This window comes from Pelobates fuscus, chromosome 12 (genome assembly GCF_036172605.1).
Source record: "Pelobates fuscus isolate aPelFus1 chromosome 12, aPelFus1.pri, whole genome shotgun sequence".
Taxonomy (NCBI): domain Eukaryota; kingdom Metazoa; phylum Chordata; class Amphibia; order Anura; family Pelobatidae; genus Pelobates; species Pelobates fuscus.
This window is the reverse complement of record NC_086328.1, coordinates 241,637-313,725: the sequence shown is the minus strand read 5'-3', so window position 1 is coordinate 313,725 and position 72,089 is coordinate 241,637. Positions and strand designations below refer to the sequence as shown.

Genomic DNA, 72,089 nt, shown 5'->3' with positions numbered 1-72,089 from the left:
GGATCTGGAGTAGTTGTACATTTCTGAAGTGCCGAAGTTCCGCAGTTGCCGAAGTTCCGAAGCACAGTATTGCCTAAGTATTAATATACTTACCCAGTGGAAGAAGAAGAATGTTACATGGCATACAATTTTAAATAAAAAGTATACAAACACAGCCAGGATTCAGCTGTAAGCGTTTGCAACACTTACAACAATCAAGTAACACACATTCATATAAAATGTAAGTTACTTGGACAGTCAATGTAATGACAGGAATGAATAAGTAGATAACTCCCTAATTCCCACGGTATTAGGGAGCTATCTACTAAAAGGCTGAAAGACCTAAATTGGTCTTTCAGCCAAATTCACTAATACTAAGTAAAGATTACTTAGTATTAGTAAATTATGCCTGTGGCTGCTCACTGTAAAAACAAACAAACAAACAAAAATACACGTCCCCCCTCCCAAGCCCCCACCCATGCCTCGCAAGTGGGGGCTTCTAACCTGAAGGGAGGACCTATTGCCCCCCCCCCCGGCCCCCACCCCTGAGCGGCGGGTGGGGGCCCTAAAGTAAAATAAGGGGGGGGGGACCTATTGTCCTCCCCCCGGCCCCCACCCATGAGTGGTGGGTGGGAGCCCTAAATTAGAATAAGGGGGGACCTATTGTCCTCCCCCGGCCCCCACCCCTGAGCGGCGGGTGGGGCCCCTAAATTAGAATGAGGGGATGGAACTAATGTCCTCCCCTCTGGCCCCCACTCCTGAGCGGTGGGTGGGGGCCCTAAATACTAATAGGGGAGGACCTAATGTCCTCCCTCCTGGCCCCTACCCCTAAGCGGTGGGTGGGGGCCCTAAATACTAATTAGGGGGGGACCTAATGTCCTCCCCCCTGGCCCCCACTCCTGAGCAGTGAGTGGGGGCTCTAAATTATAATGAGGGGGGACCTAATGTCCTCCCCCTGGCCCCCACCCCTGAGCAGTGGGTGGGGGCCCTAAATACTAATTAGGGGGGGACCTAATGTCCCCCCCGGCCCCCACCCCTGAGCAGCAGGTGGGGGCCCGAAATAAAAAATTAACCCCCCTCCCTAGGTGAATAGGGGTCCCCAAACCTTAGCTTAAACCCATCAATCAGAGTGCTCTGAGCCTAATTGCGGGGCAAGGCCTTATAAGCCTTCCCCCGCCTTGCAGAGCTCAGTCTGCGCGGAGCCCTCTACGAGTGACGATGGATACATTTTTTTTGCGCTCGTTTTTTTTTAGTTTTTTGCGTCGGTTATTATGGCTTTTTATTTGGCCTTTTTTGGGGCTGAAAAAATAAGATTTTAGAAGAAAGAAAACATCAAATGGTAAGTTTTATTTTAACAGGTACTTTTCACTATTCTTAGAGTGAGGGGGGTAGGTAGGGGTTAATTTTTGGGGGGAGGGGGGTGACTAGGGGTTTGGCGACCCCTAGTCACCTGGGGAGGGGGGGTTAATTTTTTATTTAGGGCCCCCACCTGCCGCTCAGGTGTGGGGGACAGGGGGGAGGACATTAGGTCCCCACCTTCATTCTAATGTAGGGCCCCCACCCACCACTCAGGGGGGGGGGCGGGGGGAGGACATTAGGTTCCCCCCCCTCATTCTCATGTAGGGCCCCCTCCCACCGCTCAGGGGTGGGGGCCAGGGGGGAGGACATTAGGTCCCCCCCAAATTAGTATTTAGGGCTCCCACCCACCGCTCAGGGGTGGGGTCAGGGGCAGTGGTGTATCCTGGTTTTGTGCTGCCCTAGGCAGGACAAAACTCAGGCGCCCCCCCTCCTCCCGCGCCACCCCTCCCCCCGCGCCACCCCCACCCAACCTTTCCCCCTGCCCCGCATTCTAAATACACACACACACATTCACTGACAGATACGCATACACTAGCTAACAGAAACACACACACACTAACAGACACACTCACACTCAGTAACAGACAAACACACTCACTAACAGACACACACTAACAGACAGGAGGCAGGTGAAGTGCCAAGGTTGATCGCGTCACAGGAAACATAGAGAACGTCATGAAGACCGTGGAAAAGGACCGAGAGGACGTGTCTTCATATCCAATTTCGCAAGCCAGTCCTCTATGTGAAGAAGGTTATTAAGTTTGAATGCCTTCCACCTAGAAGCAGTGGTATCTCATGTGGGCCTTGTAGACTGTACAGTCAATGCTACCATACAGACGCTTACCTGAGGAAAACGGCATCTAGCGCATCTGCGTGTTCCGTGTTCTATCATCTGGAGCACCAGAAGGTTGTCTCGCACCTACTTCGGGTACAGAGCTTGCGATGGTGAGGAACAGGGGTCAGATGGGCCGAAATGGTTGGCGACCTGGCCCCGCTGTCGACCAGTCCTGTAGAACACCCCCTAGGGAGGTTACCACGTAACACCTTCCTCATGGAGGTTTGGGTCTTGATGAGGGAAGCGGGAACATAAGCGTGTGTAATAAGCTCCCTCAGGAAAGAGCGTGGCTTGTGCCGGGGGTCCCAATGTTTTGGCGCCCAGATATGCCAACTATCCGTCAATACGGAGGAGTGCTGCTATGCGCTTCTCATAGGAGAGGCAAACCTTGGTGTTTATGATGAAGCAGAAACATCTCTGAGCCCATTCACGAATATTATGAGCCCATTCCTGGATGGTGCTGGCATCGTCAGGTATTTCACCCTTGAGAGGGGGTCAATAGAGTCCAGCAATCTGTCTTGGGTGTCTCTGAAACCTCTCCTGACACCCTTGCGGCGTCGTAGCCACCCAGAGCCATGAAGGTCATCATCCGCTGATCATACACAGGCGTCTGTACCACTCTGTCTGGTAGTGAAGGGCATGGGCAGTCCGGTTGCAAGCGGTTATGGACATCTTTATCTAGAGGCCTGCAAAGCCACAGGTGCATAAAGTTGGCCAGGTGTTCGAGAGGGGACGGATGTTGTATGTTACACAGCCATTGACTAGTAGGACCCAGGATCGCTTCCGTGTCTTCTTGGTCAGAAGCGTGCGAGGCACCGTCACCCTCAGCTACCTGGGGCTCACCCAGAAAAACCTATACATGAATGCGGAGCCATATGTGGATCCGAACACCAGTTGTCGTCAGACCCCGGTGCCTCTGCGTGCCTTTGTTGGACAGATAATGTTGCAGTACTCAGCCGAGGAGGGGTCTAACTGTGCGGTCTGGACAGGTGCCGGAGTCGGCGTACTGCATTGTCCTTAGACTGTAGAGGTCTAGTGTCTTCGCCATTCCAGTGGCGCTTTCTATTATGGAGGGACCCCTTAGCGGAGGCATCCCAGGAATCAGAGTCTGCCCCGTAGTGGCCGATACCGGTGAGGGGACCAGCCCTCCTGCCAGCACATTTGAGAGTGCTATCTCCACGAATGCAGCCACTGTTGTGTGTATCATGACCTGAAATTACACAGGGTTAGCCTGGGAATCTTCCATAGTGGCAAATTGTGTGACACAGAATTAGGGCTCACCCAAAAACATGGACAGGTAGATTTATGATGATATGGGATACCACTGTAAAAGGCACAAATTAGTAGGCAATTTCAGGATGCAGGGCAAACAGACCAGACTACCATAGTAGCAGGCAATGCTCACAGAAACCCCTGCAGGGTTGTAATCTTAACAGTGGCCAAATAAAATAGACTGGGGCACACCCAGTAAACAGAGGCTACAACAGCATGCCTCCACTGAACAGCACACATATAGTAGGGGGCTCACCCCAGGTGCACTGTCAGGGTATTTATATCGGCAGACATTTTGTGCTATGATAGAAATTAAAAGTGTATATTCTGAGTCACTCTGAACAGACCAGACTCCATTTTGTTATTTTCAAGTTAACAAAAGACACAAGATTTCAATCCCTTCTGTAAAACTGACCGCTTTGCCAGAGCTAAGGAATGTATAGTATAAACAAACCAAGTGATAAGAGACTGTCTAAATTGCTAATGGAATAGAATAAATTCTAAACCCAGACATAGGTGACAGAGAAGATTAAATAATTGAATTTTACTTTCTATATCTAACAAGGTCCCATTGTAAGCGAAAGGTGATTTTAAGTTTAAGAACTGTCATATTAGAAATTACAGCAGAATTTGGAGACACATAGTCTGAAGAAAATTCAAGGAAAGGCTTTGAAATGACAAGTGAATATAAGTTATAGCAACATATAGATAAGCCAAAACGACGTCAAAATAGCCACCAGGAAAAGTTAACTCTTTCCTGGATAGGTATGTTTAGTGGGACAAGACTGCCCTCTATAGTCCAAATACTAAAATGGTTATCTAGAAGGGAACCACACCCCAGTGTTCCTATTGGGTTATTAGCCACTGACGAACAGAGAATCTGTCCCTTTAAAAAGTTAAGAAAAAGGGAAGAGAGGTAATCAAGGCAGATGCAAGGAGGTATGCAGTAATCAAGAAAATCAGGAGAGAGAAAGCAGTCTGGGGCAAAAGAGTCGGAAGCAGGCTAAGAAAGAAAAGACAGAGAAACATTCCTTGACACTTCGCTACCTGGGAACATCTGGTGAGAATATCTATTTAACTGGTAAATATACTGGCTTCATTTAATTAATTTAAATTAATTAAAATGTTCTAATAGCACGATATATGACTGGATAAATCACGATCAGATTTCGATATTTAGAAATCTTAGTTAACTAAGAAATGTATATTAAACTTTCTATTCTGCAGATGGAAAAGATTAATCATATATTTATGTGATTAATATCACATGTTAGCATATCGTGACATTTATCCAGTTGTATTGATTTGCTCTAAAAGAAGATAGAGTATCTGTTTAGGCAAATTAAAATATCAGCTTGTAGAATTTGGTAGATTTCTCATTGGATGGATCCAGGAAATGAGTAATGAATGGGTTTAAATGTTATTTTATTTAAAAATTACATAAGAATAGATCTTAAATGCCTAGAAGAGGTCTAGCCAGCATTGAAAGGGTTATTCTAACTGTCAGCTAAAGTTTTTACGACCTTACGCTGCATTCTGTTCTCCGTGTGAAACTTTCACATTCTTTCTCTGTGAAGCCCATCATAAATCTTGTCTTGACAGCTAATGTTGTAGATTCTAAACTGTCTTAGCCATTAGGAAATGTTTTTTATATTACCATATTGTATTGCATATTCATGTTATACTAAAATGTCATTGATTATTATCACGCATGTTACTTATTATTATTATTTGAATATAAAAATAAATTGTATCTATTTTTATAACAAATTGTGATTTTCTTTATATGGAATACATTTCACTTATATGATAACGATTTTTGGGATCTGAGAATTAAAATAGTGGGTAATTCTCAACTGTTTACTATTATTATCCCATAAATATCCCCACAGCACAGGGTATGAACCCATAAGTGCTGGCCATGGCCCTGACAGAGAGCACTAATCTGTGCTCAAACAGTTAATTCAAGGTTATGGGAGATAGTTATAGTTATAGATCAGGGTGGTGCAGTAGACATTGCTTAGATAGATTTCAGTAAGGCTTTTGACACTGTTGCACATAGAAGGCTTATCAATAAACTGCAATCTTTAAGTTTGGATTCCAATATTGTTGAATGGGTAAGGCAGTGGCTGAGTGACAGGCAACAGAGGGTTGTAGTCAATGGACTATATTCGAAGCTTGGGCTTGTCACCAGTGGGGTAGCTCAGGGATCTGTACTTGGACCCATTCTCTTTAATATTTTTATCAGTGATATTGCAGAAGGTCTTGATGGTAAGGTATGTCTTTTTGCTGATGATACTAAGATATGTAACAGGGTTGATGTTCCAGGAGGGATAAGCCAAATGGTCAGAGTTGTGGCAACTGACATTTAACGTGGATAAGTGCAAGATAATGCATCTTGGACGTAAAAACCCAAGGGCAGAGTACAGAATATTTGATAGAGTCCTAACCTCAACATCTGAGGAAAGGGATTTAGGGGTGATTATTTCTGATGACTTAAAGGTAGGCAGACAATGTAATAGAGCAGCAGGAAATGCTAGCAGAATGCTTGGTTGTATAGGGAGAGGTATTAGCAGTAGAAAGAGGGACGTGCTCATGCCATTGTACAGAACACTGGTGAGACCTCACTTGGAGTACTGTACACAGTACTGGAGACCGTATCTTCAGAAGGATATTGATACCTTAGAGAGAGTTCAGAGAAGGGCTACTAAACTGGTTCATGGATTGCAGGATAAAATTTACCAGGAAAGGTTAAAGGATCTTAACATGTATAGCTTGGTGGAAAGACGAGACAGGGGGGATATGATAGAAACATTTAAATACATCAAGGGAATCAACACTGTAAAGGAGGAGACTATATTTAAAAGAAGAAAAACTACCACAACAAGAGGACATAGTCTTAAATTAGAGGGGCAAAGGTTTAAAAATAATATCCGGAAGTATTACTTTACTGAGAGGGTAGTGGATGCATGGAATAGCCTTCCAGCTGAACTGGTAGAGGTTAACACAGTAAAGGAGTTTAAGCATGCGTGGGGTAGGCGTAAGGCTATCCTAACTATAAGATAATGCCAGAGACTAATGAAAGTATTTAGAAAATTGGGCAGACTAGATGGGCTGAATAGTTCTTATCTGCCGTCACATTCTATGTTTCTATAGTCCTTTAAGCAGTATGTCCTGGAAATCCTGTCCAGCAGTTAACAGAGACTGTAGCAGCATGTCTCCATACAGTATCACAGTGTAGTATAAATACAGTAGGGGGCTCACCCCTTGAGTGCAGCCCTGACAGCGCACTAATCCATGCTCTAATAGTTAATACAAGGTTATGGGTGAAATCCCTATAAACAGCTTATATAAACGGCCTAATTCAACATAAACATGTAACCCCAGTAAGATCCAAAAGCCCCTCAAACCCCAGAGAAGTGAGAGCAAGGAGGGGAGAGGGCAGAAACCAAGAATAAGGTAGAAACACAATAAATAACATAGAAAAAAACGCAGCTGCACATAGTACAGAAGCACAGCAAGAACAAACAGCAAAGTATATAATAAAAATAATACAGAAACAACCTCAAAAGAGGCAATAGGAACAGAAAGTAATGGAGGAGAGTAATACTCTGATCTGTCTGCTTGATGGGGCAGCAAAGAAAGAGGAGGTGCTTAGGTCACTATGCCTCATGTACATCCGAATCTCTTGTGATTGGTTCTTTTTTTCTATGTGTTTCTTTGCTGCTGTGGAGCTGTCATGTTTTACAATTCCATGTATAGGCGCATTCACGTGGGTATTAAAAGAGTCATTTAGAAGAAAGCTCACTTGGGTATTTCTTCCACAGTTTCACACAAACTGCACAAACACCCTTTTAGTACTTAATATGTAATATGACCTAAAATGTAAATTGAAAACATAATTTATATTTGTAATAATTTTATGAAGCAAAATCCATAGCTATTATTTAGTTACACTGAAATGATGCTTTCATTTGGTGATCTTCCTGCTGTGGCAAATAACTGCAGGCAGAATGTTTCACATCTCCCCTCGTTACTTGTGAATGAAGCTGGTTATACTGCACCCCATTATAACTAGTCTCTTAGCTGCACATACAGGGCCGCCATCAGAAATTTTGGGGCCCCTAACACAGCTCAAGGTCTGGGCCCCCCTTCAAGCCCGCCCACAGGGCCCGCCTCCAAATCCTGCCCACAGGAATACACACACACACACTAACAGATACAAATACTGAAACAGACATACACACATGCATACACACTGGCATACACACAGTGCACAAACACTGGCATGCACACAATGGCATACACACACTGGCACACATACACTGACATACACTGGCATACATACATACACTGGCATACATACATACACTGGCATACATACACACATACACTGGCATACATACATACACTGGCATACATACATACACTGACATACACATACACTGACATACACATACACTGGCATACATACACTGGCATACATACACTGACATACACATACACTGGCATACATACATACACTGGCATACACATACACTGGCATACATACATACACATACACTGGCATACACATACACTGGCATACATACATACACTGGCATACACATACACTGGCATACATACATATACTGACATACACATACACTGGCATACACACATACACCTCATTTTCAGCCACCCTCCTCTCTTCCTTACCATTTCGTCGCAGGAGGCTGGGGTGGCTGGGGATGATGTGAGTCGGCTGCCTCTCCTCGCGGCCTTTCTCTCCTCCTTCCCGCGCGGAGTAAACTGGGAGGAAGTTACTGGACGTCACTTCCTCCCAGCAGCAATTGCTTCCGGCTGCATTTTTTTTTTTTTAAAGGGGCCCGGTCGCAGATGCACCGGTGGCAGTTCCGCTGATACACGTGGGGCCCGGGCGGCCGGGCCCCCCAGGGCCGCCGGGCCCGTGACAATTGTCACGGTTGTCATGCCCTGATGGCGGCCCTGTGCACATACATACAAGATCAGAGTCAACAGGGGTTTACTTCAGGGAGATCATGCCAAACTAATCTTATTGATTTTTTTGATGTGGTAACTAAAATAATAGATCAGGGTGGTGCAGTAGACATTGCTTACCTAGATTTCAGTAAGGCTTTTGACACTGTTGCACATAGAAGGTGTGGCGGAACCAGCCCCACCACTTGTGCCTGGAGAGGACTGCTTGCCAGCCTCTTGCCCTGTGACTATGGCCCTGGGATGTATTGCCCTTCTAGGAACTGATTTGGGAATATTGTATTTTATTATGCTGCTGCTGGCCCTTTAAGAACCATCTGGGGACATACTGTGGAGTTACTGGGTGGCCACCATTTCATGTATCAGAGGCACATGGTGAGAACAATGGATGAAGCACATGGTGAGAACAATGGATGGCGGCCATTTTAACTCACAGACATTGTTGTGACTTTTCTATACGGTGCCATCTCGCCGGTATTTGGTGCACAAAGACATCGTGCAGTAGTTTTAAACTATACAACAGGGGACACATTATACAGTAATTATTTTTTATATAGCCTGTATATGTTCTGCGGAATCTGCATTAAACCGTATCTTCCAAACTAATAAGAATGTGTGTGTTTTCAAGGCGCTTTCAGTTAATAATTGAATAGAATGATAGCAGCTACCACACAAATAGGGACTCTCTACCCTATAGGTTAGTACAAAAAAGATGCACACTCAGTATTGGAAATTAATAATAAAAACCACCACTGGTGTGCATGTGGAGCGCTTACAAATTTTGTTGACTCACCCAAATGGGTTAACATACATATGTATGGAAAACGTGACTCATAGCGATATATCTGAAACAAATGTAAATGCAAGAAATAGTGCAGATAACGTTTTCAATAAGTGCAGTGAGGGAATATTCTATATGGTCTCACTCACATGTAGCAGAGCACTATAGGATAGGTATGTTAACCCATATGGATGAGTCAACAAATTTGTGCACTTCATCTTTTTTGTATCTTCCAAACTACTGAACGGATCTGGGTGAATTTTGGATATGTGGTTCACCCTTTTTATGGGGTTTTGGGGTCCCTGTGATATGTTTTATAAAACTGTATTTCTCTGCCTGTGATAATTGTATTACCCATTGTGTTCAGTAATCATATCACAGGCAGAGGGGAGGATTTTGTGTGGGAGTGTCTGTGTGTATTGTACCGATTGATTGGTTGTATTTCAAAACTCTGTAGGCAGTACTATGTTTGTGGATTGTGAATAAAAGAGGCTGTATGTGCCAGTACAGTCAGATTCTGCTTGACCTCAAAACGAAGTGTCGTCTCGTTATTGGGGGAATTGGATTGTATGCTGATTGCCAGGAGTGTAAGCTGATTGTATGCTTTTCCTGTTCAGTTGTTTACAGCATTCATATGCTTGAGAGCATTCGTATGCTTCTCCGGTTCGGTGGTTGTCTGCTAGAGTGCTTGGAGCCCTCAGGAAGCGCTACGAGCATCCTTCAACGGAGGCACCCAGTCGGGGTAGCAGTAGAAAGAGGGAAGTGCTCATGCCATTGTACAGAACACTGGTGAGACCTCACTTGGAGTATTGTACTCACTACTGGAGACCGTATTTTCAGAAGGATATTGATACCTTAGAGAGAGTTCAGAGAAGGGCTACTAAACTGGTTCATGGATTGCAGGATAAAACTTACCAGGAAAGGTTAAAGGAACTTAACATGCAGGACCGGACTGGGGATACGAAGCAGCCCTGGAAAAAATGTTTATGCCAGCCCCATAAGTCACTGCGCCATATATTGTTGCGTGTAATATGTAAGGCTGTGTCTTGCCACCCCAGATGATTGAGTAATATATATATATCTCAAACATATATTGCTTTTTCTATTATAAAATATTGGTCCTATCAGAGTAAAACGTTTAATTATACAGTAAGCATACTCACACGCAGACACAGACAATCTCACTGACACACACAGGCTCATTGATACACTGCCTCATAGACAAACAATCTCACTGATATTTATAAGCTCATAAAAGACATAAAAGAACAAGCCCACTCACTAGCAGGTGCACACACACAGCTTAATGTAGTGGTTCTGGTGTCTATAGCCTGTCCCTGCAGGCTTTTCAATGTAAACACTGACTTTTCAGAGAAAAGGCAGTGTCTACATTGCTTCCTAGTGACACCTCTGGTGACAGTCACTCAGACAGTCACTAGAGGTGCTTCCTGTGTTCCTGCTGCACAGTGTGCAGCACCTACATTCAGGGCCTCCACGATCTAGAGGCACTGCATTTCCCATAGAGATACATTGATTCAATGCATCTCTATGAGGAGATGCTGATTGGTGTAGCGTTTTGCAGCCAATCCTATGGCAAAGCTAGGGGAGACCAGCACGGTGTGGGGAGAAAAAAAGGTGAGTAAAAACACTATTTTTAAACACACACACCATGACACAGACACACACACCATGACACAGACAGACAGACACACACCATGACACAGACACCGTGACACAGACAGACACACACCATGACACACACACCATGACAGATAGACACACACACACAAACACCGTGACACAGACAGACACACACCATGACAGACAGACACACATACACTCACACTGACAGACTGACACATTATTGCTACCTGTGGGTGGCCGGCCAGGGGGTCGTGCAGGGCAGACAGCTGGGTGTGCTGGCGGCCGTGAAGGGAGCTGTGCTGTCCCTGCTCTGCTCCCCAGCGTGCAGCTTAATGAGACCGTGGCCGGAATATGACGTCATATTCCGGCCCCCGGCTCAGTAAGTAGTGCGCTGGGGAGCAGAGCAGAGACAGCACAGCTCCCTTCACGGCCGCCAGCACACCCAGCTGTCTGCCCGGCCCCAGGTGCCGACGGTCCATCTGGAAATTTCACAGTATCCTGTTGGGCCAGTCCGGCCCTGTTAACATGTATAGTTTGGAGGATAGACGAGACAGGGGGGATATGATAGAAACATTTAAATACAAAAAGGGAATCAGCACAGTAAAGGAGGAGACTATATTTTAAATAACAAAAACTACTACTAAGAGGACATAGTCTTAAATTAGATCGGCAAAGGTTTAATATCAGGAAGTATTACTTTACTGAGAGGGTAGTGGATGCATGGGATAGCCTTCCAGCTGAAGTGGTAGAGGTTAACACAGTATAGGAGTTTAAGCATGCGTGGGATAGGCATAAGGCCATCCTAACTATAAGATAAGGCCAGGGACTAATGAAAGTATTTAGAAAACTGGGCAGACTAGATGGGCCGAATGGTTCTTATCTGCCGTCACATTCTATGTTTCTATGTTTCACACCATACTTATTTACTTATGGTTGTTCACCCTTGACTGTTATTAACTTTTAACAATGCTAAATTATTTATCTTTTTCCGATCTTTAGAATTGTTTCACGAATAAAAATGTAGTAACTTTACAAGTAATACACTAATAAAAACATACACAGCTCAATTATACCTAATCACAAATGAATAGCTTGTAATTCGAACTGTGGGTCAAACAGGTATTGTGCAGTTTTTTTAATCTATGACATCATTCCCCAGCAGAATGTCATTGAGAAGACTCAATGTCCTGTTACTGAACACTATGTTAAGATGATCAATTCCTTTCAGTTCAAACACATGGACTTTCTCTTTCTGCTGTGTGTGCCAACGTTTACACAACTCCATGCTTCTAGTGTGTACAGTGTCGTCCCCATCCGAATAATGAATCTCAAGAGGCGGCTCATTGGGGAAACCATCTCCATAAAAGTAGGTCTCAGCAGTCGGATGTCCCGTTCCATAGATACAATACACTTCTACGCCAGGTGGTGGGAGGCCTTCCAGGAGACCTTTTGTGTCTTCCCACATATACCAACCATCTTCGAACTCAATGTCTTGGAAAAACTTCTTGTAGTCTCGATAGGTGTAATTATATGATGGAGTAGAAATGAAGACATGTTCTTCTGGCCATCCTAAGTTGGTAGGTAGCATCCAAGGATTAGTTGTGGTCATACGTTGCTCCTCGCGGATCTTGAAATTCGATACCATTGGAATTCCATGGTCATCACCTATGAACACAATAACACAGATTGCTTCCTAATATTTACAAGATATTATACCTTCCTTAATGTAAATCTGCACTACTTAACTGACATTGAAATGATAAAATCATGGAGCGAGCTCCGCTGTGGTTAAAGGCATCACCCAGAATGCTATTCATCTTCTCTTATTTTAACATCTGATTGCAGCTAGTGCAGCAATTTCCTGCACTAATGTAGTAAGTGGGAGGAGCCAGTAATACAGATTGTCTGATAGGGAGTGGGTGGTTCTATTGCTGTGAGTGGGAGGAGCTAGTAACAGATTGTTTGATATGGAATGGGTGGTTCTATTGCTGTGAGTGGGAGGAGCCAGTAATACAGATTGTCTGATAGGGAGTGGGTGGTTCTATTGCTGTGAGTGGGAGGAGCTAGTAACAGATTGTCTGATAGGGAGTGGGTGGTTCTATTGCTGTGAGTGGGAGGAGTTAGTAACAGAATGTCTGATAGGGAGTGGGTGGTTCTATTGCTGTGAGTGGGAGGAGCTAGTAACAGATTGTCTGATAGGGAGTGGGTGGTTCTATTGCTGTGAGTGGGAGGAGCCAGTAATACAGAATGTCTGATAGGGAGTGGGTGGTTCTATTGCTGTGAGTGGGAGGAGCTAGTAACAGATTGTTTGATATGGAGTGGGTGGTTCTATTGCTGTGAGTGGGAGGAGCCAGTAATACAGAATGTCTGATAGGGAGTGGGTGGTTCTATTGCTGTGAGTGGGAGGAGCCAGTAATACAGAATGTCTGATAGGGAGTGGGTGGTTCTATTGCTGTGAGTGGGAGGAGTTAGTAACAGAATGTCTGATAGGGAGTGGGTGGTTCTATTGCTGTGAGTGGGAGGAGCTAGTAACAGATTGTCTGATAGGGAGTGGGTGGTTCTATTGCTGTGAGTGGGAGGAGCCAGTAATACAGAATGTCTGATAGGGAGTGGGTGGTTCTATTGCTGTGAGTGGGAGGAGCTAGTAACAGATTGTTTGATATGGAGTGGGTGGTTCTATTGCTGTGAGTGGGAGGAGCCAGTAATACAGAATGTCTGATAGGGAGTGGGTGGTTCTATTGCTGTGAGTGGGAGGAGCCAGTAATACAGAATGTCTGATAGGGAGTGGGTGGTTCTATTGCTGTGAGTGGGAGGAGCCAGTAATACAGAATGTCTGATAGGGAGTGGGTGGTTCTATTGCTGTGAGTGGGAGGAGCCAGTAATATAGATTGTCTGATAAGGAGTGGGTGGTTCTATTGCTGTGAGTGGGAGGAGCCAGTAATACAGATTGTTTGATATGGAGTGGGTGGTTCTATTGCTGTGAGTGGGAGGAGCTAGTAACAGATTGTTTGATATGGAATGGGTGGTTCTATTGCTGTGAGTGGGAGGAGCCAGTAATACAGAATGTCTGATAGGCAGTGGGTGGTTCTATTGCTGTGAGTGGGAGGAGCTAGTAACAGATTGCCTTATAGGGAGTGGGTGGTTCTATTGCTGTGAGTGGGAGGAGCCAGTAATACAGATTGTCTGATAGGGAGTGGGTAGTTCTATTGCTGTTAGTGGGAGGAGCCAGTAACAGATTGTCTTATTGGGAGTGGGTGGTTCTATTGCTGTGAGTGGGAGGAGCCAGTATTACAGATTGTCTAATAGGGAGTGGGTGGTTCTATTGCTGTGAGTGGGAGGAGCCAGTAATACAGAATGGCTGATAGGGAGTGGGTGGTTCTATTGCTGTGAGTGGGAGGAGCTAGTAACAGATTGTTTGATATGGAATGGGTGGTTCTATTGCTGTGAGTGGGAGGAGCCAGTAATACAGAATTTCTGATAGGGAGTGGGTGGTTCTATTGCTGTGAGTGGGAGGAGCCAGTAATACAGATTGTTTGATATGGAGTGGGTAGTTCTATTGCTGTGAGTGGGAGGAGTTAGTAACAGATTGTTTGATATGGAGTGGGTGGTTCTATTGCTGTGAGTGGGAGGAGCCAGTAATACAGAATGTCTGATAGGGAGTGGGTGGTTCTATTGTTGTGAGTGCGAGGAGCCAGTAATACAGAATGTCTGATAGGGAGTGGGTGGTTCTATTGCTGTGAGTGGGAGGAGCTAGTAACAGATTGTTTGATATGGAATGGGTGGTTCTATTGCTGTGAGTGGGAGGAGCCAGTAATACAGAATTTCTGATAGGGAGTGGGTGGTTCTATTGCTGTGAGTGGGAGGAGCTAGTAACAGAATGTCTGATAGGGAGTGGGTGGTTCTATTGCTGAGTGGGAGGAGCTAGTAACAGAATGTCTGATAGGGAGTGGGTGGTTCTATTGCTGTGAGTGGGAGGAGTTAGTAACAGATTGTTTGATATGGAGTGGGTGGTTCTATTGCTGTGAGTGGGAGGAGCTAGTAACAGATTGTCTTATAGGGAGTGGGTGGTTCTATTGCTGAGTGGGAGGAGCTAGTAACAGAATGTCTGATAGGGAGTGGGTGGTTCTATTGCTGTGAGTGGGAGGAGTTAGTAACTGATTGTTTGATATGGAGTGGGTGGTTCTATTGCTGTGAGTGGGAGGAGCCAGTAATACAGAATGTCTGATAGGGAGTGGGTGGTTCTATTGCTGTGAGTGGGAGGAGCTAGTAACAAATTGTCTGTTAGGGAGTGGGTGGTTCTATTGCTGTGAGTGGGAGGAGCCAGTAATACAGATTGTCTGATAGGCAGTGGGTGGTTCTATTGCTGTGAGTGGGAGGAGCCAGTATTACAGATTGTCTGATAGGGAGTGGGTGGTTCTATTGCTGTGAGTGGGAGGAGCTAGTAACAGATTGTCTTATTGGGAGTGGGTGGTTCTATTGCTGTGAGTGGGAGGAGCTAGTAACAGATTGTCTTATTGGGAGTGGGTGGTTCTATTGCTGTGAGTGGGAGGAGCCAGTATTACAGATTGTCTAATAGGGAGTGGGTGGTTCTATTGCTGTGAGTGGGAGGAGCCAGTAATACAGATTGTCTGATAGGGAGTGGGTGGTTCTATTGCTGTGAGTGGGAGGAGCTAGTAACAGATTGTCTGATAGGGAGTGGGTGGTTCTATTGCTGTGAGTGGGAGGAGCCAGTAATACAGATTGTCTGATAGGGAGTGGGTGGTTCTATTGCTGTGAGTGGGAGGAGCCAATAATACAGATTGTCTGATAGGCAGTGGGTGGTTTTATTGCTGTGAGTGGGAGGAGCTAGTAACAGAATGTCAGAGGGAGTGGGTGGTTCTATTGCTCTGAGTGGGAGGAGCCAATAATACAGTGTCTGATAGGCAGTGGGTGGTTCTATTGCTGTGAGTGGGAGGAGCCAATAATACAGATTGTCTGATAGGGAGTGGGAGGTCCAATTGCAGTCAGTGGGAGGAGTTAGTAACATATAGTGTCTGATAGGGAGTGGGAGTTCCTATTGCAGTCAGTGGGAGGAGTTCGTAACATATAGTGTCTGATAGGGAGTGGGAGGTCCAATTGCAGTCAGTGGGAGGAGTTAGTAACATATAGTGTCTGATAGGGAGTGGGAGGTCCAATTGCAGTCAGTGGGAGGAGTTAGTAACATATAGTGTCTGATAGGGAGTGGGAGGTTCAATTGCAGTCAGTGGGAGGAGTTAGTAACATATAGTGTCTGATAGGGAGTGGGAGGTCCAATTGCAGTCAGTGGGAGGAGTTCGTAACATATAGTGTCTGATAGGGAGTGGGAGTTCAAATTGCAGTCAGTGGGAGGAGTTAGTAACATATAGTGTCTGATAGAGAGTGGTAGTTCCTATTGCAGTCAGTGGGAGGAGTTAGTAACATATAGTGTCCGATAGGGAGTGGAAGTTCCAATTGCAGTCAGTGGGAGGAGTTCGTAACATATAGTGTCTGATAGGGAGTGGGATGTCCAATTGCAGTCAGTGGGAGGAGTTAGTAACATATAGTGTCTGATAGGGAGTGGGAGGTCCAATTGCAGTCAGTGGGAGGAGTTAGTAACATATAGTGTCTGATAGGGAGTGGGAGGTTCAATTGCAGTCAGTGGGAGGAGCTAGTAACATATAGTGTCCGATAAGGAGTCGGAGGTCCAATTGCAGTCAGTGGGAGGAGTTAGTAACATATAGTGTCTGATAGGGAGTGGGAGGTCCAATTGCAGCCAGTGGGAGGAGTTAGTAACATATAGTGTCTGATAGGGAGTGGGATGTCCAATTGCAGTCAGTGGGAGGAGCTAGTAACATATAGTGTCCGATAAGGAGTCGGAGGTCCAATTGCAGTCAGTGGGAGGAGTTAGTAACATATAGTGTCTGATAGGGAGTGGGAGGTCCAATTGCAGTCAGTGGGAGGAGATAGTAACATATAGTGTCTGATAGGGAGTGGGAGGTCCAATTGCAGTCAGTGGGAGGAGTTAGTAACATATAGTGTCTGATAGGGAGTGGGAGGTCCAATTGCAGTCAGTGGGAGGAGTTAGTAACATATAGTGTCTGATAGGGAGTGGGATGTCCAATTGCAGTCAGTGGGAGGAGTTAGTAACATATAGTGTCCGATAGGGAGTGGGAGGTTCAATTGTAGTCAGTGGGAGGAGTTAGTAACATATAGTGTCTGATAGGGAGTGGGAGGTCCAATTGCAGTCAGTGGGAGGAGTTAGTAACATATAGTGTCCGATAGGGAGTGGGAGTTCCAATTGCAGTCAGTGGGAGGAGTTAGTAACATATAGTGTCTGATAGGGACTGGTAGTTCCTATTGCAGTCAGTGGGAGGAGTTAGTAACATATAGTGTCTGATAGGGAGTGGGAGTTCCTATTGCAGTCAGTGGGAGGAGTTAGTAACATATAGTGCCTGATAGGGAGTGGGAGGTCCAATTGCAGCCAGTGGGAGGAGTTAGTAACATATAGTGTCTGATAGGGAGTGGGATGTCCAATTGCAGTCAGTGGGAGGAGCTAGTAACATATAGTGTCTGATAGGGAGTGGGATGTCCAATTGCAGTCAGTGGGAGGAGTTAGTAACATATAATGTCTGATAGGGAGTGGGATGTCCAATTGCAGTCAGTGGGAGGAGTTAGTAACATATAGTGTCTGATAGGGAGTGGGAGTTCAAATTGCAGTCAGTGGGAGGAGTTAGTAACATATAGTTTCTGATAGGGAGTGGGATGTCCAATTGCAGTCAGTGGGAGGAGTTAGTAACATATAGTGTCTGATAGGGAGTGGGAGTTCCAATTGCAGTCAGTGGGAGGAGTTAGTAACATATAGTGTCTGATAGGGAGTGGGAGGTCCAATTGCAGTCAGTGGGAGGAGTTAGTAACATATAGTGTCTGATAGGGAGTGGGAGTTCCAATTGCAGTCAGTGGGAGGAGTTAGTAACATATAATGTCTGATAGGGAGTGGGAGGTCCAATTGCAGTCAGTGGGAGGAGTTAGTAACATATAGTGTCTGATAGGGAGTGGGAGTTCCAATTGCAGTCAGTGGGAGGAGTTAGTAACATATAGTGTCTGATAGGGAGTGGGAGGTCCAATTGCAGTCAGTGGGAGGAGCTAGTAACATATAGTGTCTGATAGGGAGTGGGAGGTCCAATTGCAGTCAGTGGGAGGAGTTAGTAACATATAGTGTCTGATAGGGAGTGGGAGTTCCTATTGCAGTCAGTGGGAGGAGTTCGTAACATATAGTGTCTGATAGGGAGTGGGAGGTCCAATTGCAGTCAGTGGGAGGAGTTAGTAACATATAGTGTCTGATAGGGAGTGGGAGTTCCTATTGCAGTCAGTGGGAGGAGTTAGTAACATATAGTGTCTGATAGGGAGTGGGATGTCCAATTGCAGTCAGTGGGAGGAGTTAGTAACATATAGTGTCTGATAGGGAGTGGGAGGCCCTATTGCAGTCAGTGGGAGGAGTTAGTAACATATAGTGTCTGATAGGGAGTGGGAGGTCCAATTGCAGTCAGTGGGAGGAGTTAGTAACATATAGTGTCTGATAGGGAGTGGGAGGTCCAATTGCAGTCAGTGGGAGGAGCTAAACATGTGCTAATGCTGAAATGAATATGGAAAGAGTTAAAGTGTCTGACCTGACATGAGAACAAGCAGTGGTTTGACAGCGCCCCCCCATGGAGCCCCTAGGGATATAAATCCTTGGACATATTTGTCTTTCCATTGCTGGGGCTGGTGGATTAGGAAGTAAAGCAGATAGAGGCTTCCAAGACTGTGACCAATGATAAAGACAGGCTTGTGATACTCGGCACTCATCTCCTCGATCAGGCCTTTCAGTTTCTCAAAGTATTCCTTCTGTCCATCTGGAAAAGAAAGACATTGTGTAAATGTTAGATCCCATCCAGAATGTGCTGACCATCTCATAACAACCAATGGAGCAAGAAACCCAAGAACTCACATAGTTGGTTCCAAAGGGTTCAAAATCCTTCATTGGTGCAATAGTCGTCAATATATCTTGCTACAGTCTTCCTAAAAGATCGATTTGTTTCTGGCTAAAGCCAGTTCTGATCAATTTAGGGTTATGTAAGCTTTGTCGATAATAGAAGAACATGCAGACACTTCAAAATATTGGACAAAACGTCTCAACCTAATTACCTAATCACGTACACCCCTTATTGCTTAATCACGTAACCCCTTATTGCTTAATCACGTAACCCCTTATTGCCTAATTACGTACACGCCTTATTAATCATTGACATCCCTGATTGCCTAATCATTGACACCCCTTATTGCTTAATCACATACACCCCTAATTGCCTAATCATACGCACCTCTTTTAATCTGGAACTTTGTAATTGTAATCATAAATGAAGCCATGCGTTGTTCTAATAAACTGGTGCGCTTTGAACTTCCATCTTGTCTAGTGTCTGAGTGTCTGTTCATTGAGTACCCTGAGGCTTCGGGCAGAGAACCAAAGCAGGACAGAATTAAACAAGTCCATGGCATAGGAGGGCTGTACCCTCCAGCTATAGTTATCACTAGGAAATGTTCCAACAGAATTGGAACTGCTGGGTACCGGATACTGGTGCAATAAGGGGGTTGGAATGGTATTTGCAGAGAACGCCAGGCCTTTCTGGAAGAGGCATCAGCCAACTAGTACACAGAACCAGCTTGATAAATCACAAGTCCTTTAGCCTTGGCTAATCCAGCAATGAGGACAGAACAGGCCCTGTGACTGTGAGAGGATAATCACTTGAAATGTAGGTAGAAAATAATACACACGTCCATCCCCTGTGCTTTGGAAAACGCTAATCACATAGTCAAACATGTCGGATTTGTCAATGTAGACACACAAAGAATGTTTGATACTTACTGGGAGCAATTCGCCAATCATACGGAGCGCCACGCACAGTCTGATCTCTTACATAGCCATTATTTACCAAATTCTGCACAAGGGTATGGAAGTAGCCTGAGTATGAAACAAAATGATTACCAGAGGAAACCAGTGATCCAAATGTACTACATGCACAGGACTGGCTAAAAACTCATTATTAAATCATATGATTCCTATGGGTAATATTCAATAAACAGGTTTGCATTGATGGAAAAATTCATTGCACAATTTAGACAAAAAGAGCTGATTCAAAAACATTCACAACAACAGTCACTGCTTTGCGATTTTTATCTACATGTTGAAATTCGATTTCCATTCACTACGATCTTTTCACTCCCATCTAAGTTTTTGTAGTAACTTGAAAGTTTTGTTGAGTTTTCCATATTGTTTCACTTTAATGAACTGTCTATATAATGGGTTACTCCCAGTATACTTACCAGCTAACTTGCCCTTGTCTAGGTATTCCACAGAATGCGTCTGCCCAAAGCCCGGAACATGAATGTCTACTCCTGGAGCATTTGAAGCTATCCTTGTGGTTTTGTTGTAAACAACTCTGTACAGTAGACAAAAATACATCATGGAACCATAAATGATCTGCTCGTACGTAATCCATCCCACAGTCTACTCGTGTATATTTGATGTCTACAACAAGCTGTCCTGTAGTCTACCCATAGGTATGTAAGTTAGCAGCATCACGCTCTCATTGTGTATTGGTGGCCCCCCCATACTCTTCTCGTTTATCAGCTGCTCCCCCACTCTCCTCATCTATCTACCACCTCCACGCTTTCCTCATGTATCGGCTGTCCTCCACACTCTCATGTATTGGTGTCTGTGTGTAGTGAATGCAGAGTTTGTGTAGTGGATGGAGAATGTGTGTAGTGAATGCAGAGTTTGTGTAGTGGATGTATGTGTGTAGTGGATTTAGAGTGTGTGCAGTAGCTGCAGAGTGTGTAGTGGCTGCAGAGTGTATGTAGTGGATGCAGAATGTGTTTGTGTGTAGTGGATACAGAGTGTGTGGTGGATGTAGAATGTGCCTAGTGGATACATAGTGCGTGTAGTGAATGCAGAGTGTGTATACTGTGTAGTGGATGCAGAGTATGTGTGTAGTGGATACATAGTGTGTGTAGTGAATGCAGAGTGTGTTTGTAATGGATGCAAAGTATGTGTATAGTGGATGCAGAGTGTATGTAGTGAATGCAGAGTTTGTGTAGTGGATGCAGATTATGTGTGTAGTGAATTTAGAGTGTGTGTAGTGGTTGCACAGTGTATGTAGTGGATGCAGAATGCGTTTGTGTGTAGTGGATACAGAGTGTGTGTAGTGAATGCAGTGTGTGTGTAGTGGATGTAGAATGTGTGTAGTGGATGGTGTTGAGTGTGTGTGATGTAGAATGTGAAAAGAAGTTGCAAGAGAGTACTAAGAACGGACAATAGCTCAATTAGCCTGCCCTTCGGTGGGTCCCCATTCAGATCTCAAGCTGGTTTTAGCTCATCTTGTGCCATTACAAAAAAAAACAGGCCATTTGCATATCAGACTGATCCCACCCAAAAGGCCAGGACAGATCCAAAAATGCAGGCTTGCTCTCTCTCAGATGATCGTTTCAACCTTGTTAGGCATCTTCAGTGAGGTAACATCTCTCTAGGCACCATGAGCAAGGGCAAGCTATTGAGTCTCTCTAAACTTTTGTTCGTTCTCAGAGTACATCTCATACTCTTTCTTTTTGCTTGGATGTAGAATGTGTTGGTGTTTCTCAGAAATGCTGTATACTATAAAATACCTGATGTTATCTACCCAGCAGTCTATTCCTAGAGGCAGGAACATATTCAGATTGAGCCATAATGTGAAGTAATCATCGGTTTTTCGATAGCACATCCAGTTTACAACATCTTCTTTGTCTACTTTTGCTTCCAATTGGTTTCCAAAGCAGCCGGGTACTGGGGGACACAGAGATCATAAACGACTGATAAGATAGGCTTAAAAGATAAATAAAATCTCCAAGATGCAATAACTATGTGAAAACAGTTGCACTTGGAGGCTACATACAGATTCATAAGGATTTATCTATACAGATTTACCGCCCCATGTGTAGCGGCAGAAGTGCCACCAGTGCACTTGCACCGGGGCTCTCACGCTAATAGGGCCCATCTGGTGGCCCAAGCATTTTGGGCCACCTGATGGGCCCTATATCTTCAGGGGCCCGGTCAGCACTGCGGCCATGTAAAGGTGCGATCGGGCCCCTTTAAAAATATTGGGCGTAAGTACTGCTGGGAGGAAGTGACGGCCGGTCACTTCCTCCCAGCTTACTACGCGTGGGAGGAAGAAGAGACAGGTTGTAAAGAGGGAGAGGCAGCTGACTCCCATCAGCCACAGCCACCCTCCTGCAAGGAAAAGGTAAGAAACCGGAAGGTGGCGGAAAAATTAGCTGTGTGTGTGTGTGTATGTATGTCAGTATGTATAAATGTTCATGGCCATGCCCCTTCAGACTGAACACATTATTCTGTGCATGGCCACGACCCTTCAGAGGGAACTCAAAAATCTGCTCATGGCCCTGCCCCCTCAAACTGAACACAGCGATCTGCGCATGGCCCTGCCCCCTCAAACTGAACACAGCGATCTGCGCATGGCCCTGCCCCCTTAGACCAAAACACAGTGAGCCGGGATATGATGTCACTCGGGCCCGGCATCACTAAGAGGCGCGCAAGAGAGATGAGCAGTAGGGATGTGCATGGGCAAAAATTTGGTTTGGTTCGGTTTGGAAATTCAGGTAAGTAAAAATATTTGGCACTTCGGTTCGGTTAGGCACTTCCGAAATTCGGGACTTAGGACATTCGTAAGCATCCCTCTCTTGTCACCACAACCATTTACACATCTGTTGGGCTCCCTGCCCATAACTCCTAACCCTAAACACCACAACCACTTACACATCTAGGATTAGGGGTATGGTTTGGGATAGGGGTAGGGTTAGGTGCCTGGACTGCCACCACAACCACTTACACATCTATAGGGCTCCCAGTGCCAGGAATCAGCTCATTGGTCTAGATTTCTGTCATCATTCACGTAATTTCCTCTCCCTCTCTTGTTTTGCTACTTTTCAGAAATCCAAAGCACTTCTGTACTTCCGAAATTTGGCACTTCGGTTCGGTTCGGCACTACTGAAATTCAGCATGTCGGCAATTCGGTAATTCGGTTTGGCACTTCTGAAATTCGACACTTCAGTAATTCGGCTATTCGGACATTCGGAAGCATCTGGTTTGGAACAAAACGAATTGCACATGTCTACTGAGCAGGAAGATCAGAGCTCCCTCAGCGCCTGCAAGACCACCGGTGCCTGCCCGCCTGCCTATGCCTGCATGCATTGCCAACCCCACTGGACCCCAGGGAAGAATCCACTCCAGTACTCCCAAAAGATAGGGAGGCTGGGTGGATTGAAATGTAAACATTTTTTTTTTAAAATTGCGAGTGTATCAGTGTGTGTGTCTGTTAGTGAGTGTGTTAGTGTATGTCTGTTAGTGAGTGTGTTAGTGTACGTCTGTTAGTGAGAGTGTGTGTGTCTGTTAGTGAGAGTGTGTGTGTCTGTTAGTGAGAGTGTGCATGTCTGTTAGTGAGAGTGTGTGTGCGTGTCTGTTAGTGAGTGTGTGTCTGTCAGTGAGTGTTAGTGTGTGTCTGTTAGTGAGAATGTGTGTGTCTGTTAGTGAGAGCGTGTGTGTGTCTGTCACTGAGAGTGTATGTGTGTTTGTCAGTGAGAGTGCATATGTGTCTGTCAGAGTGTGTCTATATGTCAGTGTGTGTATGTGTGTTTCAGTGTGTGTATGCATGTCTGTCACAGAGTTTGTCAGTGAATGTGTATGTCTGTCAGCCAGTGTATATGTGTCTGTCAGTGAGTGTGTATTTGTTTGTCAGTGTGTATCTGTCAGTGAGTATATGAGTGTCTCAGTGTGTGTGTCTGACACTGAGTGAGTTTTCGTCTTTCAGTGAGTGTGTATGCATTTCTGTCAGTGAGTGTGTGTCTGTCAGTGAATGTGCATTTGTGTCTTGTCAGTGAGTGTATGTGTGTATGTGTGTCTGTCGGTGAATGTGAGTGTAACTGAATGAGTGAGTGTGTATATCTGTGAATGTGTATGTTTCAGTGAAAGTGTGTGTTGGTTAAACAGTGTGTGTGACAATGACTGTATCTAAAAGAGAAAAGTGGGTTGCACTCAATCATAAAAATCACGGGGTGCTGACACACAAACACACACACACACACACACTCACAGTTACATACTGCAACACAGACTATACACACAAACATAATTACATACTGCTACCCAGACTATACACACAGTTACATGCTGCTACACAGACTATGCACACACACATACTGCTACCTAGACTGTACACACACACAGTTACACATACTGCTACCCAGACAGTACACACACATACACACACAGTTACACATACTGCTACTTAGACTGTACACACGCGCACAGTTACACATACTGCTACCCAGACTGTACACACACACACAGTTACACATACTGCTACCCAGACTGTACGTACATACACAGTGACACATACTGCAACCCAGACTGTACACACACAGTTTCACATACTACCCAGACTGTATGTACACACACAGTGACACATACTGCTACCCAGATTGTACACACACACATACACACGCACAGTTACACATACTGCTACCCAGACTGTACACACACACATACACACAGTGACACATACTTCTACCCAGACTGCACACACACACACACAGTGACACATACTGCGACCCAGACTGTACACACACACACGCACAGTTACACATATTGCTACCCAGATTGTACACACACACATACACACAGTGACACATACTGCTACCCAGACTGTACACACACATATACACACAGTGACACATACTTCTACCCAGACTGCACACACACACACACACAGTGACACATACTGCGACCCAGACTGTACACACACACACACACGCACAGTTACACATATTGCTACCCAGATTGTACACACACACACACACACACACAGTGACACATACTGCGACCCAGACTGTACACACACACACACACGCACAGTTACACATATTGCTACACACACATACACACACAGTTACACATACTGCTACTTAGACTGTACACACGCGCACAGTTACACATACTGCTACCCAGACTGTACACACACACACAGTTACACATACTGCTACCCAGACTGTACGTACATACACAGTGACACATACTGCAACCCAGACTGTACACACACAGTTTCACATTCTACCCAGACTGTATGTACACACACAGTGACACATACTGCTACCCAGATTGTACACACACACATACACACGCACAGTTACACATACTGCTACCCAGACTGTACACACACACATACACACAGTGACACATACTTCTACCCAGACTGCACACACACACACACAGTGACACATACTGCGACCCAGACTGTACACACACACACGCACAGTTACACATATTGCTACCCAGATTGTACACACACACATACACACAGTGACACATACTGCTACCCAGACTGTACACACACATATACACACAGTGACACATACTTCTACCCAGACTGCACACACACACACACAGTGACACATACTGCGACCCAGACTGTACACACACACACACACGCACAGTTACACATATTGCTACCCAGATTGTACACACACACACACACACACACAGTGACACATACTGCGACCCAGACTGTACACACACACACACACGCACAGTTACACATATTGCTACCCAGATTGTACACACACACACACACACAGTGACACATACTGCGACCCAGACTGCACACACACACACAGTGACACATACTGCGACCCAGACTGCACACACACACACAGTGACACATACTGCGACCCAGACTGCACACACACACACACACACACAGTGACACATACTGCGACCCAGACTGTACATTCACTAAACACCAAACTGTCGTGAATTATTTTAGCATAGATTTTGCAATTCACTACATTTTGCATATTCTAGGCAAAATACCTAAGCTTTGATTATAGCGAAGTCAGAGATTTTTTCCAAATAAACTATTTTTAATGATTTAGTATTAAGTGAACAAATCCCAATTTTTCATTTTTACCCATTGACAATTAAAAGGGAAACGCTAGGCACCATAAGCACCACAACGAATGTTCTGTAGTGGTTTTGGTTGTTAGCTAGTAATCTGGCATTTATCCTGGTGTCAGACGCCTGTGGTTGATCTAATAAAGCGGGGGTTTATAGTTCCTTGCGTGGTAAAGTTTATGGTGCCTAGATTGTTTCTTTAATCCAAATGTGTTAAATTTGTTTTCTAACAAGCAAGGTATTAGCCATATTAATCATTAATAATGCTGATCGGAGGTTATCTGTGAGATCAAGGCTAGTTAACCTGTGACAATGCATAATCTAGAGGATTTCGGAAATCAGTGCAGGAATCATCTCTGGTCCAGCTAGATATGAAACAGAAGGAAGGTTCAAAGTCCAAAAGCAGTATGTGTTTATCCCGTTTCTCTCAAACTGCATAACATAGTAAAACAGCTGAACTCATTAACCTGACCCCGACACTAGTTACTGCCATAGGCTCAGCTATCGCTTGTACGATGCTTCCGACAGGAAGGCATGGCGCTCTCTCTAGTCACATTGTGTAGGGGACATTTATCAAAGTGTCAATTCAATTTTACATCTAGTTTTCTGCACATTTTTAGCTCAAATTATGATGTGTCAGTTTTTTTTTCATCTGTTGCTATTTGGGCCCCAACATGAATTTTTTAATTTACACCATTTTCCCAGTGATGTTGTGAATTTATCAATCTTCTCACCCCATTTTCTGTATTCGGTTTTATTTCTCTTTTATCTGCCTCTCTTCATTTTGAGACTTCTGAATAGGAGTTTGGTGGAACTTACTATGAAGAAAATCATCATTTTTATATCACTTTAATAAATACAATAAAAATAACAATGAAATTTAAGCATGACTTTTAGTAGACTTTGATAAATTCCCCACAGACTTTACATTTAAAATACAGGGTTCTGGGGGGCGGAGCATGCCTGCTAAGAGCTCCTGAGCCTGAGGCCAAGATTTGGGTGTTAATGCCCGACCACCCAAGCGTACCAGCTGTGGACAGCGATAGTCCCAACCAGGGGGCGATGCTGCATCGGGGGATACCCAATATGAGACCCTCCGTGGCTGAATGGACCACATCGCAGCCTGCGGCCTACACGGGTGGGAGCCGAGGAGAGGCGGCCGCTCTCCCGGTTCTCTGGCTGAAGGGGGAGCACTCTCACATTGCCTCCCCCCCCCCTGGACCGGTGGGGGTTATCCCGGTCCCTGCCGAGCTGGACGACCGCAGCCCTGGACAAAGCAGAGGTAGCGGAGACACCCTCCTGCAGAAAAAGAGCGACGACACCCAAGATGGCGGATGCGCCTAACTCCACAACACTGTTATGGGCAAATGCAAATATTACAAGTTTTAGAATTAAATGTTGTATTTCTTAAACTGTGTACTTTGTCTTTAAGAAATATTGCAAGTTGACAAGGTGTTAGAAATGGAACATATTGTTTTTCATAGATGTTTCTTTAAGCAATAACCTCAGTGCATAATATGTTTGCGCCATTTTGTCCCAGACGAATTACAATAACAATAATGCATAAACAAGCTTCAAGGCTATACTACGACTCTTTCAGTACACAATATACTGTGGTAACCCCAAGTTAATGGAACTTCCCCAAATCCGGGAATCTCCCACGACTGTGCACTTACGTCTTAGTATAAACAACAGATAAGCTTTTCAGACTTTGGGAAGCCATCTTGTCCCAAGTTGGTGGAAGTTCCCCAAGTCAGGAAAATTTCCATGACGTGTGCACTTGCTTTTAGTTATGGCCTTGTATCTTTGCCAAATTAAGGGAGGTCCTAAATTGATTTAAAGTAGACAAGTTACTTTTTCATATATGAACTATGGTAACTCTAAAATGACGACACCTAAGGTATAAATAGGTGTACTTTTAAAATGTTAAGAAACAGAGGAGAGACTTGGAGACAGACGCTGCTCCATCTTAAAATGACTGAGAGGCTGACATGATGACATGTTCAGAAGGGTATGTTAACCTATTAATGATATTTGCAAGCATTTAATTTCATCTTATAAACTCTGCTATAATGGATTTTATATGTCTATATTTATATTTTTATATAATAAATATCTAAAAGACAAACTATTGCTTCCAAGACAATCCTTATTTTATATTGTATTCTCAATTATTTACACATGTTAAATAGAGGATCTCTTACTAACTATATAACATTATGGCTAAGATATCTGTATGGTTAGCCCTACTAAGTTCTATGCTTTAAGACATTATAGAGGTAAATAAGGGAACCGCCCACGGTTACAACACGCGGCAAGCAAATGCTTGAAGCTAACTTAGATGAGCTGTTCACTAGGTTCTGGGTGAAACTGGCGTCCAGGGAGCAACTGGCGTACACAAACATACCTGCAAGGCAGCTGACACTCACCCGCACAGAGCCGACGCCACCGCGAGCTCCAGCGACACACGAGGTGAGCCACAACCAGCAGACACGTGGAGCCTACAAGCCGAAGCGACAGCAACTGCCAACAGCAGTGGCGAAACACAAACCCAACCCGGCGAACTCTATTCAACATCCAAAGCACCCGCAGACGACGCTGAGGAAGGTAACAGAGAGAAAGCTGCACGCCGCTTCCACTCTGCAGACCACTTCTGCAAGTATGCCCACAGAAATCTCCAGCCCTAAGAGCGGACGCAGAGTGGTTGCTATCGGCGGCTCCCCTAAACGGCGCCGACGGTTAAAAACAGCAAGGGTGAGCCTCCCGGCGCACATCTCGCACCTACAGAGGTTGAGGCCTCAAGAGCAAGCCGGCACTGCACCACAACGAGCCAGCGGAGGAGCTGCATGCAGCCGGACCGACTCAAGTATGGGAAAAATAACACGACAAGATCAGGGCCATCGAGACTCTCACACACTGAAGAAGCCAGGTACCAAGACAAGGGACGGGGTGATCGACCACTAATATGCAGCCTGGACATTTCAGTTACCGTCACGCTCTCCTCTCACGGACTGATTTGTACCGATCCACACCTGGACTATTTACGCTACCAGGCCCACTTAACCGACCATTATGCCAAGACAGACGCCGACCAGACCAACACGCAGCCTCCCTCACTGATATTCACAGCGGGAGAGAACTTTACAACAACCCTCAAAGCGTGAACGTTCCTAACTGTTCAATCGTTTTTATATGTCTAAGTGTTTAACTGTTAGGCATCCTCATGGTAATTTCTTACTACTTAAATGATGACTTTTAACTCACACCAGTCACACACCCTCAATCACGGCATAGCTTTTTTCCTGTTCCCCTGAGACATATAGTGTTACTCCTATGCTCATATGCTATGCTCTACAACTCACACGCTAACCTACTGCAATTCTCTGTATGCCTATTGACTGACAACACTAGTATAAACATGTGCCAAACTTTTAACAGAGCACAACCGCTACACACTCTATAGGGCTATGTACAATCACAATGTTCAGCCTGCATAACACTCCATAGCCTCAACAGACTTAGCATGCTCCTACATTCCTGTATTAACCCATGAAACTGTGCAAAGTTAATAGGACACATAACTGTTTCTCTATGTCTATTTCTAAGTCTTTAAATTGCTATCACTACTAAGCTTACGATATTATCTTGTTTATATAACTACTTTAAAATAAAGTGCAACGTCATTGATGCCAAGTGACTAAGAATGTATGCAAACTCTACGGTATTAGCTATTGTGGCAGTACAAACTCACCTGTTACCCTTATGCACGAACAAAAATAAAGACTATTTTATACTTGTTGGCTTCTAAATACTACACAGATTATATTGGACTGCGAAGGGGATGGAAAATCAAATAAAGTTTATACAAGGAGGATAAGCGCTCGGTAATTACACAACTGGTTACCTGGAGCAGCAGACACTGAAAAGGAAGAGGGACTCCCTCTAAACCCCAAATGATAAGCACAGACAAAAAAAAAACTGGTTAGCTCAAATGACAAATGGTGAGTATGGTAAAAATAATGATGAAGGTCGATCACAGCCGCAGCAAACTAGACTGAGCGGCAGTTAGTCAAATAACAGTGAAATCTGAGCCAACATGGCCACTCAGCCAAAAGAAAAGTATTCGTATTCATTATTATACATTATTAAAATAGTAATCTACTAAACAAATAAAATATAAAAATGAAGGAAGGGGCTTTTGAAGTTTTATTATATAAATGAATATTGTATATTTCATGTGCGGCCCAAAACAATTGCTCTTCGTTCAACGTGTCCCTGGACACCCATTGGACACCCATTGCTTTACACCATTAAAAAATATAATGAAATGTAAGAAACTTTTAAAAAGGAGAAGTGAAACATTTATTCCAGTTCCCCTTTAATCTGGGGGGGGGGGGGGGGGAGTGGGGACTATAGGCATTGCTCAGGGTAAATGTAGATATGATTTGGTCACATGGTACCAGTGATAACGATTGACTAGGGTACACACAAATCACTACATGGCTTTATCTCTGAGCATCTTCCATACATAGTGCTCGTGGAGCTTATCGGTGGAGGTCACAGTGTTTTTTTGTTTGTTTTTTTAAATTCTTTATTTTTGCTGTGCATGGTTTAACATTCGTATATCAGTAATGCCACAACAGCATTCACAAACAGATTTCAAGTACTCATTCGTTAACTGCTGAACAGCATCAGTAAAAAAGGCACAATTTTTTGTTTTGATAATACAAGCTAAATACAAGCTGGGTAACCACGTCTGTCATTGTGAATTATTTGTCAATTAGTAACAGTAGCTTAGTATACAGGGACAGGCGTAGTGAGATAAAGGAAAAGGAACCAACAGGTTATACATGCTGCGCTGAACATTTTAGCTTGAGATAATATTTCTAGGTTTGGTCATAGAATGCAAGTAAACACTAATGTCTCAGACGGGCTTGTTATGCCCCAGAAGCCGATAACAGGTAAGTATAGCCTATGATGCATATTAACACGGTGAGGGCACTTGATGGAACTTGCATATGTTTAAAGTGGCTAGTTACTTATGGGTCAATGTTTGCTGGAGCTTTTACCACTGCTATTGCCAGGAGCTTAACAGATAAGACTACAGGAAGCCTAGGTTGAACTATGGTTTGAGTTAAGCTGAATGCTTATGGCTTACAGATTAGCCCTATTAGGGGACCCTTGTTATGGCGTTAGATTGGCTAATTTAGGGATCGTGTCCACATTTCAAACTTAGCATTGCAGTCCAGTATCAAAGAGCCAGCATATGCTTAGAGTCCTGAACACCCCGACACCCCAGCAGCAGGCAGTTAAATACCCAGAGTCCATGGAGAGATGTCAGTCAGGTTCTGCACCCTCAGTGAGGCGAGAGCTGTTACTCAAGTCCTCTCTGCCTGGGGTCCGTAGTGTGGATGTGTAAGGCTGGTATGTCCCTCTGTGATAAGGAGTTTGCCTCTGCCGCTATCCTCTAGCCGTTGGTGTCCTCGCTGTGCTGTTGTGGAGGCGTTGCGGGCCTGATCCGTGGGTCAGAGCGATGAAGTGCTCTCTGTGCAAATCTTCTGGACAGGTGTCTGTTGGGTCTGGGTAGCTGGGTCTATGCTTCGTGTGTCAGCTTATAACTGCTCCCGCCCTGTGTGGACTTAGGTAGCTATTTAGCCAGGCAGAAGTTGAGGTTGTGTGTCAGCGTGGTTTGAGCTGCTCTATACAGGTATGCAGGGCCTGCGTGGGTTTCAAGGGGATTGCATCCCTTCAGGAGCTGGAGATGGCATTGTGAGTCAACAGGGTCACTGTGCCGCCATTTTAGATGCGGCTCGTGGTCTGGTCTGTTCCGGTGAAGCAGGGGCTGTGGGATGCACAGAGCAACTGTTTTCTTAAAATGTCACTGAGTATGTTATTAAATATGTACCAATGTCTAGTCATATTGCCATGAGCATATACTCCAAGGACTGGCCCAAAACAGACGTGACTGCACTACACTCCCTAAAGAGTGGCCTGAGCTGTACCTTACCACCAACAGGAGGAGACATAGTAATATAGTAACATAGTAATGTAGTAACCAGTGGCGGATCCAGGGGGGGGGCAACGGGGCAATTGCCCCCCCCGAGAATACCGACGGTCTCCCTCTCCCTCTCCTGCCAGCCCTTAAATGTGCGTGCGGACCGGAGGGGAGATCACAGATCTCCCTCCCCGGTCCGCAGGCACTGTGCTGGCGGCCGGCGGGGGAGGGAGGGAGTTAGAGGGAGGACCCGGAGGTCAGGCTGCAGCTCCTCCGGGTCCTCCTCTTGCGAGATTTGGAGCGTTGCCGCGGTTACCACGGCAACGCTCCAAATCTCGCGAGAGTGAACTCTAGCCCGGGAGCGTGGGCTAGAGTTCACTCTCCCCACTGGGACCACCAATGAATCGCCCACCGGACCACCAGGGATATGTCCCCCCTCCCCCAGTAAAGGTAAGAAGGGAGGGGGGACATAGAATATTTATTTAAATAAAAAATAAATATATATAAAAAAAAAAGACCCCATACCCTTATATCACACACACTGCCCCCCATTACACACATACTGCCCCCCATACACACACACTGCCCCCCATACTGCCCCCATACACCCACACTGCCCCCATACACCCACACTGCCCCCATACACCCACACTGCCCCCCATACACCCACACTGCCCCCCATACACCCACACTGCCCCCCATACACCCACACTGCCCCCATACACCCACACTGCCCCCCATACACCCATACTGCCCCCCATACACACACTGCCCCCCATACTGCCCCCATACACCCACACTGCCCCCATACACCCACACTGCCCCATACACCCACACTGCCCCCCATACACCCACACTTCCCCCATACACCCATACTGCCCCCCCCTACACCCATACTGCCCCCCATACACCCATACTGCCCCCCATACACACACACTGCCCCCCATACTGCCCCCATACACCCACACTGCCCCATACACCCACACTGCCCCCCATACACCCACACTGCCCCCCATACACCCACACTGCCCCCATACACCCATACTGCCCCCCCCTACACCCATACTGCCCCCCATACACCCATACTGCCCCCCATACACACACACTGCCCCCCATACTGCCCCCATACAAACACACTGGCCCCCATACACACACACTGACCCCCATAGACCTGTACTGCCCCCATACTGCCCCCTCATACACACACACTGACCCCCATAGACCTGTACTGCCCCCCATACTGCCCCCTCATACACACACACTGCCGCCCCATATACACACATTGCCCACACTCACACATACACTGCAATACTCACACACACACACTGCAACTGTTACACACACATACTGTCCCACACATACACTGCATCCCTGACATACACTGCCGCTCTCACACACGCTCACACACTGTCCCCCTCACACACACACTGCACCCCTTACACATTGCACCACTCACACACACTACTGCTCCAATGCACTACTACAGCCCCATTTCCCAGCAGACTTCAGGTAAGTTGTCAAACTGTTCTTAAACGGTTTGACTACTTACTCTGGGAGGGGGTCCCGGCACTATAGACACCATAACCACTACACTGAGCTGTAGTGGTTATTGTGTCTGGATTATTTCTTTAAATAATCTACAAGTGCCCCTCCCGAGATCAGGCTCTGGATCCGCCACTGGTAGTAACATAGTTATGTAGTAACATAGTAATGTAGTAACATATGTGACAAAAGTACTCCTTTCCCTTGGTACCTTGTCCTGGGATTGGGGTGTTACACACAGTCTTTTCAGGCTTTAGAGACACTTCACACGCTGGATGAGGTAAATTAACTTGCTCTTTTATTGAGGTTCCAAAATAAATGCACAGTAAGGTATAAAGGTAACAAAAATATATAAAACAAAAGCCTTGCTCTTCTGAGCACTAACTAAACAAAATAATCAGCTAACTGGGTTGGATGGCTTGTCCATTTCCCAACATAAACATAAACAACCTTACTGTTTCAGGGTTTTCAGCTCTCTGTTTCCACTCACAGAAACCAAACACAATCCCCCTCCTTCCTTGGCAGGGGAGTACTTAATAGCACCGGTAATTGGCAATCCTTTTCAGGTGAGTTAAATTAGGATTCAAACTCTGGAACTGGACTTCTCACCTGTAGGTTCCAAGCAACTTCCAAAATGTAGAGTGGAGCACTGGCCCACCCTACTCTCCAAGTACTCCACCCCAGGGCCCAAATATACACATATTTAAAGTGCAACATTCATTATAACATAACACATTTCCCTGGGGCTAATTACACAAAGTAGGAACCTTGCAAAATGTGGGGAGGTATATAGGTTCCCTCCAGCACAATTCCTTGCTTTCGGTCACACATAGTAATATAGTAACATAGTAACATAGTAATACCATAGTATAGTAACATAGTAATATAGTAACATAGTAAAATTGTAGCATAGTAACATATTAACATAGTAATATCATAGCATAGTAACATAGTAATATAGTAATATAGTAACATAGTAAAATTGTAGCATAGTAATATAGTAATATCGCAGCATAGTAACATACCAATATATTAATAAAATAGCATAGTAACATAGTAATATCACAGCATAGTAACATACCAATATAGTAATATCGCAGCATAGGAACATACTAATATAGTAATATCGCAGCATAGTACCATACTAATATATTAATAAAATAGCATAGTAACATAGTAATATCACAGCATAGTAACATTGTAGCATAGTAACATAAAAATATCGCAGCATAGTAACATACTAATATAGTAATATCGCAGCATAGTAACATAGTAATATAGTAACATAGTAATATCATAGCATAGTAATATAGTAATATAATAGCATAGTAACATAGTAACATAGTAATATAGTAACATAGTAATATAGTAATATAATAGCATAGTAACATAGTAATATAGTAACATAGTAATATAGTAACATAGTAATATAGTAATATAATAGCATAGTAACATAGTAATATAGTAACATAGTAATATCATAGCATAGTAATATAGTTATATAATAGCATAGTAACATAGTTTTGAATATGTTTATTGTTATCACATAAAGACATAGCAAACCTGCGATTAAGCGTGATGTTGCCTGCGCAGAGGCTCTTTATAAGATTAATTGCATTGTTGCCTGCGCAGAGGCTCATTGTGCTGAAAAGTAATTAATATTTAAGCTGGTGCCTACGCAGAGGTCCTGTACGATTCTACAGGGTGTCAATCATCGGCACTACCTAAGCATTTAAGTTCAGTGCTGTGTTCATGTGCTCCTGGTCACTTCTTGAGCCAATTTTTAGCCACATGTAATCAATTTTTCTTGCGAATTGAACGCAAACCTTAAATAACATTCATTAAGATCAAATAATATAAACTTAACAATATCTAATGTAGTTACCACGTATACACTTCTTTTATCATATTCAGTTTTAGGCCGAGGTGCACCCATGTAAATATTCAGTATATAATGCCTCAATCAGCCGTATACCATTGCTAAATATACTATAAATGTGAAAAGTTACTAAAAAAAAAAAAAACAGACTATATGTGTTTTGTAACGGATCACCTGGCACCCCGACTGGGTACCTCCGTTGATGGATGCTCCTAGCGCTTCTTGAGGATTCCAAGCCGACACCACAACCACCGCAGGACGAACCTCTCTTCCTTCCAGAGCGAAGCAGGAACGAGCTCTCAAAAGAGCTTAGGAGTGATTATAGCAAGGGAATATGCAGAGCATAGCAATCCCTTGTAGCAGATTCCCCCAGGTTGAATGGGCGCTCCCTCTCCAATTGGTCGGCATGGACTTCCATGCGGCCAGCGGGAACCCTGTAGCCGTGAGACCGACTCACAGCCCCAGGGACTCCCTGTTGGCACGCGTCCCTCTTGCTGGTGGGCACCCACACTCAGGTACCCGCCAGAGAGAGGGTTGGCCTGGGTAGCCACAAGCCTAGACTCATAGCTCCCAGGTTTGAGAGTGGAAAGTCATTATAGCTCTGTTAGGAGCAGGTAGGATGAGCCCTGACACAGGGATCGAAGACCGTGAACGCAGGCCGGTTCATGATTCGAATGCTCCCCCTGGTGGGCGTTCGGTCATACGAACCGGCGGCCACCCAGGGGAAGCATACGCAGCTCGTTCCCTTGCGGTCTTCCGTTTTCACACATCATTAGCGAGGTGTGAACATTCTAAGCAAACGTTCCAAATGAAGTGCCAGGGTGGTCCGGCACACGGGGCTCCATGCGCAGAGCGCTCCCGGGTGGTCATAAGGTGTATTGCAGGATTTTATGGTCAAAATTACAGAAAGAAGAATAGGAAAGAGGGGAAACACACATTCTAGGAGGACACATCCACACATATAAACAAGGCAATTCACAGTTTAGGCATCGGTCCCACAACACATAGTAATATAGTAACATACTAATATAGTAATGTAGCATAGTAACATAGTAATATCGCGGCATAGTGACATAGTAATATAGTAACATACTGATTCAATGTGATATCATAGCATAGTAACATAGTAATATAGTAACAAAGTAATATTGTAGCATAGTAACATAGTAATATAGCAGCATAGTAACATAGTAATATAGTAACAGACTAATATAGTGATATCCTCATATTTAAGCCCAACTTCTTTAAGAATTGCCATCATATATCACCCCCCGGTCATCCTAGGCCAGGCATAGGCAAACTTCGGCACTCCAGATGTTTTGGACTACACCTTCCATGATGCTTTGCCAGCATTATGGGTGTAAGCGCATGATGGGGGATGTAGTCCACAAAATCTGGAGTGCCGAAGGTTGCCTATCCCTGTGGACCTAGGCTATTCATTGAACACTTTTCTTCCTGGCTACCTCGCTTTCTCTCCTCTAGCACTCCTTCCCTCATACTTGGGGACTTTAACATCCCAATCAACAACCTCAACTGCCCTGATGCCTCCTGTCTGCTCTCTGTAACCTCCTCCTTCGGCCTCACACAGTGGTCTACTTCAGCAACTCATACAGCAGGAAACACCCTTGACCTTATCTTCACCAATCTCTGTACCACCTTTAATCTCTACAATGTTCCATTTCCTTTATCTGACCACCATCTGCTGACCTTTGACATTGGCATACCCCGTACCCAAATTTCCACTCTCCAAATTTCAACTCAACGTACCCTCAACTCTCCAATCTCGCAGTAACCTCCACTGTCTTGATCTCCAGCATTTCTCCACCAGAATCCAAACTCTCCTTTTACCCATCTCAAATCTCACTTGCCCTAACTCTGCAGCCTCACTCTACAACTCCACTCTCTCCTCTCAACTTGACATCATGGCACCTACATTTAAACGCAGCAAGCCTTATCAATTACAACCCTGGCACACCAAGCTGACCCAATATCTCAAAAAATGTTCCAGAACTGCTGAACGCTGTTGGAGAAAGTCTCAGTCTGCACCGGACTTCCTCTACTACAAATGTATGCTGCGCTCCTACACTATGGCTCTTTCCTCTGCAAAAGTAAATTACTTCAACACCCTCATAAGCACACTGTCTCACCAACCCAAATGCCTATTTCACACTTTCAATGCTCTCCTTTGCCCTGTTGCTCACCTTCCCCCTACCACCCTGTCTGCCTGTCTGCCGCAACTCACTTCACTGAGAAGATTTCTACAATCAGGGAAGAGATCTCTAAACTCTCTCTCTCCTCTTCCAATACATCACCCAACCCCACTCACTCCAATGTTTTATGCTCATTCGCACCTACTAAAACAGAAGAGGTTTCTGCTCTGCTCCAGTCCTTCTGCCCCACCACCTGCTTCCTTGATCCTATCTCTCATATCTCATATGCACTCTGTTTCCCTCTCTTGCTCTATCTCTCCCTGCTCCGGCACATTTCCTTCACCCTTCAAACATGCAACTATAACGCTGATTCTAAAAAAAAGCCCAACCTCTACCCCAACTCCCCATCCAACTACCGCCCTATATCGCTACTGCCATTTGCAGATTCTTGAGAGAGTTGTGTATGGCAGATTGACAGACTTCCTCGAGTCCAATTCTCTGCTTGACCTGCTTCAGTCTGGATTCCGCGCTAAGCACTCTGTTGAAACAGCTGTGACCAAAGTATCCAATGATTTAATTGCTGCTAAATCTCGCAGTCATTACTCTATCCTAATGCTCCTTGATCTTTCTGCTGCCTTTGACACTGTTGATCATCAACAGCTTCTTCTCATTCTCCGTAATCTCGGTCTACGGGATACTGCTCTCTCCTGGTGCTTCTCCTACCTTTCCCAGCACTTTTTCAGTGTTTCTTTCTCTGGCTCTGCCTCTTCTCCCCAACCCCTCGCTGTTGGCATTCCCCAAGGTTCTGTCCTTGGTCCCCTATTGTTCTCATTCTACACTCATTCTATTCTTGGTAAACTCATAAGCTCCTTTGCCTTCCATTATCATTTCTATGCAGATGATATAGAGTGTGACGGCAGATAAGAACCATCACATTCTATGTTTCTATGTTTCCCAATTGCACAAACAGTCTTTTTAAATTATTTTAGCCAGGTCTATTGCAGGGGCCATAGTCCTGGGGCAGGAGGCTGGCAAGCACGCTCCTCCAAAAATCCTGTGGCGAGGTTCTGTTCACCACAGGTTGCTAGAAAAGTATTCACTGAGAACTTATTTTCTGCAGCGGTGCAGTCTGGGAACACGTAAGACCACTGAGAAGGGGGTTATATGGTTCGGTTCCCGAACAGCCGCACGAACCAGAGACCACTTGGGAGCTTGTTAAACCATATTAACACTCAGTAACGTTTCTAACCGTCTAATTGTCTGTTTGGGTGGCTGCTGTTCGCATGAACTACCACGAGGTGGCTGCCATCTAGAATGCAGGCAGTGATGTTTGGTCGCTGAGTTCCTGGAACTAAAATCGGACACAGAAACTCCCGAACACCGCTAGACTTCCATCATCACCTGCGTTCGGTTCTATACAATTTAGAAGGGTACTGTTTGGTGAAATCGTTCGTCTGGAGGAGAGGAACAAGCTCCAGGGTAAGAACATTGACAATGTTCGGTAGTTTGTAATGTAATCGTGTATTTGTTTCTGCTGTTTTTTACTCTCATGTCCAGGGGGTGTACCCCTTGCATGGGGACTTGCATAAAAGGCCAGTTGTGGCTACCAATAAATGAGTTCCTGCCTACCCTCAACATAGAGTCTCATCTCATGTGTGGGGGGGAACAGCTGTATCTACTCTGCGGATTGCAATATCACTATACTCCACTGGGTTATAATCACTTGCTCTTGTAAGAGCAGCCTGTTACACTCTCTGGAGTAGGAGAGGTCTGCCCACTGGAAGCTGGATCCTGGTCTTGGGTCCAGGATGAGTGGAGGATGGTGAGACCCCAGCCAAGCTGTTATGCTGTAAGTGGTGACTACGGTGCTGATGGTGTCTGGTGGAGTGCTTGGAAGTACTCGGAGGTACTAGGAAGCAGTGATTGGCGAGGGCACCCAGTCGGGGAGCAAGGCGGTCCGCTACACAACCTATTTCATTACACCTACTTATAGCCGTTGTGTCACTATACCCCACTCCCTCTAGCATGTAAGTTCATTGAGCAGGGCCCTCAACCCCTCTGTTCCTGTGCAACCATTTGTCTGGTTACAATTACATGTCTGTTAGTCCACCCATTGTACAGCGCTACGGAATTTGCTGGTGCTATATAAATAATAAAATAATAATAATAATATCATAGCATTATAACATAGTATTATAGTAACATAGTAATATCGTTGCATAGTAACATACTAATATAGTAATATGGCAGCATAGTAACATAGTAACATCATAGCATAGCAACATTTTAATATATTAGCCACGTGGTAATTTAGTAACATACATAGTAAGGCTAGTGAGAAGTGTGGGTCAGGACCCCGGAAGCGTGATGTGACCTAGTACAAGGTTGGACCCAGAATGCTTATTTGGGAGGGATACTTCTGGAATTTGCATCTCTGAATCTGTGTGAGCCAAAGACTGTTTTAAAGATGCCCCAAATACAGAAGGTACTGGGGTAATATATATTCTTACAATGAATCCTGATTTACTCCTTAAAAACTCACAGTGACTAGTCCCAGGCATGGCTTTTTGCTGAGTGAGCTGCATACAGTGACGGCACAGACCCTGGCAATGCTGGGTATAGTTAAGCTTGGCATTGGGGCACATTGTGTGGGTGGATGAGCTAGATTTAAGATTCTTACCCAGCACGACAGGTGGAGTATGGTTGGTTGAGGCAGCTTGAGGGGTGCTGCTAGGAGGGAACAAGACATTCAAAAGCCAAAATCCTTTAACGGGATGAAAATGAATAAATAAGACCATCAGCAGCATGGTTCGAGGAAGGGAAGAATAGGGATCCATAGCTTCTTTCATCCAGACTTATCAGGATAGCTGCACAGTGGGACACAGAGCATAAAGGAGGGGAAGCCACCAATTAGCAATGACTCAGGACACACACAGGCAGAAGTTAATAGATAACACACATTGTAAGCCAATTCTACCCTTTAACCCCTGGAGCTAGTATATTGAGCAATAACGCATTCCCAAAAATGGTTTTCTGGAGTGCTTTCAAAGAACATGAGGATAGAAAGGGTTGCATGTAATGAAGTGGTTAAATTCTAATTTTCTTATAACACACGAAGGCTCCGTGTTTATTCTCTTTCTTTTCTGAAATAACAGCAAATAAAAAAATATATGTAAATAAATGGAAACAGGTCAGATTAACAAACAATGGCATTCCAACTGACAACCAATCAGATCCCATGACAGGTTATAAACGATGCAGTGAACATTCTATACTCCTGTTTCTTTGCTGCTTCTCAATGGAAAGAGATGAGTACTATGTTTAACCCCTTAACGACGGAGCCAATTGTACACATTGTGATAAAAAAAAAACTGGAATTTACTCTATATCTCTGTTCAACCATAATTCACATATTTCATATAAAGTGCACCCACACTTATTATTTATCATTTTGTTCACGAGAAACAGGGCAAATATTTTTCTGATCAAACATGGCAGCATTTAGTCATGGGTTAGCTCCTCCCCTCACGGCAGAAAGGACAGGAAACAGAACTTTGAAACGGGTATAAATAGATCCTCCCCCTTCCCATCAGGCAGTCTTTTTCCGGTCATTCACAGCAGTTTGGAAGGAGTCGGCTTAAAGTGGCACTGTCATGGCCGTATTCAGGTTTTTTTTTAACCCCCCCTCTCGACTCCACTAGTCACCCCTAAATGCCCCCAGGGCCCCCCTGGGCCCCTCATGCCTCCATAAATATAGTAAAAATCTTACTGTATTCAAGCCAGAAGCTGTAAATCTGCATGCTGAGACTCAGGAAAAACAAGCAGTCTGCTGACATGTGGTAGCCTGATCCAATCACAATGCTTCCCCATAGGATTGGCTGAGACTGACAAAGAGGCAGATCAGGGGCAGAGCCAGCATGATTCAAACACAGCCCTGGTCAATCAGCATCTCCTCATAGAGATTAACTGAATCAATGAATCTCTATGAGGAAAGTTCAGTGTCTGCATGCAGAGGGAGGAGATACTGAATCACAGGATGCTGTGCACAGTGCTGCCCTGTGCTCTGCTGACAGCAGATCTGAGTGGATGGAGGCATATTATGCCTCCATCAACTCCGAAGTCCCTCTGGTGGCAGTCTGAATGCAACTGGAGGTGTTCCTAGCTTTCAAGGTAAACACTGTATTTTCTCACATACAGTGTTTACATGAGAGAGGCTGCAGGGAGCTATAGTTCACACCTAAACAACCTCATTAAGCTGAAGTTGTTCAGGTGACTATAGTGTCCCTTTAACCGGCTGCAAAATGCAGCCGAGGCACGAATCGGATCGGAATTTCATTCATTCAAATTAAATTTCGAACAGAACAAAATACACGAATTTCATCCAAATATGATTGGACAAGCTGTACACATTCTGTTGGGAGAAATTTGGTGAATTTGCCAGCTCTCTGTCTAAATGACATGACGTTCAAACAGGGAATGAACAACACAAGAACACAGGAGGAGAGTGGAGTAGTGTGGGAAATGTTGCTGCTGCCTCAGCTAAGTACCTCATAATTTTTCTACTCAAAAAATTGTATTGTAATTTACAAATTTTATTATTTTTATTATTATCTGTACATTATTTGACTGAATTTTTGTATATCGGTGCTTCAGATTTTACATTGCAGGGTCCTTGCGCCTCCCGTGGGGCAAGCCCTTTACACTGCTGTTCGGGTTGTTTATAACCCGTTTTTTCCCACCGCTTGCGGGACGTCCTCAGGGCTCCGAGGTCCCCCCTCTCCCTATCTCGGAACGAGCCCCCCCGGCCGCCCTCCAGATAGCGGTAAAAAAAACGTTACTGGTGCTGCCCGCGCATGCACTGTTCACTCCCGCGAAATTTGCTGCGTTTTTTTCCCGACGCTCGCGCTGCTGATTTGGGCTCGGAGGAGGTTTCAGACGGATCCAATGCCATCGACCCAGTTTACTCGGAGGACTCTTCCCCTGAACGCAGCAAGACTGCGCCGGCAGCAGTAGAGGCTGGGCAGGAAGCGGATGAATCCGCCGTCTTAGACCCTCAAGGGGAACCGCTTTTTGACCCTGATGCCCTGCACAACCCTTGCTCAGTTGACTGGTACCCAACGGCCCATGTGGCCATATACATCGCAACCAGGGTTAGGAAGCCCCTCGATAATGCCACAAGGAGTAAGCTAAGAGCGGAATGCCCTCGCCCTATAGTCCCAGACATGGCCTGTGTGACCCCCGAAGTGGATCCTAAGATCGCCCAATTTCTGGGTAAATCAGGATGGAAGGGCAAACATTGTCAGGACAAGGTCCTCGACAACTGGGGCCTGTAGCCAAGATTTTCAACATTGGTCGAAACAGCCCTGACTGAGGGGACCTCAATAGACCTATTGGCCATCAGAGGATGGATCCAGAGGGGCATATGCCTGATTGGCAACACTAACACCGCGTTGGCCACCGAACGGCGTAAAGCCATACTGATGAAAATTGAGCCTAAACTCATAAACCTGGCAATATCTGAGCCTGTCACACAGGCAATAGGTCTCCTGTTCGGAGACGATTTCGTAAAAGACCTGGACAAGTATGTCAATACCTTCACGGCACTAGACAAGGCACAAAATAGTATGAAACGGGTGTTCTCCCAGAAGGTTTTCAGTGGGGCTCGCAGAGAGCGGGGCCGTTTGTCCTAGGCTTCCTAATCAACTGGGACAAGTCAATTCTGCATCCTTCCCACACCATAGAGTTCTTGGGATTCAATATAGATGCAACTCATGGAACGCTCAGTTTACCTACCACAAAAGTGAAACTCATCAAGAAGGAAATATGGCGGATGCTGGCACGACTGGTCTTGACCCTGCGACAACTAGCGAGGATAATCGGCCTTCTCTCTGCCTCAATACAAACACTTTTTCCAGGACCCCTCCACTACAGAGCCCTGCAGCAACTCAAGGCCACACACCTACGCTTGGGTCAATTTTACTCAGATTCTGTGCCTCTAGATTGCGCAGCAAAAGAGGAACTCGGATGGTGGCTTAAATACATGGAAGCATGGAAATCTTCGGAACCTCCCCAGATCTCATCATAGAATCCAACGTGAGCAGACTCGGCTGGGGTGCTTGTTGTGGTCCCACCTCCACAGGTGGAAAATGGTCCTCACAGGAAAAGGAGCTTCACATCAATGGCCTGGAACTCCTAGCAGGGTCATTTGCCCTTCGGAGCCTCCTCGGAGACACAACCAATTGTTCCAGACTAGAAATAATACAGCCGCGGTGAGTGAGCAGAACAGTCACTCATCGAGGGTGTAGTGGTTGATGGGTATGAAGGGCATAACCCTGAGTAATAATAACAGATAAAGTAGAGGCTGGAATGGGTTAACTAAACAGTGCTCCCACTTACAGTCTCTATACTCTGAATTGTAATGCTCCGTTAATGTAAAGTCGTAAATTGCTAAATCATGGAGTGTAAGCAGAACTAAAAATAATAAATAAACTTTATTGGTCCCTCTTGGGGAATAGGGAGAGTATAACATAAAATCCCAACAATAAGAATTGTAATGAAAAAGAAAGTAATTTTAAGAAAAAAACTCAGTGTATATAAAGAATATACTCATCTAATATTGTATGAAGATGTTGATAAAGTCAGGTATTGTGACCATATAAATGTATGTAACGATAATTGATAAAAATAATAATCGTTGCCTGCTATTTAGTAACAGTTACTGACAGTTTGTGTGTAACATTATATCAGCAGGATAGAAAAGTAACAAATAGCCACTAGGACATACTCCAAATTAACCCTTTTGGCGCAGCAAAACAACTGATTACACATGCAGTGGCTGTCTTATCAGTGTAAGAATAGAATTGGAGTGTTAGATATCGGTCAACATCTATTTTAAAGAAATGAAAAGACACACTATTCATCAGTGGGTATATAAACAGTTGGGTATCTGGGAACAGCGGTCGGCAGTAAAAATGTAACGCTAAAATGTAATGCTAACCGACATGATATCTATGGTCCCATAGTCCCACAGTAGGTGTCATAATCCCCTACTGTGCATGGACAATATCTCGGCCGTTCGCTACATCAACCACTTGGGTGGCACGAGATCCACGATACTCACGAACCTGGCAAAAGAGTTTTGGCACTTCTGCCTGAGTCACAACATATCGGTACAAGCGGAATACCTTCCAGGATTATCCAACATCATAGCACATATATATCGGAATTCCAGGCATCTACGGGACAACAGTGCCTGGCGACTGAACCGTACGATATTCCTGGGGCCCGATGCACATCGACCTTTTCGCTTCCCGATTGAATTCTCAACTTCCCTCATTCTTCAGCTGGAGACCGAACCTAGATGCCATGGCGGTGGACGCCTTCCTACAACTCTGGCCAGACAGACGGCTATATGCTTTTCCTCCCTTCTCTCTAATAGCTCGGACCCTCCTACATCTACAATGCTCCCGAGCGTCACTGGTTTTGATAACACCGTTCCCTTCGCTCGTGGAAATGTCTATCGACATCCCCAGATTAATCCCGGGATCCATGGACCTATTATCAGACCCCGATGGGAACTCTCACCCCCTTCTGGTTCAGACTCCTGGCGTGGCTCCTCTCTGGGGACCTTGGGTCATGCCAAACGTTTCACAAGCAACTCTTGACTTATTGGCAGGAGCTTGGGCTCCAGGAACAATACGATCCTACACCCATGCCTGGAACACATGGTGTGATTGGTGCATGGAACAACACGTGGATCCCTTATGTGCTTCTATAAACCACATCTTGAGTTTCCTTACAGCCCTGTATGACCAAGGCTTGGCCTACCGCACAATAATTCGCCATGGCGATTGGATGGCTTCCCGGCTGGGAAACACTTGCTGGTTTGTCGTCTTCTATGAGGCATTAAATTTGCACGTCCACCACAGCCCTGATACACAGCTTTATGGGACGTCAATCTGGTTCTTCGTCTATTGGAAGATTGGCCTATGAACTCAGACCTTATGCTCAAACAAGTGTCTGCAATATTGCCAATGCTCCTGTATTTAATTTCCTGTAAAAGGGTGTCAGACGTTTGAGCCCTGGATATGGATGCACAGTCCTTTATTCCAAACAGTGTTTTGTTTAATATCACCAGACGTACAAAGTCGAAGACAACTTCAGTCTTCTACCCCTCCTTTCTTCACAATGTTAACCTCTGCCCGGTGGCATGCCTCCAGGAGTACGAGCTACAGACCCAGTCATTCAGGAAACCAACAACACTAGACCTGTTTTTGGCTGTGAAGAAACCTCATCACCCAGTATCCATGGTGACTCTGGCACACTGGGTGAAATGGATAATGTCAGCTGCTAACATCAGTCTATGGAGCTCATTCTACTAGAGGCGCTATGGCTTCGAAGGCATTCACAATGGGTGGTAAATTGGAAGACCTTCTCCGCACAGCTGATTGATCTCGAGAATCAACGTTCAAAGAGGACTATTTTCGTCCAGCAGAACACATCTTTTCTATGTCATCTCATAGCTTTAAACCTAATATGAGCCTCCGTGTCCTTTAATAAAATCACTAGATTTTACTAATTACATGACGTAAAGTCATGATTTTATTAAAGACACGGAGACGAGTATTAGCTCACCCAAAGACAGGTAAGTCGTACGCTTTGTCTTCCCACCCAATTTCAATGGCATTTATGGCTTGTCTGGACTTTAATGTGGGTTGCTGAATACTTATAATGATTTGTTTTTGTTTTGCTGAACTCATGGGGACATGTTCTATGTTATAAAAAATGTTAAAACTGTCACAGTTACATATGTATGACAGCAGTATTTGAACATATTTTACCACATGTTTCTCTGTCTCCTACAGCTTAAACCCTACAAGGGATCACTCGGGATCGAATTGTTCTCCTCTTGACTACAATGGAGGATACTCCCTAGAACCCTCTACCAGCGATTGTTCATGTTAATCTTTACTGTTGATTTTTTTTTTCGGCTTTGGCGTCAGCTAGAAAGAGGGAATTGCTTAGGTCACATTAAAGGACATGGAACAAGGACTGATCCCATTGGTTAAATATATTGGAATGTTAAATGGTTAACCCTTTAAGGGGTATTTGTATTTTTTTCTATATTAATACAGTAATATCCTTTCTTTGCTGCTGAGGAATAAAGAAAGATAAAGCCTAATTTTTTTTTTCTTTTCAATTCTTTATTTAGGTCGTGCATGAGGCTAACATACATGTGTGCAATACCACAACGATTGTCGCACACAGATCGTAAAACATTGGATTATAAACATGTGGTAATAGATGCTAGGCACATATTGTTTTTTAGAGAGAAGACTAGGAGATACATTCTGGTCTAGGCATGCAATATCACAGAATTTCCTTGAGAGCGACATGCCTAAAGGTTTGTAGGGAACGTGTGGGGTTATATTCCTTGTGTGGGTACGCTAACCAATGGGAGCGTACCTATGCGAGTATTGTGTTCGCTTGTGTCGTTCCCCGGTGAGCTAACAATAAAATAAACTAAGATAACATAAACTAATATAACAAAGTAACGAAGTACAGAGGCCCTACTAGGGATAGTCATACAATCTAGTGTTTCATCCTGATGGTACTGCTGTCGTAGCGAGCATTACTAGCGTTTAATCACCCTTGTAGTGCCATCAGTGTTTCACTTGGAGGGCAAGTTATACCTATGTCTGGTTATAATTATTACACCCGGCTATGGCAGGGTTAAGCTCAAAAGGTATGTTAGTCCAGTGTCAGGCGGAAAGCAATATGGTCGGTAGACCTTCCTGCTAAAGGAGTGCGGTCAACAAGCAGTTTAATAAACTTATCGTGGCTGCGGAACAGGTAGATATATTTAACAATTAGATTATTGAGTCCTGTACATCACGGTTCAATATCCGTCATATTTCAGGTGGTCACAGTTCCACTCGGTGCGGCCGTGGGTCCGCGCGGGACAAATGGTGTCACTCTTTCGGGGTTCCACTTGTGTGCCGGTTTGGTTGTTCTCTGAGTTTCGACTGCATTTAGAGTCCTGGGGGAGTCCCAGTGTGGGTAGTAGCGCTGTGGCTTCCTGGAGGTCGCGCACTTCATGGGTGGTGTCTTCGTGTAGGATCATCAGTTTTCGGGCTTGGTGCCATTTATATTTTAGCCCTCGTTTCTGCAGTAGTGTCGTGAGTGGCCTGAGCGACCTTCTCCATGCCAGAGTGCCCCCCGTGAGATCCGTGTAGAAGGATAGTTCCATGGTTTCGAATTGGTAGGGGGAGCAGTGTCTAGCCGCTGTCAGGATAGCGGTTTTAGCTGAATATTGCTGGAACCGCACGATCAGGTCCCGCGGGGCTGCCACTGGTGCCGAGGCCGGTTTTGGTGCCCGGAAGAAGCTGTCCACTATGATTGATTTTGCCTGCCGTGGTGATAGTAGGGCCACTAGTAGGCGCCTCAGGAGGTGTGGTATTTCGGCCTGTGGAGTGTTCTCCGGGATGCCCCGTACCTTTATGTTATTAGCCCGGCGTGCTTCCTCCAGTGCCATGAAACGGCGTTCATATTCTTCGTTTTGTTTCTGCAATCCTTTGACCTCTTGTTGTAGTGAGGCAAGTTGGTCTGAGCAGACGTTGGAGACAGTCTCAAGTGCTCCCATCCGGCCTGTCGGGCCATGAATGTCGTTACAGAGTGAGGCTACGTCTGTATGTATATTCGCCTGGAGGTCCGCGAGGAGCGCCTTTAGTACCGCCGTAGTTACCGGTGAGGTATATGCCGCTTGGGCGGCCAGTGTTGGCCTTTGCACGGGTGGTAAGTCCGCTGTTTCATCCCCTGAGGAGAGGTCGTCTGATAAGTCAGAGTAAGTTTCCGGGTAGGCGGCTGTGACGAGACCAATCTCGCCACATTGCATTGGAGGAGCCTGGTTGCCCGCCTGCTGCCTTTGGATTATGGACCGGCAGCTAAAGGGTTAATTTTACTGTGCAGAAAGATTTATTTCTCCCTTTCTGCACAGCCGTTCGGTAGATTCTATCTACCGAACAAACAGCCGTTTTTCAGCCTCCCCAGAGCCGTGGGAAGCCGGCCGGCGCCGTTAATTGGCCACCCAGAAGCTGGAGTGTGCACTCCATTTACCTCCCTGAAGCTGCGGTTAACCGCAGCTTAATTGATTGTTACTGGGTGGCCGCTGTTACACTTAGCGGCCGCTAGATGGCGGTGTTCTGGAGCGCCCCGGGCAGCCAGCGCTTTTCTGCCCGGCTTTCATGCACCAAACCCAGACACTTTTACGTGCAGGCACCGCTGAACCTCCAGCCCCTGGTTCTAATTCGTACGGATTTAACGAATGCATGTAAATTCGGTAGTTTATTTTATGTGAATGTTTAACCCAGATAGCTATGCCATGGAGCATATTAGTGTAATTAAAGACTTTGGCTCCATGGCAATTAAACTGTATTCGTGTGGTCTGAGTGCCATTCACCTAATAATGTGCACTCAGACCTGAGCTATCTGGGGATATGTGACATGTCTGTGTTTTATGTATAAAATGTGTCTTTATGTATTTTAAAGTGATAGTCTGTCTTTGTGTCCCCACGTGTGTAATGGAGTTTTGCCTTTGTCCTGGGAGATAATTGAATTACTTCTCCAGGGCAGAGGAGAGGAAGCCAGGATGCATTGTGGGAATGTTTTACTTCTGTATGTCTGTAATTGGTACTTGTCTGTCCATTGTTACAGTCTTCCATCTGGTCCCCTAGGGGAGTGTCCACCAGGTGGGAGACCTGCATAAATATAGGGGCAGGTAGCCCTCAATAAACAGACCACTGCTTGACCCTCAACATGGAGCTCTGTCTCATTCTTGGGGGGATTTACTGTATGCTGATAGGGACTGACTGCCAGGAGTGTAAGCCGCTTGGGAGCTTTTCCTGTTCGTCTGCTAGCAGCTATTCGTGTGGTTCCAGTTCGGGAGTTTGGAGTGCTACCTTATTCCCTTGTATGCAGGTCGGGAGTTTGGTGCATTCACTTATATCCAATTCGTGAGTTTTGGTGATTTTACAGTAGCTGGGCCTGTCTGTGAAAAGGGGATTATCGCCTAAACGATTTTAACCCCTTGTCTGCTGAAACGGTCCGTAACAGCGTCCATCTTGGGCCTAGCGGTCTCTCGTGTCTGCTGCAGAAGATCCGCAATATTAGGTCCCTGCCTCGGTTTGTCGGGTTTTATTTTCTTGGTCTTGCACCCCATCTTGTGGTATTATCTCCCTTGGACCTCGCTGGGAGCCCGAAGCGGCTTTAATTATGTGCAGAAGCTGTGTTTGGGCCTGAAAATGCCGGAGCTCTCTTGCCATGCGACTGTTCAGCTCAAAAAAGAGAAATAATAGGCGCTCGCTATAGTGATCAGGCAGCAGTATACAGAACAAGGATTCCCCAACCTTGTGAGTGAATAACAGAAAAAGAAAGAGGGCGTATATACGCCCTCTTTCTTCGACTGTTCAGCTCGGCTGCTTGGCTCCGCCTCGAGATAAAGCCTAATACTGATTTATCCCCTACTTGCCAACTGGAAGCTGTGGCCCACGGTATAAGGGTGTGCTGGTTCCAGGTGAAGCTTAAAGGCAGTCTTTTGGTCCCCTTGAGAGGAGATCCTTTGTCTGCCAAGCTGAGGCCTACTCAGGGGTATACGGCCGCTGCCCTGTTATCCTGCCTACCTGTTTTAAGCTGGATGCCCAAAGCCATGGCAACGCACCCGATCTCGCAAGAGTGAACTCTAGCCCGCAGATGGTGTGAGAGTGCCTTGTTCCCCCCCCCCCACCAGGTACCACTGTGCCGGTCCCTCCCTCCCAGGCTAAAGGTAAGAAGGGAGGTGATATAATGCCTGCTTAGTTTTTTTATTTGTTTTTTTACCCTCCTCAACACACAATCCCTTCTAACATTCACACACAGCACACTCACACACATCACACTCAGCACTCACACATCATACACTGCACTCTCACACACAGCACACACATCATAAACAGCACCCACACACACACAAATCACCCACAACACCCACACACAGCACCCTCACACAAATCACACACAGCACCCTCACACACAGCACACACATCACCCTCACACACAGCACACACATCACCCTCACACACAGCACACACATCACCCCTCACACACACATACTGTACCCCTCACATACACACTACACCTTCCACATACACACAGAACCCCCCAACACACTGCACCACACACATAAAGAGAACAGAAAAGAGAACCTGTAAAACAGGAACAGTGTAGTGTGTCCTGAGAGTATCCTATAATAGGGGATAACCCTAGATATATGAACTGACAAAAAAAGAAAAAAAGAGGGAACCCTAGGACAGAAAATCCAGGGTACCCGAGTAGGATATCTCAGTGTGAACTGATGCTGTTAAAAAGCCATAATTTTATTTATACATACTAGACATCAACAAAAAAAGGGAAAAAATATATATAATCCCAAACTATGGGGAAAAGAATGTTGGCATCTTACTAGGAAGGGACCCCAAATGAAATGGGAAACAAACACGGTTTGTTGCTCATGAACAACAATGCTGCTAAAGGTAATGACACCTAGGGTAGAAATATCCTGTATTTTGTTCAGGACCCAAAGGGTTAACTACCTGCCGAACACCTGAAACACTTTATGGATAACGTCTTTTTATGGAAACGTTTCATAGATGATATCCTTATAATATGGACTGGCACAAAAGAGCTCTTTATTGAGTTTGTGGAAATTTTGAATGTAAATGACTTGAATTTACGCCTAACTATGGAGATAGGTATATCTTCATTAAACTTCCTTGACTGCACATTCACTATTACGGAGGGACTACAGATCCATACTACCCTGTACCGTAAGCCCACATCCACTAATAATATGCTGAGTTGGAGAAGTTACCATCCCACTTCACTCAAGAGAGGCATTCCAGTGGGACAGTATCTCAGACTGAAAAGAAACTGTTCTTCACCTGAGGATTTTATACAGAAAGCTGCCTTACTGAGAGCCAGATTTAAAGCTAGAGGTTACCCTAACAGGTGCCTCAAACAGGCTTATCAAAGAGCGCTTCTGAGTGAACGAGAAATCCTCCTAGAGGACAAACCAAAACCTTGCCCCCAAAAAATAATCAGATGTGTGGCAAACTATGATGCAGGATGGGACACTGCAAAAAAGATTCTGGCCAGATTCTGGCCACTTCTTACCCAAGATCGCCATCTAAGAGATGTAGTCCCCTCACGTGTCTCTATAACTGCTAAAAGAGGAAAAAACTTAAAAGATCTGCTGGTGCCGAGTCACTTTTCCAAACCTGATAGCAACAAAAAGAGCTGGATTAATGTGCAAGGGACTTATCAATGTGGACGATGTGTAGCATGTCGCTACATAGACAGAGATTCGTAAGTTGTAACCGATTCCTCTGGTACACTGAAGTTCCCTATTAAACAGTTTTTTAACTGTAATTCTACAGGTGTTGTGTACCTCCTTACCTGCAAGTGCGGACTAAAATATGTCGGTAAGACAATACGCCCCCTAAAAAGACGCATAATGGAGCACATCCACTCGGTCACCTCTGAAAGGGACACTCCAGTTGCGAGGCACGCTAGGCTACATCATAGCGATACACCAAGATGCTTTAAGTTTGTCGTTGTTGAAAAGGTACAGATGGGAAAAAGGGGAGGTGATTTGGATCTCATTCTAAAAAGAAGAGAATGTCTATGGATTCATAGACTGGACACTCTTTTTCCGAATGGCCTGAATGAAGGCTTTACGTTCACCTGCCTTTATTGAATCCTAAACTACAATATAACCTTATGAGTATGTATTTGTGAGATATATGCTGTTTCCATTTATATACCTTTATACATTACATACTAGGCATGAACGCATGAGGACAACTACTTATGATGAGACCTGACGAGTCCTATACATATATACCCACTAACTGGTTCATTTATTGCTATATTATCTGTCCACTTATGAGCTACTGGAGCCAGCTTTGTGTGTTCATCTAACTCTACATTCTAGTACCCAATGTATAGTCCTTTTATTAATCTTAAAACTTAATTGTTAAGAAACTGTAAGAAATGGACCTACATTGGGTAACTATGCTAGATATGAATGTCTTTCTAGCTGTACACACTATTAATAACTGTATACAAGTAGAACTGTATTTGCTATCTGTTATAAGCTCTTGAATTCTGAATCCTCGGTGAGTTTGGAGTACAATGGCTTAATATGTACCTAAACGCAATGTTAGAACTTTAAAGTTGCCTATGGCAACGGAGTAAACATTCTCTCTGCGGTTTCGGCACTAAGCCCCGCCCACTCTCTGGTGATAGGCTTCCGGGAGTATGATGGACAGGAGATATCCTCCAATCGAATCGATGGGGGACGTGCAAACGGAAACGCCCCCTACCCACGATCGGATTGGCTTTAGAATCGAATGTGAGGTATAAAGACGCGCTCAGGTAAGCGTCCTCATTGATAGCCTTTGAGAAAGGCGCTAGTTTAAGCGCCGAAACGCGTTAGGCATAGGATGGGTTTCTAACCACTTCACTTTATTTTTTTTTGCACTTTATTTGGGGTGTTTTTTTATTTATGGGGAAGTTTTAGTTACAAACGGCACTTTCTCTATGTAAACTAGGAAGGACATTGACCTGTACTTAGGTACCTTAGCATGAGCAAGGACTAGCAAGGAGGTTATTCTGGGATTTGCAGTCTCAAGGCATAGCTGTCCTATATATAGAAAATTGCAGCAAAGAGACTTTTGTTCTTTATATTTGCCTATTTGCATATACCTAGATACCTATATCCTGCTACTCTTTGAGCTGGGTGACTTATGGGATTCTAAGTTGCTTACATATTTTCTAAAGGTAGTTAACCCTTTGGGTCCTGGTCAAAATACAGGATATTTCTACCCTAGGTGTCATTACCTTTAGCAGCATTGTTGTTCATGAGCAACAAACCGTGTTTGTTTCCCATTTCATTTGGGGTCCCTTCCTAGTAAGATGCCAACATTCTTTTCCCCATAGTTTGGGATTATATATATTTTTTCCCTTTTTTTGTTGATGTCTAGTATGTATAAATAAAATTATGGCTTTTTAACAGCATCAGTTCACACTGAGATATCCTACTCGGGTACCCTGGATTTTCTGTCCTAGGGTTCCCTCTTTTTTTCTTTTTTTGTCACCACACACATAAACAATACTTACTGCACCCATAAACACATTACATTCCAGACACACACTAGATCCATGACCCAACTCTAGATCATCTACACATATACACACACTAGATCCCTATATACACTATGAATCCGTTATATACGCACACACACACACACACTAAACTCCTAACATACACACTCTGGATTTCCTATACACACACTAGATTCATTGTAAGCAAACACATACTACACCACTAAACACACACTCTCTACAAACACTACATCACCTATACACACACTATAGCCTGTATGCACACACACACTACATCCCCTATACACACACATTCTCTACAGCCCCTAGCCACATATGCATTACATTACACCACAAACACAACACGACTAAAACTGACCTTATTACACAATACCACACCACAATCAGCTCACTCTACACACACGCAATACCACAAGCAGGCTCCAAACGCATGCACAATACTCTTTCCTGGCATTTTTGTCTCCTGGTATCCATTTATAGAGACACCAGAGACAAGTTGCAAGGAAACACAGTGCAAGCATGTTATTAAATTTGCTTGCGCTGTGCAGAACAAATACAGGGCTTTTTTTCTCATGCTAGAGCTCTTCAGCAGAGCTCTGCGCATGGTCTGCCCTGGCCTGCACTTTGAGAGGGGTGATGACAAAACACACCCTCTCTGGCCCCCCCATCCCCCATTCTTAGTGGGCCGCTATAATAAAAAAAATGCCCAGGCCAAATTTTTTTCCCAGTCCGGCCCTGATTGTGACGGTAGTCACCATCACCTGGACCTTCAGACAGACTATGTAGGTTGCTGAACTTTTCTTATGTTTTAGTTAGTGTGGGTAATGTAATTGTGTATAATGTGTGTGTGTATACTGTTAAATGTTTTGCCTGCTCTCCTGTACTGCTGAGGATTGCTACCAACTAGGTGGATTTCGCTATGAAGCTTGTCTAGTGCCCTCTGTTGGTAGCAACAGCAATATGCAGTACATGAATAGCAAGGCTGGTTAATTTGCATATTTCGTTAGACTTGTATATTGCTAATTCTGCAGGCACGTGAGATATTTTCTGTTAATTATTGTCTTCCCCACCCCTTTATAAATATGTAAGTGTGTTATAATAAGTTGCTGTATGTTGTCTGCTATGATTTGACTGTTTGTATTTTTAATTAAATTGTCACAGCAATCTTTATGTAATAACCATATGGGCTAGTCCTGAGAAAAAAATTTAAATTAAGTTTTATATGTCAGTTTCTTTTTGGAACTTGTGTCCTGTGTGGGTTTGTAGGAATCCCAGTGACAGAGTCTTTATACCTGCTTACTGGTTGCAGGATCCCTCTAGCCTGGGCATTAAGCAATAGTGCTAGGCCTGAGAGCTATAACATTGCAGATGTGGATACCTGCCCGGAAGAAGGGCTGCAGCAGAAGAGGCAGAGGGGACGATTCCTACCTGGAAGCAGGTTTGCAGTGTATGAGGCAGAGGGGACGATACCTGCCTGGAAGGAGAGCTGCAGCCTGGTCGGGTGGAAAAGCTCCAGAAAACCCCAGTCAAGCTTCAGCGACTGGTGCTGAAGTGTTCTCGGTCGGAGTACAGGAGCTCCGTCACAATTGTTATTTTATTATTTATATAACACCAGCAAATTCAGTAGCGCTATACAATGGGTGGACTAACAGACACGCAATTGTAACCAGACAAGTGGATGCCCAGGGAGCAGAGGGATCGAGAGATAGATATATCTCTGCATGACAGGACAAACACTTAATAGGTATCATACTTAATGTCAATAAATCAAAATAATCCCAACTTCAGTATTTGTCATATCCACATAATGTTCTTTAATATCAAGGCGTAGCATATATTGATTAAAACAAAGACAATGGGAATCGATGATAAACATTGACTCCCAGACCTTAACTATGAACAATGTTGTTTCTTGTTTGTGTTGTTTAAGGACTGAATATATTCCAACCTAACCACTATCACTCAGGGAGAATTAGATAGGCCTATAAATATTGAAATCTCCGCTATACTGTACCTCCGAACAACTCCAATTAATCCCAAAATTAATTCACCAATGCAGGTCACTCTACTAATATAAACTGAAACCATAGATTAAGATTAATAGACTCACTGCCAGGTGTTTCCCGTTGTGTAATATCTTGAACCAGTGAATTCTTGTCTTTCTCAAATTTAGAGCAAAAAATGATTGTTAAAATATTTATTATTTACGCTTATTATCTGTAATAACATGTTCACTATGGGAAAATGTAAGTTTAAATTTAAAATTATTTATTTGAAGTTAATAAACTACTATTAGGTGTTTCCGTTATTGGTCTTCCATTTAGTGGCTGAATTAATCAAACAATCTTTTGCTCTTTGTCTGTACTGTACGTGATATCTTAAGTGACTAGATTTACCCATTAAAGATTAATAGCAATATGTTGTGTCTCAAAATATTATTGACAGAGTGCAAACATGTGTATACATTAGAATTCCATTTCCCCCCCTTTCCACTTTTTTTAGCCTAGTTTAATTATAATAGAATTGCAGTGACAAGTTTAAATATATTATAGTTCAGCTAGATCGTGTCATACCGAAGCCTCGGTAGGATTCATCTCAGTGCAATGAGCACTCTGTAGCACTTTCATTTCTCTTTGAGAGGGTGTTTTTTTGGGGATCTTCTTGTGATTGTAGGAGGGATAGCCAAGAGGAAGGTAATAGGTTGGTAATCGAGGTAATATAGCCAAGTCTTCGCATTCCGGCATTCTATGCAGGGTGCTAGAAGACTATAGATAGTGCAGTCTTTCGGAACACATAGAGTATTTGGGAATGGACAGCTGCTGGTACACTCTTTAATCAATAGGGAAATTCAGTAAGATTAGGATGCCCTCCACTCGATATAGTGGTATTTTTTGAGTGATCATTCTAAGCAGCGTATAAGCTATATTTTGCCTCACAACCTATTGCTCAATTCCAACTGGGAAGGGTATTGTGACGGACCACCTGGCACCCCGACTGGGTACCTCTGCCAATCGATGCTTCCTAGCTGACGCTGAGGACCATGAACACCGCACCGGACACCATAAGCATCGTAGACCCCACGAACGGTCGCAGCTTGGTTGGGGTCTCGCTGTCCCTTCCCACCCTGGACCAGACTCCTGGATCCAGGGACTCAGTGGGAAGGCCTCTCCTCCAAGAGTGTATAGCTGTGAAGCTCTTATAAGAGCTAGTGGTATAGATGTATAGCGTTTCCCTACAATCACGAGACGTGTTGAGGGTTAAGCAGGAAATAATTTTAATGGTACCACACTGGCCTTTTATGACAATCCCCATGCAAGGGGTATGCCCACATGGACCTTGTTGGGGACTCCAACACAAAGACACAGACCAATAATAACAGTGATTAGATGCACGACACTCCTATAACAAACATACAATCCCTCACCTCTGCCTGGGAGATAATTGAGTCAGATACTGTATCAGCAAGGAGTAGTGTATCTAATACATGATATAGAATATATGGATGTAGCGGAGAGCCGATATCTCACAGCTATTCTCCACTAAAGATCCCAGTGACACTCAGGAACAAGGTGATGATAAATCCACAGGCAAGGTTTCCAGCAGGTAAAGTAATACAGCAATATCCCAACAGCAATCCCAATAACTGGACGACACACAGTTTCAGGAGCAGAACTGCTGGCTGGTACATCCAGCCTGCCTTTTATTACAAATGTACACATACAGGCCACACCCAGGGGGGGGCATAAAACAACCAATAGTATCATGGGTGCAACCCACAGATTCCCTCCCCTTAGCCTGAGAGATCATCCACTTATTATACAGTTTCAAACATAACTTTTACCCAATATCTATAACTTCTACAATATTAGGGCTACAAACATTTCGTAATCAGCAGACTTCAATTAGTAATACTCTCAAAAATGGTCCCAATCCCTCCAGTAGATCAATAGTTAGTTGGAGGTCCCTTTATGACCGACCGCAAGCACATTTTCCTGCCCAAAACAGTTCCATAGATTTGGGCTGTGCGGTCGGTCAATTTCTGGCATAAAAACGGCTAAGTCCGTTCGAAGTGTGGTCGGTACTTCGACGTTAGTCGAAGTGTCGAAGCAGAGTTGATGGTAAGGGTCGGCGGTGTTCGAAGTTAAAATGGCCGCCGCCACGTGGTCCTTTGTTCGATGCCGTGCACTTTGACGACTTCGACCGCTTCGACGAGTACTTCGGCACTTCGACGGTATCCTAAGTGCCCATTTAAAGTTGCAACACTGCCTTGAGGTAATCCAAGGGCCAGGAACAGTATTTGTCTTTAGAGCCAAGTTAGGGTAGGTGAGGGTAATCAACAGTACAGGAAGGGGCAGCCACAACAGGGCTCCGCTACAATGGATCGGTAGGGTGTCTAAAAAATTAGATTAGACATGCCGTCAGAACAAGGTAAACCAACCAAAATAAACGAAAATAATAAAGATTTATTAAACATCCATATAACCCAAATATGTGCTAAGTGTGTACACAAAAATGTGAGTGTGTACTCCAAAACATGATGTTAAGAGTACATATAACATGGACTTATATGTGCAAAAAAGAGTGTCAGCATGGATACGATTAGTCCCTGCAGACATAGAGGTAAAAACGCTCCCGTCAGTAAATCATGATCAGTGGCATACCAGACTTAATAGTAGATGGCAGAGCACTAATCCAATGACTAGGTAATCAATTGGACAGTCTGTCACTACTCACAGTAGAGTATCAGTACCGTATAAATAATATTCTTATATATCGCCTAATTCTCAAGGTATGTGAGTTGAATGGATTAGATGGTACTGATTAATGCTGAGAACATATCAGCATCCTCATGTTAATCGCTAAATACAGCGACTCAAAGATAATAACTACAGGTCTGGGGCTGACAGCGAAGTATAGGGTCAATCAGTACGTATAGAAATAGTGGGAGGTAAGACAGATAGGGTGGGTACAGTCACAATAGAGTGTGCTACAAAGTATCTACTTAGACCAGCACACAATGTGCACTGTTGGCTATATGCAGAGAAAAATTGATCTATTAGCCCATATAGTACAAAGGTACCCTATCGCCAACCCCCCAAAACAATATATAGATCACTCAGGTCTGAGGCTGACAGTGGAGCATATGATCGAGTGAATCAGTTAGTGTAGATATGGTGAGAGGTAAGACAGGAAAAATGGGTACAATCACAATAGAGTGTGCTACAAAGTATCTAGTTGGATCAGCACACAATGAGCACTGTTGGCTGTAAACGGAGAAAAATTGATCTAATAGCCCATATAATACAGTGGTACCCTGTGCCTTCGAGGGCACCTATCGCCAACCCCCCAAAAAATATATAAATCACTCGAAATAGATGGTCAGTAAACAAATAGGAAAAAAGATGAAAAAGATAAAAAAATTATTATTGGGACAGCATGGTCCACGGTCTATGCGCTACACTAGACGTCTGAAAGTGTAGCGTACCACAGTACTTCTAAATAAAGTCTAGTAAAAGGAAAAAATTATAATGATCAGGAGTTAACCAGAGCGGCACGGTCGCCAGTCTGAGCCCTGCACTAAAGGTCCGAAAGTGAAGGGCTCTGCTAGTCCTCTGACGCGCGCGTTTCGCTACTCCTAGCTCGTCAGAGAGGAAACGAAGAAATGCTTTGCATCGGGTTTATGAAGGCAGAGTTACTGCCTCATTGGTCGAATCTCCACAGTTCCTGATTGGTTATGTGGAAATGACGTCATGGAAATGGCACAAATGTTAATGAATTTGTTTAAACACATAGTCTTTTATTGTTAAGTGCAATTATATGATAAACCACATGACTAATAAAATATTATAAATGGAAAGACACTATTGTTAAATTGACACTATGTAAAGACCCCTTGAGATCTTTTGGTACAGTTACATCCCGATGAATAAATCAGACATAACCACCAAAATTAGGTCATTAGGGTGCGCAACTGTTAAAGTATATTCTATATACCGAGTTAAGGGTTCTATTACAACGCTTAAGTGAGAACTTGCAAAGGGATATCCCCATGAGTGAATCCACTAACAATTCTCAATTAGTGGGATAAAGTTGAGTAAACATCTATTGAGTTATTAGCAGGACCTAATGGATGGTCAAGTTAGATCTGACTCATAGATATTAACCAGTTATATACATAGTCCAATTGTAGACCTAAGAAGGAGATGAATAATACAGTAGACGCCCTGTATGGTCAGTGACCATAAATGTGATGTTGATATTACATTGATATGGTGATAAGTAATTAAAAAGGACCTAATCTATTAGACGTCCTTAATGTATGAAAGGGGTAAAGTTGAATTCCTCATTAAGGCCATCTGGTGACAATGTCTTGAGAATGTATTTCCATCTGGACTCTTTCATGAGTAATATTTTTTTGTCACCCAGCCCACAATGGTGTCACACGTAGATTATTATGGTCCAGTAGCAGGTAGAGCTCCCCCCATCCCCGTAATAACAGATTAGATTAGTGTTCAAACTCAAGGAAATCGGTCTAGATGAAAATGCTTGTTCTTGGGTAGAACATTGGCTTAAGGATAGAGTACAAAGAGTTGTCGTTAATGGTAAATTTTCAAGCTGGACAGAGGTGGCAAGTGGTGTCCCTCAGGGGTCTGTTCTGGGACCCCTTCTATTTAACATGTTTAGAAATGATATTGAAGACGGCATTGAAAGTCATGTTTCAGTGTTTGCAGATGACACAAAACTTTGTAAAATAATACAATGTGAGCAAGATATTACTTTGCTGCAGAGGGATTTAGATAGACTGGAGGACTGGGCACTCAAATGGCAGATGACATTTAATGTTGAAAAATGCAAAGTTATGCACTTCGGCGTAAAGAATACACAAGCAACGTATACCCTTAATGGAAGCGAATTAGGGATAACAACACACGAAAAGGACTTGGGAATTGTTATAGACAACAAACTATGCAACAATGTGCAATGTCAATCAGCAGTGGCCAAGGCCAGTAGGGTATTGTCATGCATGGAAAAGGGCATTCATTCTCGGGACGAGAATATAATTTTGCCTCTTTATAAATCACTGGTAAGACCACATATTGAATATGCTGTGCAATTTTGGGCACCTGTTCTAAAGAAGGATATTATGGCACTAGAAAAAGTGCAGAGGCGGGCTACAAAATTAATAAAAGGAATGGAACATATCAGCTATGAAGAAAGGTTAACAAATTTAAACCTATTTAGTTTAGAAAAACGTTGCCTGAAAGGGGATATGATAACATTATACAAATATATTCGGGGCCAATACAAACCATTGTGTGGAAATCTATTCACAAACCGAACTTTACATAGGACACGAGGCCATGCGTTTAGACTGGAAGAAAACAGATTTTGTCTAAGGCAAAGGAAAGGTTTTTTTTACTGTAAGAACAATCAGGATGTGGAATTCTCTGCCTGAATAAGTGGTTTTATCAGAGTCCATACAGATATTCAAACAGCTACTAGATGCATACTTGCAAAAAAAAGAATATTCAAGGATATAATCTTTTAATGTAGGGTAATAACTGCTTGATCCAAGGATACATCTGACTGCCATTCTGGGGTCAAGAAGGAATTTTTTTCCTAGCTTGTTGCAAAATTGTGCTTTAAACTGTTTTTTTTTTTGTCTTCTTTTGGATCAACAGCAAACAAACAAATGTGAAGAAGGCTGAACTTGATGGACGCAAGTCTCTTTTCAGCTATTTAACTATGTAACAGGGCTGTATGTGGGGCCAGTTAGCCCCCTTGAGGGGTAGAAGGGTCCATACAGCATAAGCTGACTCACATCTACAGAACACTCAGGTATTATATTAGGATACACTTTTGAAGTGTATGTATAGTGGAAAAATGTAAGTCCCTTGCAGGAAGGGCAGGAAATCCTAGGCAGGGGAGCTAGGTGCTGAAAAACAGGCCATTTCATTTTATGAGAAAATGACTGAACCTTAAGAGAAAGACTTGATTAGCATATATCACATGTGACAAATCATTGTCTTGTTAAACAATGATTTAAAAAAAAAATTAAAAAAAAATTTAAACAATGTTTTTTTTTTTTTTAACAATGCTTTTTATTTGAGCAGTATCATGCCCCTGTAAATCTGAGATTCACATTTAATTAGTAAAAAAGCGTGACAAGTCTACTGCTAAGATAGAGAACCTAGTCACATTGGATCAGACATCATAGTAAGCTGCAGTTGTGAGCTGTGAGAGTGCCTGGGACAGATCCTGCTATCCAGGATCTGTTATATGTGCAGCATGTGAGACAGGCACAGTAAGTAGGGGGATAGCTGAAAAACGGGGCTATCTCCTATGATATAGGGAGAGGGGAGGCTGGCCACATGGCCAGCAGGCAGCAGGGCAGCTCGGTGGGTGAGACAGGGCTGTTTGCGACGCACGGAGCCCATGCGGCTCTGAAAAAAAAATGGCCACCGCGGCTCCAACAAAATGGCCGCCACGGCCGCAAAAAACGAGCGTGGCCTACCGCGTGGCACTGCCACGGTTGAAAAAGCTGCTCAGCAAGCGGCCAGGGGCTGCGGGGAGCAGGTGGGGAATAAGGGAGAAAGGGTATGGGCGACAGAGCCCAGCAGGGGAACCTGGGGAGGGGAAACAGATTACAGGCAGAGCCAAAGCATCAAAGCAGGGACACCCATTCCCCATACAGCAGAGTGAGAAAAACAGCATAAAGTAACCCAGAATAACAATAAATCAATGAGCAGTATCCAGAATCTATCATATAAGTAGCTTAAACACAGCAACAGATGTTAACAAGTGATACAGAAGCTACATAGCGTGAAGTGGTATAGGAAATAACAAAGAATAAACTGCCCAGCTAAACCCAACAATAGACTGCCCAGCTAAGCCCAACAATAGGCTGCCTAGATAAACACAGCAATAGACTGCCTAGCTAAACCCAGCAATAGACTGCCTAGCTAAACCCAGCAATAGACTGCCTAGCTAAACCCAGCAATAGACTGCCTAGATAAACCCAGCAATAGACTGCCTAGATAAACCCAGCAATAGACTGCCTAGCTAAGCCCAGCAATAGACTGCCTAGCTAAACACAGCAATAGACTGCCTAGCTAAGCCCAGCAATAGACTGCCTAGCTAAACCCAGCAATAGACTGCCTAGCCTCAACCCAGCAATAGACTGCCTAGCCTCAACCCAGCAATAGACTGCCTAGATAAACCCAGCAATAGGCTGCCTAGCTAAACCCAGCAATAGACTGCCTAGATAAACACAGCAATAGACTGCCTAGCTAAACCCATCAATAGACTGCCTAGCTAAACCCAGCAATAGACTGCCTAGCCTCAACCCAGCAATAGACTGCCTAGCCTCAACCCATCAATAGACTGCCTAGCTAAACCCATCAATAGACTGCCTAGCTAAACCCATCAATAGACTGCCTAGCTAAACCCATCAATAGACTGCCTAGCTAAACCCATCAATAGACTGCCTAGCTAAACCCAGCAATAGACTGCCTAGCTAAACCCAGCAATAGACTGCCTAGCTAAACCCAGCAATAGACTGCCTAGCTAAACCCAGCAATAGACTGCCTAGCTAAACCCAGCAATAGACTGCCTAGCTAAACCAGCAATAGACTGCCTAGCTAAACCCAGCAATAGACTGCCTAGCTAAACCCAGCAGTAGACTGCCTAGCTAAACCCAGCAATAGACTGCCTAGCTAAACCCAGCAATAGACTGCCTAGCCTCAACCCAGCAATAGACTGCCTAGCCTCAACCCAGCAATAGACTGCCTAGCCTCAACCCAGCAATAGACTGCCTAGCCTCAACCCAGCAATAGACTGCCTAGCTAAACCCAGCAATAGACTGCCTAGCTAAACCCATCAATAGACTGCCTAGCTAAACCCATCAATAGACTGCCTAGCTAAACCCAGCAATAGACTGCCTAGCTAAACCCAGCAATAGACTGCCTAGCTAAACCCAGCAATAGACTGCCTAGCTAAACCCAGCAATAGACTGCCTAGCTAAACCCAGCAATAGACTGCCTAGCTAAACCCAGCAATAGACTGCCTAGCTAAACCCAGCAATAGACTGCCTAGCTAAACCCAGCAATAGACTGCCTAGCTAAACCCAGCAATAGACTGCCTAGCTAAACCCAGCAATAGACTGCCTAGATAAACACAGCAATAGACTGCCTAGATAAACCCATCAATAGACTGCCTAGATAAACCCATCAATAGACTGCCTAGATTAACCCATCAATAGACTGCCTAGATTAACCCAGCAATAGACTGCCTAGCTAAACCCAGCAATAGACTGCCTAGCTAAACCCAGCAATAGACTGCCTAGCTAAACCCAGCAATAGACTGCCTAGATAAACCCAGCAATAGACTGCCTAGCTAAACCCAGCAATAGACTGCCTAGCTAAACCCAGCAAAAGACTGCCTAGCTAAACCCAGCAATAGACTGCCTAGATAAACCCAGCAATAGACTGCCTAGATAAACCCAGCAATAGACTGCCTAGCCTCAACCCAGCAATAGACTGCCTAGCTAAACCCAGCAATAGACTGCCTAGCTAAACCCAGCAATAGACTGCCTAGCTAAACCCAGCAATAGACTGCCTAGCTAAACCCAGCAATAGACTGCCTAGCTAAACCCAGCAATAGACTGCCTAGCTAAACCCAGCAATAGACTGCCTAGCCTCAACCCAGCAATAGACTGCCTAGCTAAACCCAGCAATAGGCTGCCTAGCTAAACCCAGCAATAGACTGCCTAGATAAACACAGCAATAGACTGCCTAGCTAAACCCATCAATAGACTGCCTAGCTAAACCCAGCAATAGACTGCCTAGCTAAACCCAGCAATAGACTGCCTAGCTAAACCCAGCAATAGACTGCCTAGCTAAGCCCAGCAATAGACTGCCTAGCTAAACACAGCAATAGACTGCCTAGCTAAACCCAGCAATAAACTGCCTAACTAAACCCAGCAATAGACTGCCTAGATAAACCCAGCAATAGACTGCCTAGCCTCAACCCAGCAATAGACTGCCTAGCCTCAACCCAGCAATAGACTGCCTAGCCTCAACCCAGCAATAGACTGCCTAGCTAAACCCAGCAATAGACTGCCTAGCTAAACCCAGCAATAGACTGCCTAGCTAAACCCAGCAATAGACTGCCTAGCTAAACCCAGCAATAGACTGCCTAGCTAAACCCAGCAATAGACTGCCTAGCTAAACCCAGCAATAGACTGCCTAGCTAAACCCAGCAATAGACTGCCTAGCTAAACCCAGCAATAGACTGCCTAGATAAACCCAGCAATAGACTGCCTAGCTAAACCCAGCAATAGACTGCCTAGCTAAACCCAGCAATAGACTGCCTAGCTAAACCCAGCAAAAGACTGCCTAGCTAAACCCAGCAATAGACTGCCTAGATAAACCCAGCAATAGACTGCCTAGATAAACCCAGCAATAGACTGCCTAGCCTCAACCCAGCAATAGACTGCCTAGCTAAACCCAGCAATAGACTGCCTAGCTAAACCCAGCAATAGACTGCCTAGCTAAACCCAGCAATAGACTGCCTAGCTAAACCCAGCAATAGACTGCCTAGCTAAACCCAGCAATAGACTGCCTAGCCTCAACCCAGCAATAGACTGCCTAGCTAAACCCAGCAATAGGCTGCCTAGCTAAACCCAGCAATAGACTGCCTAGATAAACACAGCAATAGACTGCCTAGCTAAACCCATCAATAGACTGCCTAGCTAAACCCAGCAATAGACTGCCTAGCTAAACCCAGCAATAGACTGCCTAGCTAAACCCAGCAATAGACTGCCTAGCTAAGCCCAGCAATAGACTGCCTAGCTAAACACAGCAATAGACTGCCTAGCTAAACCCAGCAATAAACTGCCTAACTAAACCCAGCAATAGACTGCCTAGATAAACCCAGCAATAGACTGCCTAGCCTCAACCCAGCAATAGACTGCCTAGCCTCAACCCAGCAATAGACTGCCTAGCCTCAACCCAGCAATAGACTGCCTAGCTAAACCCAGCAATAGACTGCCTAGCTAAACCCAGCAATAGACTGCCTAGCTAAACCCAGCAATAGACTGCCTAGCTAAACCCAGCAATAGACTGCCTAGCTAAACCCAGCAATAGACTGCCTAGCTAAACCCAGCAATAGACTGCCTAGATAAACCCATCAATAGACTGCCTAGCTAAACCCAGCAATAGACTGCCTAGCTAAACCCAGCAATAGACTGCCTAGCTAAACCCAGCAATAGACTGCCTAGCTAAACCCAGCAATAGACTGCCTAGCTAAACCCAGCAATAGACTGCCTAGCTAAACCCAGCAATAGACTGCCTAGCTAAACCCAGCAATAGACTGCCTAGCTAAACCCAGCAATAGACTGCCTAGCTAAACCCAGCAATAGACTGCCTAGATAAACCCAGCAATAGACTGCCTAGATAAACCCAGCAATAGACTGCCTAGATAAACCCAGCAATAGACTGCCTAGATAAACCCAGCAATAGACTGCCTAGATAAACCCAGCAATAGACTGTCTAGCTAAACCCAGCAATAGACTGCCTAGATAAACCCAGCAATAGACTGCCTAGCTAAACCCAGCAATAGACTGCCTAGCTAAACCCAGCAATAGACTGCCTAGATAAACCCAGCAATAGACTGTCTAGCTAAACCCAGCAATAGACTGCCTAGCTAAACCCAGCAATAGACTGCCTAGCTAAACCCAGCAATAGACTGCCTAGCTAAACCCAGCAATAGACTGCCTAGCTAAACCCAGCAATAGACTGCCTAGCTAAACCCAGCAATAGACTGCCTAGATAAACCCATCAATAGACTGCCTAGCTAAACCCAGCAATAGACTGCCTAGCTAAACCCAGCAATAGACTGCCTAGCTAAACCCAGCAATAGACTGCCTAGCTAAACCCAGCAATAGACTGCCTAGCTAAACCCAGCAATAGACTGCCTAGCTAAACCCAGCAATAGACTGCCTAGCTAAACCCAGCAATAGACTGCCTAGATAAACCCAGCAATAGACTGCCTAGATAAACCCAGCAATAGACTGCCTAGATAAACCCAGCAATAGACTGCCTAGATAAACCCAGCAATAGACTGCCTAGCTAAACCCAGCAATAGACTGCCTAGATAAACCCAGCAATAGACTGCCTAGATAAACCCAGCAATAGACTGCCTAGATAAACCCAGCAATAGACTGCCTAGCTAAACCCAGCAATAGACTGCCTAGCTAAACCCAGCAATAGACTGTCTAGCTAAACCCAGCAATAGACTGCCTAGCTAAACCCAGCAATAGACTGTCTAGCTAAACCCAGCAATAGACTGCCTAGATAAACCCAGCAATAGACTGCCTAGCTAAACCCAGCAATAGACGCCTAGCTAAACCCAGCAATAGACTGTCTAGCTAAACCCAGCAATAGACTGCCTAGATAAACCCAGCAATAGACTGCCTAGATAAACCCAGCAATAGACTGCCTAGATAAACCCAGCAATAGACTGCCTAGATAAACCCAGCAATAAACTGCCTAGATAAACCCAGCAATAGACTGCCTAGATAAACACAGCAATAGACTGCCTAGCTAAGCCCAGCAATAGACTGCCTAGCCTCAACCCAGCAATAGACTGCCTAGCCTCAACCCAGCAATAGACTGCCTAGATAAACACAGCAATAGACTGCCTAGATAAACACAGCAATAGACTGCCTAGCTAAACCCAAGAAACCTGCCTAAATAAATCCAGCAATTAAGCTGCCTAAACAAACCTAGTAGACTGATTAAATAGACTGTTTAAATAAGCAAGCAGCATGAAGAATAAAAAACAACCCAGAGCAGAGACAACTCTGAGTTGGTGAGAGCTCACCTGGAGGCAGCAGCAAAGAAAAAGGAAGTGGAAGAGCCTGCTTAGGGGTTTTATACTACTGTTGCTTTGTTCTGATTGGTTGTTTTGAAAAGTTCTGTTAACTGTTTCTTTGCTGCTGGAGGTTTCAGTAAAGAAGGTAAAGCAAATATGAAGCCTCCTGTCCTGCCATAAAATTATGGTTAGGATTATAGGTAGAATTATGGGTTGGATTATGGTTAGGATCATCAGTTGGATTATGGTTAGAATTATCACTGAACTACACGGTCACTCAGCAGGACGTCTATAGATAGATGTGGACGTGATGTCACGCCCACTCTTAAAGTGACCACGTCATCATTGCAATCCTAATCTGTTTTGGATTGCAGTGATGACGTGTAACTATCAGAACATAGGTAAGCTAATTTAAGGCTTGTAGCCCCCATTCATTGCCCTATCGTGGTTTCTGTTAGATCCTCGTTTAGTAGTCCTAGAGATTCCCTTGTGATTTCCTGTGTTTGACCTCGGCTTCGTATTTGACTCGTGATTTCTGGTATCCTGACCTCGGCTTCATATTTGACCCGTTATTTCTGGTATCCTGACCTCGGCTTCATATTTGACCCGTTATTTCTGGTATCCTGACCTCGGCTTCATATTTGACTCGTGATTTCTGGTATCCTGACCTCGGCTTCATATTTGACCCGTTATTTCTGGTATCCTGACCTCGGCTTCATATTTGACCCGTTATTTCTGGTATCCTGACCTCGGCTTCATATTTGACTCGTGATTTCTGGTTTCCTGACCTGGCTTTGTCTCGACTCTGAGTATTCTAAGGATCGGATCTGATTCGGATCCACCTTTTGTGGTTTCCTCTTTCCTGTGTGTTGGGGTACGACTCCTGTAACAAAGATTAGGGGAAAGGTATACAGGTGGAGTATCATTGCAAATGAGAACAGTAGCACAATACAAATATGGGGGGGTTGTAGGAGTGGGACACACATTTAGTACTAAAATATTAGTAATAAAATAAAACAATAATATTAATAAATAATAGTAAGCAAAAATAGTAGTAATAAAATATAATCACCCTGATCTGTCTACTTCCATGTAAGCGACTGCAAAGACCCATATTTAATTCCCCCTGGTTCGGCACTTTCCATTCGTGTGCATAGAACCAAACGCTAGCTCCCTGGCGGCCTTTCGCATTGACCAAAACCGCAAATAGACTTCAGGGGGACTTAGCCGCGAACACCCTGGAACTATTTTCGGCATGAAGACTTCGCGGTTCCCGGTGAGTCCTCAGCGGCACTTACCCGCGTTTCTATGGAACTATTTTCGTCTAGGGGGCCGTGCGGTTATCGGTAAAATATGACTTCCATAAATTCAGGAACCCCTGAACCTATCTAGGTGATTTTTGGATATAAGGGGATGTAACATTTAGGGGTTTTATGTATTTGGCCGCCGGAACAGCCAGGAGCCACCTCCCCCCTGTGTCTGTCATGGTGTGTATGTGTGTGTCGGTCAAGCTGTGTGTGCGTCTGTCATGGTATATGTGTGTGTTTAAAAATAGTGTTTTTACTAACCTTTTTTTCCCCCACGCCGTGCTGCGGGGCTGGCATATATTTTTTTCCAGGGTTGCTTTGTATCCCCAGTCCGGCCCTGATACACAGTACATCTACACCAGCATAAATAATGGTCTCTGATAGGATATACATGGTACACTTAAACAGAAAGGGGGAAACGGTGCTAGAATGAACGCATGGTAAAAGTGCTAATAAGGTCAGGATTAAAAACAAGTTGTGTCTCAAAAAAGCCTTGGTCCTTAACGGGTTATATTTTGATTTGTTTATGTCACCATCTTTCAAGGATAAGAATTAATATAGAATTTATAGTATTCTGAAGCAAAAACACAATTTTCCCCATATCTTTCCCTTTAAAGGGAATCTCCAGTGCCAGGAAAAGAATCCAGTTTCCTGGCACTGGAGGGTCCCTCTCCCTCCCACCCCCAATCCCCGGTTACTGAAGGGGTGAAAACCCCTTCAGTCACTTACCTAAGACAGCGACGATGTCCCTCGTCGCTGTTTCCTCCTCCGCGCCGCTCCTCCTCTGCATTGCGTCGGCCGGTGGGCGAGACTTATCCCGCCCACCGGCCTAGGAGACCTAATGCGCATGCGCGGCAATGCCGCGCATGCGCATTACGTCTCCCCATAGGAAAGCATTGAAAAATAATTTCAATGCTTCCTATGGGGAAATGAGCGACGCTGGAGGTCCTCACACAGCGTGAGGACGCCCAGCGACGCTCTAGCACAGGTTTCCTGTGCTATGAAGGAGGAAGTGACCTTAAGTGGCTGTCTGGTAGACAGCCACTAGAGGTGGAGTTAACCCTGCAAGGTAATTATTGCAGTTTATTAAAAACTGCAATAATTACAGTTGCAGGGTTAGGAGTAGTGGGAGTTGGCACCCAGACCATTCAGAGCAGAAGTGGTCTGGGTGCCTGGAGTGTCCCTTTAATGTAATACTCACAGAGCTCTACAACTTCCCGTCTGTCTCCTATAATACTCACAGAGCTCTACATCTTCCCGTCTGTCTCCTATAATACTCTATGTTTATGGAGGTGCTAGCACAGTGATGGACTGTGTGACGTTAGATTTCTGAATCCAGTTAAATGGTGTCTCCGGGTTTGCTGTTGTCTCCGTCACGCAGTGCATGGGATTGTTTGGACTGCTGCAGAGGAGGAATGGAATCTGATGGCAGGCAGCCACCTGAGGGAGGGATTATGTAGGTGTAACAGCACAGCTGGGTAGATGTGAGATGAGATTCTCTGACAATTTGACCTATTTCTGCAGCAATCATATAACAGTATCTTTCACACTTAATCTTCACAGTTTTGAAGCCCATGGAACAGTGAAACAGGGGAGTGGGCCTTGACAAGGCCAGGAAGTAGGCAGGTGGAAAGGTATGGGACGTTCAGGGCGGGGCTAAGTAGGGGAGGAGTCAGGTAGTGTAAATAGGCGGCCATCTTAAGTGAGGAGCCAGTTAATCTGAATTGCACTGACCTGTCACTTGTGGCTGGTCGGCGGAGTTCTTTTTCTTTTTCTCCCTCTGCAGGTAATGGCGTCCCTAGAGGAGATTCTGGAAGGAGTTCGGGCGGCGGTTCGTGACAGAGGAATGGCGTGGCTGCACGAACAGATCGGGGCTGCTGCCACCCACGCGGAGGGACCGGAGAGGAGGTCGGCGCGGAGGACCAGGCCGCCACAGAGGTTGAGCCCGGGAGAGGCCCCGGCGGCCCGGCGGCGGCGGAGCCCTTCAGCGGTCGGCGGTTCGGAGGCCGGACCGAGCACAGCGGCGGAGGAGGGAATGCGGCAGGCGCCTTCGGGCGGACCCGCCGGGCAGGCGACTGCGGGCGCAAAACGGAGGCCACGAGGTCAGAAGGCGCCCCGCGTAATGGCGGCCGGCGGGACAGCGGAAAGAGGGACCGCGGCAACACCAGCGGACCATGCGGCTGCGGATGGCTTCACCCACGCGGCCAGTGGGCAACGGACTGAGCGTCCCGGTGAGTCAACCTCCAGCGGTATCACTGAGGGGCAAAGTGGGAATGTGTCAGGGTACCTGAGGCCTCTACCTCTAAGGGAGGTAGAGACTTGGTGGTGTATCCGTCCAGGCGAGCTGTCTCCTCCGTTCCTCGCGGTTCATCCAGTCACTTAAACACCGGCCGCGAGGAATCCACGTCCTTTTCTAGCAGGACGCTCAATACGTGACGTCATGACGCTAGCACGAGCAATCTGTCACTCAAGTGTCCGATATCCAATCGGGACTTTTCAGAGGCGTGATTTCCATCCAGAACCAGGGTATTTAAGCTTACTCCTTACTTCAGCTCATTGCCCTGTCGTGGTTCTAGCTTGTCTAGTCACTCAGTGCTCTGGTATTCTAGTTTGCTCTTTTGGTTTTGACTCGGCTCGTTGTACTACCCTGTTTCTCTGTTATCCCTTGACCCGGCTTGTCTCTCGCTTATCTGTCTTCTCGTTCCCTCGACCTCGGCTTGCCTCTGACTATTCTTTACTCTCGGTACGTTAGTCCGGCCATTCTAAGGCCCGGTATACGTACCTTTCCACTCTTTGTACTCTGCGTGTTGGATCCCTGTCCCGATCCTGACATTACGACAGGGCCAATGGATCCTGCAGGTACAAACAGTCAGCTTGGTTCTTCGGATCCCAGGTTTGACGCCATGGAACATAGGATGGATCAGATGGCTTTGGCACTACAGGCACTTTTGTCTCGTGCTAGTAATCCACCTGAGGAGACACGTACTCCTTCTATCTCTCCTGCAGTCTCAGGTCTAGAGGTAGCCACTGTAGGTGCTTCTTCCCGTATTACCCCACCAGTACGTTATGGCGGGTCACCGGAGAAGTGTCGTGGCTTTCTAAACCAGATTAGCATCCATTTCGAACTACAACCCCGCTCTTATCCTACAGATAGAGCAAAGGTTGGATTTATTATTACTCTGCTCATTGAAAAAGCTTTGAGATGGGCCAATCCTTTATGGGAGAATGAT

General features: G+C 44.8%; 1 protein-coding gene across 1 annotated transcript; it reads right to left on the bottom strand.

Moving 5' to 3' along the window:
- Positions 1–11,932: 11,932 nt before the first annotated feature.
- On the bottom strand, positions 11,933–40,377 carry LCAT (lecithin-cholesterol acyltransferase). Its single transcript, XM_063438835.1, has 6 exons — positions 40,140–40,377; positions 21,561–21,717; positions 20,223–20,338; positions 19,765–19,860; positions 18,530–18,754; positions 11,933–12,530 (listed from the first exon to the last, which is right to left on the bottom strand). Exons 1-6 carry the CDS (start codon positions 40,306–40,308, stop codon positions 12,001–12,003), a joined length of 1,293 nt encoding a protein of 430 aa, XP_063294905.1. The 5' UTR covers positions 40,309–40,377; the 3' UTR covers positions 11,933–12,000.
- Between the last annotated feature and the right edge of the window lie 31,712 nt (positions 40,378–72,089).

Excerpts from the sequence above, each read along its gene's own strand:
- LCAT (XM_063438835.1), bottom strand. The coding sequence starts at position 40,308 with ATGAAAGAAGCTATGGATCCCTATTCTTCCCTTCCTCGAACCATGCTG. Across the intron at positions 20,339-21,560 it reads TGCTGGGTAGATAACATCAG|AGTTGTTTACAACAAAACCA; the intron begins GTATTTTATAGT and ends TCTACTGTACAG. Across the intron at positions 12,531-18,529 it reads ACTGCTTGTTCTCATGTCAG|GTGATGACCATGGAATTCCA; the intron begins GTCAGACACTTT and ends TTGTGTTCATAG.